The sequence below is a fragment of the Papio anubis genome, chromosome 8, assembly GCF_008728515.1.
Source record: "Papio anubis isolate 15944 chromosome 8, Panubis1.0, whole genome shotgun sequence".
In the NCBI taxonomy this organism is placed as follows: domain Eukaryota; kingdom Metazoa; phylum Chordata; class Mammalia; order Primates; family Cercopithecidae; genus Papio; species Papio anubis.
Genome location: NC_044983.1, coordinates 14,067,198 through 14,139,286, shown reverse-complemented (window position 1 = coordinate 14,139,286; position 72,089 = coordinate 14,067,198). Strand labels below are relative to the sequence as shown.

At 37.0% G+C, this 72,089-nt stretch overlaps 1 long non-coding RNA gene across 2 annotated transcripts; it reads right to left on the bottom strand.

Annotated features, from left to right (window-relative positions):
- Positions 1-19,919: 19,919 nt before the first annotated feature.
- LOC103886653 lies at positions 19,920-70,339 on the bottom strand. Of its 2 annotated transcripts, XR_002523708.2 has the most exons (4): positions 69,290-70,339; positions 31,826-31,998; positions 29,165-29,950; positions 19,920-20,141 (listed from the first exon to the last, which is right to left on the bottom strand). It is a non-coding gene; the product is annotated as an uncharacterized LOC103886653 (long non-coding RNA). The 2 variants fall into 2 exon arrangements; XR_001905365.2 differs by lacking the exon at positions 29,165-29,950 and having other exon boundaries at positions 69,290-69,379.
- Positions 70,340-72,089: the final 1,750 nt, after the last annotated feature.

The following is a 72,089-nucleotide window of genomic DNA, read 5'->3' as shown; positions in this document are numbered from 1 at the left end:
AATATATGTATAAATTTTTTTAGATAGGGTCTCACTCTGTCACCTAGGCTAGAGAGTAGAGTGCAGTGCAGTGATCATAGCTCACTGCAGCCTCAACCACCAAGTTTCCAATGATCCTCCTGCCTCAGCTCCCTGAGAAGCTGGGACCACAGGTGCATGCCACCATGCCTGGCTATTTTTTTTTTAATTTTTTTGTAAAGATGGCATTTTACTATGTTGCCCCTGCTGGCCTCAAACTCCTGGCCTCAAGCAATTCTCCCACCTTGACCTCCCAAAGTGCTGGGATGACCGGTGTGAGCCACCATACCCAGCCATGAATATTATTTTTTAAAGTCAGTGTATCTGACCATACTGGTATAAAAATATCTGTACCTTGGAAAGATCATAAAAAAAGATTAAAAAGCAAATACCAAGTTGAGAAAGATGCCACATGTGTGAACGACTCAACCTGTCATTGCTGACTTTGAAGGTCTAGGAAGGGGGCGAGCCAAGGGATGAGGAAGGTCTCTGAAAGCTGGAAAAGAGAAGGAAAACAGTTTTATTTTGGATTCTCCAAAAACAGTACAACTCTTCAACATCTTTAGCCCAGTGAGATCTGTTGGGAACTTCTGTTGTATAAACTTGTAAGATAATCACCTGTGTTGCTTTTAATCACTAAATTTGTGATAGTTTATCATAGTACCAGAAAAAAAAAACCTGAAATATCAAGCATAATTAAATGTATTCTGAGACTTAGATCTTATCCTAATACTTCCCAAGGTGGAAATTTATTCTGAAGAAAAAGGAGTAAAGAAAAGTAAGAGTCCTCCCATGTCTCTGATATAAAGTTTGAGGTTCTCTGAGTTCTGGTTGCAGCTAAGAGACCATGTCGTTCTGTCTGAAGGGTGTCTCTCAATCATGATAATTTAGTTCAGAAAAGGGATCATTCACTGGGCAGATGACTATGAGGGCAAACTGAGAAACAGATCTACTCTCTGGGCACTCAGAATCATTGTAATTCTATTTAAATACTAAATTAAGGCATTATTTTCTGTATAGTTATCTTTTAATTGCACCTTTTGGGATACCTCAGCAGGAGAGACATAATTATAAGGTGTAATCTGAGCTATTTTGTTTTCCTTTCTATTTATTCAGTGACTAAAAATGGTTGAAAATTGTCCTCTTCTTTTTCTGGTATGATATTCAGATAGTCTGGTTTGAATAAGACTGCAAAAGGGTTCCTGAGCAATTACTTTGCTCACACATTGAAACCACAGCCCTCCTTAAAATATAATCATCAAATTCTATTTTATACAATAATGGAAACATGATGCATTTAATGCTGTAAGAAAGAGAGAGATATTTATGGAAGAAAACCTGCATCTTTAGGAGCAAATTAAGAATTCCTTCTAATTCTAAGAATGGCAATGCTCTAACAACTTTCCAAGTCTTTAAAAAGTTTAAATTGACAAGATTGAGAATGACTCATACTTAATTTCAAAACAATATACCTATTTTCTATAAAATACATAGGAATATGAACTCATAGGAAAAAAAGCATGTTTTTTGAACATCATTGATGAAGGTAATATATAATAAATGTGACCCATTTTATTTGCTGATGTTCACTAATGTAGCTCATTGCTTGCCTACTTCACTTGAAAAGCTCCATGATCTTACAGAACTTGTAGCACTATGATGAAAGATGCCAAACAGATATCTAAGCATTCCCACATTCTTGTTGTCAAAATAATAGAATCCTTTAGTTGCTTAAGACAATAGATGACTTCATAAACATGTAACTAACTGTATTTAGTCAAATTTAATGTTTTGAACTGAAGACTTCACTTTAGTAAACACCAACAAATATGCACATTTGTTTGTGTATAAATATGTGTTTGTATATATGTATATGTATGTAGAAGCTGACCAACACATCACGTCACTCGCACACGTAAATTCTACAGTTAAGGTTATTTGTAATCAGGATGTTTTTAAGTCGAAATTCGTTCTAGTCATTAAAACTATATAATTAGATCATAAGATTATATAGTTCAACATCCTCATCTTATAAATCACCCAAAAATATTAAGAAACCAAACTGTAGACAAACCAGAGCTAAAACTCAGGTCTCCATGGGCTTTCACCTATTTTTTTTCCTTTGATTTAATATGCATGAATTTTACAAGATTGTACAAAGTTTTGATTTTTAAATATGAGTAAATCTGGCTCAAAATCTTTCATTTATGAAAGGATGCCTGTATAGCTGTTTATTATATATATCTTATATATCTAATGATATATGCAAGTATTTATCTCATATATAAGCTATTTACCAAATATATGTCATATATATGATGTGTATCATATATATTAAGATATATAAATATTTATAATATATATAAAGATATATACATATTTCAGATACATAAAGACTGAAGATCTACAAATTCATGTTTAACATACCTGGTGTAGATGATCAATACGTTCCTTCACATATTTCCTAGTTATATATAACACACTATGTTCACATACTAAATTAGTTTGCTCTCCTATGTTAACTTTCTTCTACGTTTTTTCTCCAGCCCCATGAAATAAATGAATTGACAGTGAAATAAATGAGAGATTTTGTGCAAATGATTTAGAAAACTAAATGTTTTCTACTACTTGATCTGTGTTGAGACTTTATCTGTGTCAAGAATTTCAAACTAATTTCATCTAAGGCAGATAAAAATTGAATATATTATTATAGTACGCTTTAATAATATTTAATGATTTTATTAAATGTTTTTGGTTTTGTTTCCTGTTATGCTGCATGACGGTAAGGTAAGTTAAGCACTGTGGGTAGACAGACAGAATGTGCTTTTCTTTGCCTCTCCCAAAATTTTTCTTCTGAAGCTTCTGTTCCCTTCTTTCTTTTGTTTCTGCACCTACTCTCTTGATGCATGTTCCTCTCCATCAAACACCACTGTAGGTGTATGTAAGTACATATAGATATCTTGTTAAATTGATCGTTCACTGAGGTTATCACTATCTACCCTAAATGGCTGTAAGTTAAAAGTCAAATCTTTGATTTAATAATTTCATTGTTTAGTTCCCCCTTAGCATTAATTGATTATACATATACATAAATGAATTCTTTTGAATTTTATACTTTAAAAATATATAGAAAATCATACAAAGATCATCTGTTTATTCATATTCTTCGCCTATTGAAACCATGATCCACAGAAGAATGTTGTAGAAAGAAAAAGACAAATGGCATCAGGAGATCTCAACATTGTTCATAGATTTTTTGGCATTTTTTCAACACAAATACTCTACAACAGTATTTCTTGATCATTCTACTTCTATCCATTCCCCTCACTCTCCCACCACTGTTCTTGTCTTGGCAAACTCTGCCCGTTTCTTACATCATTAAACTTCCAGAAAATATATGAAACCTACACTATATATGTGTCAAGCACTGAAGAAAGAATTCTGAACCAGAGACTTGGGCCCCATGGAGCTTTTATTCTGGTGAGACAGTACGGTGATACACATGTAAGTAAATAACCTAATAAAAATAAAGGAAGATAAAGGATTAGAGAGCAACTAGTGAGTCAAGTGACTTCTGGGACCCGAAGGGACGGGGGACACCAAGAAAAATCTGGCACTTTTGGAGTCCAAACAAAGAGAAATAGTGAGAAACCCTCCCTCCTTTGCAGGGAAGTGACTTCCCTGGCTTTAAAAATGCCAAGAAGAAGCTGGAGAGATGAAGTGCCAAGCAACTTCTCCCTAAAGCTGGAAGTATAAGGAAATCCACACTCTTCGTGACTTACCCTGGGGACCTTTGTAGGGCATGGCAAAACATTTCTTCCTATACTGTCAGTCTATGGGGTACAGACAGCCTTGACTTCTACCACTTTTGAGACTTTTCCATATGGCCTGAACCTCAACATTCCCAGAAGGAAAATAACAACCTATCTAAAAGCTACCTACGTTCAAAGAGTGACCAGAAAAATCAGAATGCATTTCCAGAGAAATAAAGCTGCCGAGGGATATAGACAATTCATTCTCAGGAAACTATCACAAGAACAGAAAACCAAACACCACATGTTCTCACTCATAGGTGGGAACTGAACAATGAGATCACCTGGACTCGGGAAGGGGAACATCACACACCGGGTCCTATCATGGGGAGCGGGGAGTGGGGAGGGATTGCACTGGGAGTTATACCTGATGTAAACGACGAGTTGATGGGTGCTGACGAGTTGATGGGTGCAGCACACCAACGTGGCACAAGTATACATATGTAACAAACCTGCACGTTATGCACATGTACCTTAGAACTTAAAGTATAATAATAATTAAAAAAATAAGAAAAATAAAATAAAAAAAAACACTTTAGAGGAGAATCAAGTATGGCACATACCCAGATAAAGAATATTTGGTGATTAATGACATGATTTCTCAGCCAAATAATTCTGTAAATGATTTGAAGGGGAGGATGTTTACTACTCATGTGTGTGTCCTAGAAGATCAAATACAAAAACAAAAAACAAAAACAAACAAACAAAAAAAACACAAAGCACAGGAAAACAATTACAGAAAAATAAAAACCATGAGAGGGAAATGAATCTTGAAGGATATAACAGGAAATAGTAAAAGATGTACCAGTAAGAGAAAAAGACAGATGGAGGATTGTCGATAAAAATAAAATAATAGAATTTATTTTTTTCTCAACAAAAATCCTAATATCCCAGATTAAATGGTTTCTGTAAGGTCCAGGTCAGACTAATCAGAAATAACATAGACACCTAGGACATTCTGTAAAACTCCTGAATTCTAAGGAAGGGGAAAAAATATGACAAGATTCAAGGTAGAAAAAGCAAAGGAAAAAAAAGTCAGAATCCTCATTGGAAACAGTGGCAACGTGAAGATGGTGAGAGCAGCTACCAATCACTGGGAGGAAAATGGTGCAGTTTATGAATTGTAGACCCAGATAATATTTTATTACATCTGAAGGTTACAGAAAAATACAAGAGAACTCCATCCAAGTATTCTCTCTAAAAGAAAAAGTAGTAAAGTGTCTTAACCAAGCAAACTAGAATAGAAACCTAAAGGTGACAGAAAAGAAAGAAAAGATCCAGTGGAGGTTAATTAACAAATCTTTACATGTAGATAGAGATATAGATACATCTGGGGAAGTGGTGTGTGTATGTGTGTGTGTGTGTTAGTGTCTGTGTGAATACTAAGCCAAGTGTAATATAGTTTTTTAAAAATTCTTCTCTTTAATGTTGTCTTGACCCAGTTTTGAGGCCCTAACTAGTGACTGTCAGTTCCCCTTGTTGGGCAGCTAATTAAATCCACACTCCAACCATCCCCCTTATCCAGTTCTCACATTCTGGGCCACCAAGCACCTGCCCTAATTTCTCTGGTCCCAGTTACTACACAACTAGAGAGAGTGCCTATGCCCTGGAGCTCAGAGCCCTGGACATTATTCAAAATAGCCAGTCCCCAGGGATGCAGAGAAACCTAGGGAACCCCATCCTAGCTGCCACACATCAGCAGCCCTCACAGTAGCTCCAGTTTACTGTTCCCTGTCTCCTGGTGCAGTTCCCTGTGTGGCTCTCTCATTTGAGGATGAAAGTAACAGAGTTGCTTTCTTCTGAGTATCACTGTGTTGTACCCACCATTAAAACAATTCTTAAAGCTCATCAAAGTGTGAAAGTACAATATATTTCTAAAGAAATCATTAAAGGAAAAAAGATGCACTCTTAAGGAAAACTTGATAATATCCTTTAGTTAAAAATACTAAGTTACTTCCAAAAAGTCTTAGATTCAAGCATGGTAGAGTAGAGTTGGAGACTTTTGAAAGCAATTGTTTGCAAGGGTGAGGGGAAATCATGAGTTATATTTTAGGTATATAAATTGCAACTACTTGTTGGATATTATATTAGATCTATTTATTAAGCAGGTGGATTTTTTTAGTCTGGAGCTAAGACATCATCAAGTCATCAGTGTTATCAGTGTGAATTACATGTTAAGGAGCTATAAAACTGAAGGAGATTACCTAAAGATGCCATGTGGAAGAATAAACCCTGGGCATGCCAACATTTAAAGGTCAGGAAAGGAGGCAGCTCCAATGAAACTGACGAAGAGAATCTTTCATTCTTTTAGAAGATTCCAGAGAGGTAGGAGCAAAACATGGAGAGTGTGGTATCCCTTGAGCCACATTAAGAAAGCATTTCAAGAATGAGAGAAAGAAATTAACTGTGCCAAATGCTGCAGAAAGTTAAATATGATCAATACTAGGAACTGGGCATTGCCTTTGGAAAGTTGGAGGGCTTGAGTGACATCGGCTGAAGTAGTTTCAGCATGCTTGGAAAAGTTTCTAGAAAGAATGGAAGGGGGAAGTGTAGAGACAGCAAATATAAAACCTTATCAAAGGTTTTTCTGTAAGAGGGAGACATGAAATCAGGCAGCAGAGTTGAAAATGTAGGGTCTAGCAGATGTTTTGTTTTAAAATGAAAGATAATTCATGTTATTCCAATTTAAGTGATTGTAAAGTGGAGGGAAATGTTGAGGTGGGGAGGGGTAAAGAACAGGAATAAGAGAGAGGGAGAGAACTTTTGTAGGAATAAAATCCTTAGGTAGGAAATAACAAATGTTATTCCATACATAGATGAAGGGATTGATGTAGAGAGGATCAGAAGAGTTCATTCTTATAACCCAAAGAAGGGTAAATTATTTGGGTCCATACAGAAATAGGAAGGTTTGGTAGAGGAAGGATGAGTATGATTTTTTCTGATTGTTTCAAGTTTTAAATAAAATAAGTATATTCATCAGCTGAGAGTGAGGATGTGAAGGGAATGTTGATGACTAGAAAATGGGGAGAGGGTCTGAAAGTGGAAGAGTTTACTAAGTAGGGAAATCAGTGATTGAAGGGCAATGTTAAGGCGCAAGTGGAGATTAGTTATAAACACTTAAAATAAGGTAGATAAACATGACTATATTTTTCTTTGTTCACAGTTGCCTTTTAGGGAGTACATGCACAGATTGAATTAGTTACAGTCGAGTTTGGTCAGACCAGTACCATGGAGAGATTTTAAGGAACAAAGGGTGATGGATCATGGAATCTAAACCAGGAAAGGTGGAATTTGAGGGCATTTCTCAGTCCTGCCCTCAGGACTTTTTGTCCTTGTATTGCTCCTCCATTCCCCCCAGCTTCTTCAAATTCTAGCTCACAAGAGTTTAAAAAACTGACAACTTTTTCTGTGAAAGGTAGGAAACAATAGGAAATAGGACCAGACAAAGCTTGAATTCTTTGCGCAGGCAGAATGAGGAGGGAACCTGGAACTGTGTGATTATCTTAAAAATTTCTCTACCTGATTTGTTTTATTCTTCTTATTTAAGCTGTTTTGGGGCTCAGAAAATAATATTCCAAAATATGACACTTTGGCCTGCTTCTTGCTTTGAATTAAAGGAAGTTGAAAGGCCTCAGAAATAAGCCTCAGAACTAAGGTCTCTCTCTAACCTTCTCCTGTACTCCTGCCCCTCTGATCCTCTTTCTTTCCTGAGCACTAGGAGGAAATTTCCTTATCTGGTGAAGGAAAGTTCCAACATTAGAAATGCAATTGTCTTAATAGTCCCTCCTTAGGAACTTCATCTAATAACCAGAAAAGACTAATCACTAAAAATCATCACTATACCCAGACAGACTTTCATTTATTATCCTAAGTGTAGTTCCTAGAGATTACTTGGGAGATTATCAGCATTATAAGACAACCTTTGCTCACAGCGAAGTTCCACCCCTCACCTTCTTGCAATTTGCCACCACCTCCCCCAGAGCTCAGAGGAAATTTGTCCCAAGCCAACTGTCTGTTCTTTGGGCTATTTAAGTTTCCCTAAAATTATTTACAGTCCTTCAAATTGGCTATATTTCCCCCATCTTCCTCTCCCTCATGAAGACGGCATATAAGCCTCAACCATCTAGCTTTTCTCTGAGTCTCATATTTTATATAGTTTCTAGGCTTATGAATGTTAATAAATTTTTATGCCCCTTCTCCTCTTAATCTGTCAGTTGTTCATTTCAATGAAACTTCAGAGAGGGTAGATGGGAGGCTTTCCCTCCATCTCTATAGTTCTATGATTTCTTGTACATTTTACCAATGTGCAAATGAAAGTAAAATTCTATAGTATTTTACATAGCAAGCTAAGTGTTATTGGTAAATGTTACTAATCATGGGATATAAAATTTAAATCGATCCTAGATTTATTGCCTAGGCACTGTACACAATCCCCTGCTCCATCCCTTGTTCATATAATCTATCAAGTTGAATGAAATAAATCATGCTAATCAAGCAGAAGGAGATTTACATAAAACCAATGAAATCATCATAAAAACACATATGCATAAGAAGAAATTTCTTGTTATTTGCGAGTGGGAGTTTATTATCAAATATAGTCTGGAGGGCCTATGTAAGCTCAGCATGCTCAATGTATTTAACTCTCTAAAATATACATTGACCTCCTATTTGTTTTAAAATGCTACTTATCATTTAAGGGTCTACCAGAGAGTCTTAATTATCGCTTTCTTAACCTCTACAATGGAGAGGATTTTAATAATTTTTACTGTAGGTTACTGAGAGCTTTTTTAACATAATAACTCAAAAGATGATATGTGAAGAGAATTTTAGTGGCAATGTGCTTCATTATGGCTTTTTGAAACCCTGCAGCATAAAGTACTACAAAGAAATCATACGCAGATTGTTTTTATTTAGATACAAGATAAAGTAAGAAATGAAAGAACCAAAGAACTCCCGAAAACCATTCGCAACAGCCAGGTCAGGAATTTAAGAAACAATAGCTTTGTATACAAATAACTAGTTCAACTCACTTTAGTTAGCCCACTTTCTCTAGGATAGACAACCTCGTCTAAAAATCTTTATCAATATGGGAAACTGGATTATTGGGCTGGATCATGTTTCCATTCACTGATTGCTTTGTGTGATTTCACCAACCTCACTGCCTGGCAAGGAACTTTGTACCTTTATCCTTCTGTTGGATGCTTTGCCTAAGAAAATGAGTTTCCCAGAAAGATGAGGACAGCTTTTCTTTTCAGCCACATAACATAGATAATTGTGTTTTTCAGTCATAATCTTCACACTCCAAAGTGATCAACAGTGCCTTGCTGTGCAATAAGATTTAAACATTGGAAGAGCAATTGCCAGAGCATGCAACTCAGAATTAAATAATACGAAAATAGGATGCTTTGTGTAACAAGAGGGAAAGATATATTGAAATAGTCTGATTTAGGTTGATTTAAATTGTTCTTCAGAAGAGAAAGTAAAAGAAGAACCTGTCCAAATCCACAGTCAGGTGCCACATTTGTGAACGTGAACACAGTATGACAGAGGTTCTGCCCTCAAGAAAATGCTTTGTGCTGAGCTTTACACAGAAACTGAAATGAGCCTGCCTATCTGTGTTCATACTCGTCCGCAGCATCGTGTATCCACAGACAATATCACACTGTGTTTTGATGGATGCTTCCATTAAGATGGCTTGGCGATCATTTTGTGTTACCATTCTTACCTAGATAAACATTTTTTTTTGGATACAGAAAAAGAGAATCTAGTATGTAAATGAAACAAAAATCGCATATCTTCTATACTTTTGCAGATGTGCTGGATACTTTTGCAAAGATCTCCCTGTTCCAGTATGCATAGGGTTGATAGAGAAGGGTACCAGACAAAGCCTAATAGCATTTGAGAATTGTATAGTGGACACTGTGCCTTACAGACATATGAAAGAATCTGTTGTTTGTTTCTCTGGAGAATTTGCCTCACTTATGCTCTGCCTTGAAAACACTTTTCCTAGGAATATGCATGATCTTTTCCTTCTCCTTCTTGAAGGCTTAGCTAAAACTTCAGTCCTCCACACAGGCGGTCTGTGATCATCCTATTTTAATACTATGCCACTTCATATTATTCCCCATTCCTTCCATTGTTATTCTTGATAGCCCTTCTCATCACTGGGCTATTGTACATTTATTTGTTTTGTTTTTTATCTGTCCTTTCGAACTACCTCCTCTAACACACACACACACACACACACACACACACACGCACGCACACACACTACAACACAAGTTTGATGAGCTTAGAGATTTTCTTATGGCCTGCTATATCTCCAGTACCTAGAACAGAGCCTGGCACACATGCATTGAACAAATGAATAAATTCTTCATCCTCCCTTAAGTCCTACTAAATCAAATTTCCTTACTTGGAGTATTTGCTAAACTTTCAGATTTACTGATTAAACGCTTCGTTATCCAAAACTTAAATCCCACAGTTTACTGAGCATTTACTTGGATGTCACCACCACATCTATTTAGAAGTCAGAGGAGAAGGGAGGAAACAAATTTGTGATAAGCTGTGCAACACAAACTGTAATATCCCACGTGGACTGTGACTTGAGATTCTTCATACAGTACAGATGTTTGTTCATTTCTTCTTCAATAAATCCATCATTATTTAGGACGCTTAATGGGCATCCAAGTGAAGATATTGAGAAGCCAGTAGGACTTAAAACCTTGAGTGCAAGAGAGAGGCCCAGAGCGGAGACAGAATTTGGAATCATCAGCATTTTCATGGTATTTAAAACCATAATACTGCGTGAGATCACCAAGGAAGCATGTGTAGGTAGAAACAAGGAAAGGACCCAGAACTGAGACCTGGGATCTCCAACATTTAGAGCCTAGGTGTTGAGAAAGTAGCAGCAGAGACTGAACAGGAGTTTCAGAGAAGCAAGAGAAAAACCAGGTAAGGGTGGGGTCTGAAATTCATCTGAAGATAGTGTGTCAAGTAGAGGAGAGGAGGAGGAGTGGGGACTGTCTGAGTTAAATGCTGCTGATGGTTAAGAAAGATAGGGATAGTGAACTGGTTATTTGCTTTAGCAAAAAGGAAATCTATGACGTTGATAGAAGGAATTTAGTTATAGTGATGTGGGCATGAGTGTTAGAAAAGACAAGAATGACAGACAGTTTTCTTGAGTTGCTTTTGTTTAAAGCAAAGGAGAAAAACAGCAGAAGCCAGAGCAGGAAGAGAAAATTGTTGTTGTGGTTGTTTTTAAAATAAGAGAAATAATAGCATGTTATTATCTGCTGTAGTCTGCTTCCCACAAGCCAGCTGCAGAACAGATTTGCCTTCTTTGGCTTCAAGCAATTATCCTATACGTTTTAGTTACTTCAAATGCCAGAATTCACATGATAAGAATTTCTTAGCAGCAAATCATACTAACACTTCGTAAGTCAACGCATTGCATTCCTACCAGGCAATATTGGTTTTCCAACGTATGAATGGGGAAGGAGCTTAACATCGACGAGAGAGCAATTTATTTGGCTGGCTTTATTTTATTAAAATAGAATGAAAATGAATATATGGAGCCAAATACCTCTACAGCACTATGAATTTTTTGGTTACATTAATCCCCTTTAAAGCTATTATGTAACAGAAATATATTGCTCCATGGCACTTGGATTACAGATAATAACTTTTTTAAAAATATTGGCCAAAGTCTCCAAACTTCTAAGTTGGTAGAATTTTCAATACTAGACAGTTCCTAAAGCTCCGTTCCCACTTGTTTCATTATGTAAGAATGCTAGGATTTGCCTCATATTTTAAAACATCCTGAGAAATAGGACAGGTTCCGGTTGCCAGTGTTAGGATCCCTGTTTGAATCCTTGTAGTCCAGCCAGTGCCAGCAACAATACTGGAAGCTTTCTCCAGTGGGCCAAGTTTGAATACAGGATGTGCCAGGCCAAGGCTACAGAGCTCAGTGTTCAGTATTCACAAGCCACCAAGCACATATCCCCATCCAGAGCCCAGCCCTTCAGAGGAACTGTGTGGGCAGGTTCAACTCACTGTGATATTGGAAAATCTGTTATCCTCCTTCCCAGCTAGGGAGGTTCCAATGCCATCCTTTCAGAATCCCTCCTCACCACTAAATGTCTGCATTTAGATAAGCTTAGTTTAATCACTTACGTAAGTCTAAGGCCTTCAAAAACAAAAGCCTCTTTAGAGATTTCTTTCTGGGCACTCTGTCTACTCTGAAATTTTCCTTTTCTGTCAACAAATACACAAAAAGACTTTACTCTTGGAACATGGAGATTTTAAGGATGAAGGTCCACCCAGGGAAGAGCAAGGCATCAGGACAGAGCTCTCTCAAATGAATCACCCTGCTGAACTAGCATTCTAAATTGTAATCACAGACTAAACCATTAGTCAGAAGTTGGAAACTATTATATCCCTTTCAGTTATTCTTTATCATTTTTCTGTAGCTCTAAGATGCAGAGGTTCTGTAGATTATAAGATTTTTGTTCTTGTTACTCACTACCATTTGAGTGTGAGTCCAACCACACAAGGCCATGGTCAGGTACTGACTGCCAGCTGTGCTTTCTGAGAGACTGAAGCATCTGGGTGTTAAGGTAATGCTGTGTCCCACACAGTGCTGCAAAATACATCTTCCAATCCAACTAGAAGAAAATTTTCTGCCAATCTTGCTTACTACTGTATTTCAAACACCCGATAAGGTCTTAATAAATATTTGATGAATGATTAAACCAAAAGAGGAGTTAAGCCTATAAAATTGGTGAAGAAGTAGTCTTGAAAGAAAAACAGTAGATGAAGTGAAGAAATTGTATATTGGTAAAGAGTGACATGATTAAATGTAGGCTTTTGAAAGATTAATTCAATAGCTCATTGGAAAGTTGAAATGGAGATAGAATTAAAATTATATGGCATTGGGGGAAGCCTGGGGAGAAGTACATAGAACAACACTGTTTTGCAACTTCGTTTGCATCTACAATTATTTCAAAATAAAAGGTCAAAAATGAAATGTTATTGCAGTGTTCCTAAGTTGAAATAATCATGATTAAAATTACAAAAGTAATGAAATAAAGATGCTATGGTCCGAATGTCCCCCAGAATTCATGTGTTCAATCTCAGTCTCTATCATGGTGGTAATAAGAGGTGGCACTTTGGGGAAAGGATTATGTCACGAGGGCTGTGCCCTCTTGAATGGATTAGTGCCTTATAAAAGTGCTGCAGGGAACTGGTTTAGTTTTCCTCTCTTGCCTTTCTGTTCCTGCAAGTGCCTTGGTCTTGGAGCTTGCAGTCTTCAAAACCATGTACAATAAATGTCTATTGCTTATAAATTACCTAGTCTGTCTTATTTTGTTATAGCAACACAAATTGACTAAGACAGGAAATTTATATGGGAAAAATATTTTGAGAAAAAAGTGAATGATGTTCCTTAGTTTAGTATGTTTTGATTTACACATTTGCATTAATGAGAGCTTTACCTTTAGATATTTTATTAGCAAACTCAAAGTAAATACTTTGAGTTTCAATAGCCAACAATCCACAAAAACACATAACGAGCCATTGCTGTATTAGATGTCTAGTAATCTGTAGCAGTCACCTATAGATATCAGCTATAGCTGATCCCCAGGTACCTGGTATGGTTTGACTGTGTCCTCACCCAAATCTCATCTTGAATTATGGCTCCCATAATTCCCACATGTCGTGGTAGGGACCCAGTGGAAGGTAGTTGAATCGTGGGGGTGAGTCTTTTCCATGCTGCTCTCGTGATAGTGAATAAGTCTCATGAGATCTGATGGTTTTATCAAGGGGAGTTCCCCTGCACATGCTCTCTCTCTTGCTGCCATGTAAGACGTGACTTTGCTCCTCATTCACCTTCCACTCTGATTGTGAGACCTCCCCAGCCATGTGGAACTGTGAGTCAATTAAACCTCTTTCCTTTGTAAATTACCTAGTCTTGGATATGTCTTTATTAGCAGCATGATAACAGACTAATAAAGTACCATGTCATACTCCCTCTGCTCTTTTCAAATTTTATCTACAGTTGTCACTTTGCATTGACAATATTTGGTCTCAAGGGTGCTATGCATATCTGTACCTTCTCTGAAGTTTCAGGAACCCTCTTGGCCCACATACAAGTACAGGATTACAGGGGCCTCACATCCGCAGGAAAAGTCCTTAAGAATGTTAGACAAGTGTTGGTTTACCGTTGCCCCAACCTGCTGTACTTTGGGAGAAAAATTCAGGGAGACATTCCGTAATCTGTTTAAGAGGTCTCAACATAATCCAATCCCTATTCCCCTCAGCAGCAACCTACATAATGCCCCTTATATTGGCTCTTTTGTCCCCTCATTCCTGCTTCCTAGAATTATGTCCAAAATAAATAACCCTTACCCAATTAACTGTCTCAGACTCTGCTGTGGGGAAATTCATACAAATTTGGTGCCAGAAGTTACCACAGAAAGTAGAACTCTGGGATTGAATTCTGAATTTAGATCACTGAGGTCAGATGGCAAAGATGGCAGTGCTGAAGAGTGGGGTAGCAAGGCTTCTGGCGTGATATATGTAGCCTCACAGTTACTAATTACCTCACATCAAATGGATTGGGATAAGGTACAGAGAGAAGGACAAGCACTGGGTTATTCAGTAACCCTAAGTACATGGACAGGACAAAGGCAATAGAAATTATACAAATTGTGTATTGGAAAGTTTTTTCCTACCTGTCTTGGAATCCTCTAAGAAAAAAAAGTGGTAGGCTGGGATAAGTCAACCGTCAACTCAGAACATGTTGCGAATGCCAAAGGCCTCCTTTATAGCATTTAAAGACTCTCATCTTTCACAGCATTAGTTGTTTCATGCAAAATATCTGCCCTAGGGTTTAATTGAAAGAGTGGCAGAGCTGCAAAGGATACTACATACAAAACTGACAGGCCTCCTATTCTAAAGTTGGAGTATTGGTAGAGAAAGAATAGGATCCTGAGAATTGGTAGGCTTAGGTGATTGTGCCTGAATACTGTGAAACTACATATCTCCTTGATGATCTGACTAGCAGATGCACTCCCTTCTCTCTTGCTACAGAAAACCAGCTTAGCCATGTCAGGACACCTTGCAAGGACCTCATTCAAGGTCCTTACAAGACAATGTATGTCCTTCTGCAGATCTGGCTCCACCTTCCCTTGTTGTATATGGACCAATAAATAGGGTCAGGTCTCAGCTTATGCCCAAAGCAAAAACAGTCTCTGATAGGAGATGAAGTCACCTTTTTGCTGAAAGAATTGAGGACCCAGCAAATATGTACTGGCAGGAACCAGGGCAACATGTGTGGGTGTGGATCTCCAGGGTGTTGGATCAGAGAAGAAATGGAATATAAAGTTAGCTAGGAGTTTATTGATGCAGGACACTTTCCCAAGTCTTGAGATTTTCAGCAACATTAAGAAAAATGGTCTTAAAGGTGGGCCAGTAAATTTGCTTAGTCCATACACTCTCTACCTCTGGCCTGACTAGAAATTTATAACCCCAAATTTTCTCTATTCTTTTTTTTTCCTTCCAGTTGTGTTCAAGTTTATGATGTGCTTCTGGAAAGCTTTAGAAGAAACCTAGGCACTTCAAATAATGTCTCATCAAGAATCTTATGGGATCATCAACCACTTCAACCACTTGCATTTCCTTTTCTTTCTTTCTTTTTTTTTTTTTTTCTTTTTCTTTTGAGACATTGTCTCACTCTTCACCCAGGCTGGAGTGACATGGTGCAATCTGGGCTCACTACAACCTCTGCCTCTCGGGCTCAAGCAATCCTCCTACCTCGGCCTCTTAAGTAGTTGAGATCAAAGGCATACACCACCATACCCTGCTAATTTTTTGTATGCTTGTAGAGGCAGGGTTTTGCCATGTTGCCCAGGCTGGTCTCAAACTCCTGGGCTCAAGGGATCTGCCCAACTTGACTTCCCAAAGTGCTCGGATTACATGCGTGAGCCACCTTGCCTGGCCTGCATTTCTTTATGGTAATATTGCTAATAAAGTAGTTCTATGCCATGGGAAAATAAAATCATCAACCTGTACCCATTTTATGTTAATATTTTATTCTTCCTTAGTCAAATTGACAGATCTGTTTTAACCTTATTGTGGTTAATTTTATATCTTGACTTGACTAGCTGTGGAGTGTCCAGATTAAGGATTATTTCCAGGTATCTCTGTGAGGGTGTTTCTGGATGAGATTGGCATTTGAATTGGTGGACTCAGTAAAGTAGATTGCCCTCCCACCGTGGCTGGGCATCATCAAATCTATTGAAGGCCTGAATAGAACAAAAGACAGAGGAAGGAGAAATTCCCCCCTTTTGTTTCTAGTCTGCCTGCTTGAGCTAGGACATTTTCTCTCGTCTTTTTAGGTCCTCTCACTAGAATTTACACTATCAGCTCCACTGGTTCTCAGGCCTTTGGACTCTGATTGATTTACATTACTGGCTTTCCTGTGTCTCCAGCTTGCAGATGGCAGATCATGGGATTTCTCAGCCTCCGTAATCATATGAGCCAGCTCTTTATCATAAATCTTATCTCTCCCCATGCTGCCCACTGACTCTGTTTCTCTGGAGAATCCTGACTAATACAAACCCTAAAATTCTGCTATCTAATTATAACATTATGAATATAACATTATACATTACATTTCATGTATCATAATTTATTATAATTTACAAGTTGGATTTATATATGCCTTTGGCCATCTCAAATTGGCTCTAAAAATAAGGAAATGCATGTCTGTCATAACAAATGTCTATAGCTGAGGTGGCTGCAGGTGAGTTACAATCATCAAGAACAAAGTCATAAAAGAACCAGGTTATTTCCTTTCTTTGCTTTATCCTCCTCAGTGTTTTCTCTTTGCCCTCAGATTGTTTGTCTTCCTTCATTGTTGCAAGAGGTCTGAAGAAGTTCCCGAATTTAGATCTAGACTCAGTATATCTGGGGTAAGTGAGTTAGATCTAGACTCAGTATACCTGGGGAAAGTGAGAGAGAGAGGGGGAAAAGCACAACTCCTTAATGTCTCCTTATCAAGAGCTAGAAAAATCATTGTTGGAATCCCCTCCAAAAGACTGCTGCTCTCATATGGGTTACTCACCCAAACCAAAACAATAAACAGCCTAGAAACTAGGACAATCACTACCAACACTCATTATAATTTATCCCAAGCTGTGGGTAAGATTATCTTTCCTGTGGTCTTGTGGTAACTGAACAAAGTCAGGATTTTGTTAGTGAGGAAGACCGAGAAATTAATGATATATATCAGTTGTATCAGCCATCTGATCTTCAACAAAGCTAACAAAAATAAGCAATGGGCAAAGGACTCCCCATTCAATAAATGGTGTTGGGATAGATGGCAAGCCATATGCAGAAGAATGAAACTGGACCCCTACCTTCCACCATGTACAAAAATTAACTCAAGATGGAGTAAAGATTTAAATGTGAGACCTCAAACTATATGAATCCTAGAAGAAAACCTAGGAAACACTATTCTGGACATTGGCCTTTGGAAAGAATTTAGGACTAAGTCCTCAGAAACAATTTCAACAAAAACAAAAATTGACAAATGACACTTCCTTAAATGAAAGAGCTTCTGTATAGTAAAAGAAACTATCAACAGAGTAAAGAGACAACCTATAGATTGGGTAAAAATATTCACAAACTGTGTATCCAACAAAGCCCTAATAGCCAGAAACTATATTGCTTAAGGGAATTTAAGCAATTGAGCAATTAAAAAAAAAAAAAAAAACTCCATTAAAAAGTTGGCAAAATACATGAACAGACACTTCTCAAAAGAAGGCATACAAACAGCCACCAAACATATGAAAAATAGTCCACATTACTAATCATCAGAGAAATGAAAATCAAAACCAAAAGGAGATACCATCTCACACCATTCAGAATGGCTATTTTTTAAAAGTCAAAAAAACAGATGCTGGAGAGGCTGCAAAGAAAAGGGAACGCTTATACACTGTCGATGGGAATGTAAATGAGTTCAAGCCACTGTGGAAAGCAGTTTGGAGATTTCTCAAAGCACTTAAAACAGAACTACCCAGTAATCCCATTGCTGGGTATATACCCAAAGAAAAATAGATCATTCTTACAAAAAGATGCCTGCACTCACACATTCATTGCAGGGCTGTTCACAATAGTGAAGATGTGGAACCAACCTAGGTGCCCATCAACAGTGTATTGGATAAAGAAAATGTGACACTTATACACCATGAAGTACTATGCAAACAGAAAATGAAATGATTTCCTTTGCAGCAATGAGAATGCAGCTGATGGCCATTATCCTAAGTGAATTAACACAGGAACAGAAAAACAAATACTGCACGTTGTCACTTACAAGTGGCAGTTACATATAGAGAACTCATGGACATAAAAATGGGAACAACAGACCCTGGGGACTCCTGTAGGGGGTGGGAGGGAGGGAGGTAAGAGTTGGAAAACTAACTACTGGGTAGTATGCTCAGTATCTGAGTGACGGGGTAATCATATCCCAAACCTCAGCATCACGCACTATACTCAGGTAACAAATCTACACATGTACCTCCTGAATCCAAAATAAAAGTTGAAATCATTTTTAAAAAATCAGCTGTATCTGCTCTTCACAACTTTTAGTGCAGAGGCTGAGAGCAGGTAATGAAGGTATTATCCAGGCAACATTCAGCGCAACCAGCCATGTTCATGCTAGGTGCTCCATAGCAATGTGGTCTAGAAGCTGCTGTCCATCATTCTGACTGTGGCTGCAGAAACAGAGAGCAGTTGGTACTTCACTTCTGCTATTGCAACAAAAGAGACCAGAGTCTTTTGATCTAAACTCAACATTTGAAGGCAACCTGAGAATACTACTAAAAAGAGGATAATAAACAACAGCAGATCAAGCAGCTTTGTTTTATGCTCTTGGCCACAGCAAATGTGTTTGGTATATCACTGGCAGCTGCAACGCTCACCATCAGTCCTACATAGTATTAAAGATAGATGTTTCTAAATATCTCTGCACAGCCAGTTTCCATAGGCTTGCATCCATGCCAAATACTTAATATGAGCCAAGGTCTTTTAGAGTTGACAATTCATATGTAGACTTTGGTATACTTTGCTTTATGTTTGCCAGATATGTCTGAAACATATGTTGTATCAATCGAAATATATTTTAAATTGATAATTGGGCTACTTCTTGAAGCAAAATTATAGGGAAAACTGGTAAATGAAGAAAATCCTAGCTGAAGTAAATAATCCCTTCCTCCTTTGTGTAAATTTAGATTTACATGCTGAGTTTTATATTCAGTTAGACTGAATTTAACTGTTCTCTGTAGTTTCAAATATCTATCTTAATGATTGTCACATCATATATGGGAATGATAAAATAATTTTACATGTAGAAACACTTTTTATCTGGAAAAGGATTAAATCCTATAAGGTGAAAATACACAAAAGTGTTTGAAAGTTAAATTTTAAAATGTAAAGTACAAAAATCATCAAACCCATTTAGTGGATCTACATTTCCACAATCGACCTTCATAAAAAATTATACTTTCATCACTTATCCTATTCATGAAACAAAACTATCAAAAATTGAATATATAAAAACCTTTGCACATGTGTTTTGTATTCCTTCTGCTTAACTGTTTTTGAGTTACTTAGTTCAGCCAGATTCAAAGACGTGTTTGTTCAGTGTAAAGAATCACACTCCCACAGATTGCAACAACCTTTGCTATAAGGAGAATTAGCTTTGTCATTGCTCTAGTTTTACTGTGCTCCTATAGACTGTGGGTGTTCACATTAGCTATGTGTGCATTAGATTGGATGGATTAACAAACTTAATTGACCTCCACAATTCTGATTTTGTTTTGTTGTTTATATGTATGCTTGGTGGTAGGTTTTTGGGTTGGTGGGTTGGTGGGTTGGTTGGTTGGTTGGTTGGTTGCTTTGAAGATGGAAACACCCAACAAAACCATAGTACAATATTCCATGAAATAACACAAAAGCCATTTGTATCTTTTGGAATTTGGTGCACTCCATATTATAGAAAAAGAAAAATAAATAGATAAACAAGGCTTAAACAAAATAGAGTTTTATTTTTCTCATAGGCAAAGTGAATCTGGAGGATGCAGTCAAGACCGTGGAAGTTCCAGGATCCTCAGGCTCATGCTCTTTCTTTATCTCTGTTCTACCTCTGAACCTGTGGCTTCTGTCATCCAGTAAACTCGTAGTCCAAGTCAGCTGCCAAAAGTTCTGTCGCTTTGTTCACCATCCAGGAAGCAGTTGAGTCAGCTTCCCCTAGCATTATTCCCAGAAAGTCAACACAATGCATTTATTAACATGTTATTAACCAGAACTACTAGAAAATGAAATATTTTAGATGGGTACATTACATCCCCAAATAAAATTTAGATTCTCCAACTAAGGATGAAATCAAAGATGTATAGGCATTTGCTGAGTGGCCTTTTTCACATACTTCCGGAGCAAAGAGGACAAATGAAGAGGAAGAGGAGGAAGAAGAAGAGAAAGGAGAAAACAAGTTTTAAATGCATTTTTAAAAAGTATCTGGAGGTAAAGAAGTGGCTTATTTGCTGCAGAGACAGTAAATGGGTTATCATTCCTGTCAAAATTCAGCTGTCTGCTTAAACAGATCTCAGATTTTGACTGACATCTCCCAAATGCTCAAATCCGAGGCATATCACAACTGCCTTCCTAACAAGCCAAAACCTTATTTTCCACATTTTTGCTTAGGTTTACCAACTGCATCCATTATCATAATAAATAAAACACAGAGGTGACAGTTCAATTATCAGATGTAATAAGGCCAAAGAAGGTAGCTTGTAATCACATTAGGAAGTTCATTTTTGACAGTTTATAACATCGCAAACTGAAGTACTTCCCGATCGCAACTAGTTTTCTAACTTAAACCAGATTTTTCTCAATAAATAGTAGAGAAAATAAAAATATTAATATCATGAGAGAATTAAACTTTGGTTATAGCAAAGGTTTCCTGTCAGTTCTCATAAACATCCAAAAAGTAAAGCAAAACTAAGCCAATCTCTAGTTTTCTAAACACTGTTCAGAAGTGCTTTAAATGGATCTCTTGGGAATAAGTGCTCATGTATAATTGTTTTAATGTATGTACATTTTATTTTTAAAAATCAGAGCAATTAACCTAGTTGGGGCAGATGTCATAGCAATAATTACCAGAATATATTTAGAAAAAGGTGACACAAGTGTAGTTCCATAGTCCTTTATCAGACATGAAGGCTTACTTCTGTCAGCAATGTTAAAATTACTTGTACATTTTCTATTTTGAGCTCAATTCAGGTGGCTTGAGGGAGGTGGAGAGGAGAGACAAGAAAATAAAAAAATTAAACATTGACCAAGTACCACTATGTACCAGATACCATATTAATTGTTCTGTGTGTATTTTCATATTTATCTGCCATAATTAATTTATAAATATGTTTTTAGTCCCATTTTATTGGCAGGAAAAGAAGTACAGACAGAATAAGGTCTTTCTTAACAGGTTTACTGGGTGGACAAGCAGCCTGTGTTGCCCCAGTCTAAAGGGACAGCACACCTAACATGTTTGTTCAGGTTGTTACATCCTCAGAAGTTATGCATATATTTAAAAGCTTCTTAAAGACAAACAGGGTAGGGACTGCATGAGGGAAGAGGAAATACACTTCCAAGCAAGGATTTAGGGACCAAATTTACTCCCTTCTGGAAAGTGAGGTATAAAACCGAACTTGGTAGCTTTGGAGCCAAGATAGTAAAAATGGACTCCCTTGCAGCTAAAAGGCAGGCTATATGAATTTTGGAGGCTTCCTGGAGTATGTTCTAAAAAATCACATTTCTTCATTCTGAAAAATAAATAGGCAGTTGACTGGAGCAGAACAAGAGATAACTCCTGCTAGATAAACTTTTTTAGGATAGTGGTGGTAGTACAGGGACTTTGGAAATTTGGACAGTGGTAGAAAGCGTGAAGTATAGTAAGAGTAGCACAAATGGCAACAGACAATTGGGCCCTGTGGAGAAAAGCAAGGAAAAAACATTTTGTCACAGGGGTGAACTTGTGAGAAGCCATGGTGAATAGGCAGGACAACAGGGCATATCTTTCTGGGTGTCACTGAAGCCTTCGATTCATTGTGTTTAAGAAAATAGAATCTCAGGATCCCAAACTCACCATGCCAAAGGGAAAGTTAAGCTTGGGAACTGAGTCATGCAAAAATTTGCCTGCCTTTTGTTCCCAAGCAGATAGCTGCAATTTCACCACCCTATGTCATAGCCTCATACTTAAGTTAGTTTACAGCAATGATAAAAGGTCATATATCTGCCCAGATAGCCTTGCTCACAAACTGCTCTCAAGTAAATTCCATGTGGGCCCCCAATTCTTTCAGAATATACATCTTCTCTGTAAGTAGTCCTAAAACAGAGTTCTGTTGAATCTCACCCTGACAATGTAAGTTACCAGTTTATCTTCATCAGTATGGAACAAGGACAAGATGAGGAATCAGCCTCTGCTCACCCCAAGACAAATGCATAATGTACTTCTTCCTCTACTCAGTCTTTATTTACATTTATCTTATGTAAAGTGTAGAAATGCACTTCCTCCTCTACTCATTGTTTTTACATTTACTTTATCTTATGTAAAATGTAGATTTATGAGCTCAAGACAAATGCCTAATTGACTTTTCTTCTACCCCTCTTTTCACACATAAAATGTAGATTCACTCAGCACTAATCAAAGAATATAAACACTTGCCTCATTGCCTACTCTCCCCACCCCATTTTTCTTCCTTTTTCTAAATCAGTGGGCACCTGCCTCAGACACTTCTTGGTTTACAAGTGTTAAGTAGACACACTTTAGAAGGAGTCTGAGGACTATGTCAATATTTATGACCCAGGAGGCACACAGGATGTGGAAGAGAAAGAAACTCATGAACCACTGCCAGAATGTCCCCACCCAGTGAAAGTATTTATGTGTGTTTTGTAACAAATTCCAGCCAAGCTGAAGTAAGGGGGCCTAGTTTAAGAAACACTGCTTCATTAATGAGCACACATGCACACACACACACACACACACACATGCACATCACTTTCTATCATCTGAAACAATTTTACTCTCTAACTCTCATTATCCTACAAGTGAAAAGGAAGAATGAGGAAGTGAACAAATCACTGCTAAAGATAAAGCATCCCTCATCTCTAGTTTGTTCTTGATGCCTGATGGGGCTGTTTATGAGGAGGTAGAAATAAGGAGAATGTGGACTAAAAATGATAAGGTCACTTTATTTGGAATATACAGCTTATTCTCATCACACCTTTTCAATTCTAAATCGTCAAGAAGACACTGTATTACTGAATGCACTTAGTTGGTTATTTTGCTATTTCCTTTTCCAAGCAATTTGAAATGATCACATCATTCTTCATTATCTCTCTGAAGAGTTCACATGTTTCCTGTCTATCCAGTTTTTATTTGATACAGGAAGCTCATAAATAATAGCTGAAATTTTACAGAAATATTTAGTGGTAATTGTTTCTGTGACTATATATTCAACTAGTTTCTTTGTCTAAAATAGAAGATTAGGGCAGCAACACTGGTTTCTGCACTTGGCTTACAATTTCACATAGGTGAATAACTAAATAAAAGGAAGCAGAGAAAAGTAAAATTGGTAGTAACATTTACTGAATGCTTTTTCTTCCCATTGTATTGGACCCAGCACATGCCATTCATAGAAGTGTAATACATGTTGCAGCCAAGTGCAGCAGAACTTTAAAGTTGAATGTTTTTTAATCCATAAGAATAAGTCCTTTCAATTTCCAGGGTAAGAAAACTAAACTTGATGTCTAATCAGTTTTCTTCATGGTACAGTAATCACTCTTATTGTCAATAGGAAGAATATTTACTCTCAGTAAATCATAAAACCTCAAACATGAACTGGGCGCGGTGATACATGCTTATAGTATAAGCTACTTGAGAGGCTGAGGCAGGATGATTACTTAAGCCCTGGAGTTAAAGGATGCAGTGAGCTATGATCACACTAGTGTACTTCAGCCTGGCCAATGGAGTGAGATCCCATCTCTAAGCAAATCAATTTTTTAAATTTTTAAAATAATAGATTAATAACAAAAAGACTCTCAAACATGATCTGGGAAAATGAACAGCATAACCATACTATATAACAGCCAGCTCTGTCTTGGTACTGAGGTTCTTCAATCACAGCCACTTATAGATCTATTGTTTGAAGCAACACAAACCCTGTTTTCATTTCCTTGTGACAAAGATGAATTAAGTGGCTGGTTTGGAAAATAGAAACCTTACGGTAGACTGAGAGGTTTTCTAGCCACATATGAATGACTAGAAAGTACCATGTATAATATTTCCATCAGCTAAATAGCTTCTTTCAAAGTGTTGTGGATAAAGTGGTCACAGAGTTCAGTTACCACAGAATTAGTGACATTGAACTTCAAATAAATCATGGTACACAGACAAACAAAAAAGCTTGCTGAAGAACACAGGAAGAGGCAGGAGGTCCTTTATCACTCAAAGTCTGGAGTTATACACACACAGGTCCTAAGGCTAGCGTCTGTAGCTGAAAAAAAGGGAATTTGCTAGATATCCACTAGTTTGTCCTTTCTTACTGCCCTTAACACCAAACCCTATCCTTTGAGGTTAAGATTAGTTGTGGACTCTTGGAGAAACCCTGGAGATCTTGTTTATTTGTACACAATAACTGATGGCTCTCAGATTTTTCTGCCCCCAAGGAGGATTTATGCTTCACAGTCCTGACCCTTGTAAGTGGGACATAACCAACTGATAGACTTTAAGTAATTTGAGAAGAAAACATGCTTCAAGGATTTGAAGCAATTCAAGAAGGAGACATCATTTGGTTACTAACAAATCAGCAGTTACTGCATGCTCGTATCTTCACAAGATTTTGGGCAGATGATGATCCATTGAATGTAGCATAATGTACCAGGTGCAACAAGATGTAATTGGACTTCTAGGAAATCACAGAAGAGCAAACAACTATCTCTGTATATAAGAGGGAGCAGGTACCTCTGCCTGAGTTTCAAGAAGCACTACACAGAAAAGGTCGCTTTTGAAATCTGAGTAGGAATTTGCCAAGTAGGGATTGGAGTCCACAGATAGAAAGGCATTCCAGAAGGACAAGTCAACATTTGCAAATAATTTGAAGTATGTTTGGGAAATGGCGAGTAATTCAATATGGCTACAACATAGCATTTATAAACAGGAATGGCAGGAAGTGAGGCTGGAGACACATGTAAGAGCCACAATATGAAGGACTCAGCAACTACTGCATACAGCATGATGGCTGCCTTCAATAGAGACAAAGTCATGTTCTTTCTCTTACTTCCCCCACTTTGTTTCTTCCACCATTTCCTTTATGTCCACTCAGACACTTCATTTTCCTTATTCAATAGAGCCAGGTTTAGAATGGAATGAGCAGGATGCCCAGCAACTCTAGAGATAGGAATCTCCATCCTTGACTTGCTAAGAGCATGAGCAGAAATAGAAGTATTCCTGGAAACCATCTGTATTATGGATCATTGTTTATAAGCAGAAGAGATTTTGTTGAAATGCTGGAAACAGAGTCTAACAGATGAAAATAGACAAATGCTTAGCTTTACACACAAAGAACTGGAGTTTTTACTTCCAATCACTATATAAAAACCTGCAGAGAAAATTACTCCAATCAATGAGAAAATACAGGATAAAATACAAAATTGTAAGTGTTTATGAGCTCATCAGAGAGCTGAGATCGCAGGGCAACCTAACGGTCTGAATCTCAGAGGGGACAAGACTTGAAAGAAAAATGAAGCATATGAAGTGCCTCCACTGTGGCATATCATGAGGAAAAGAACTAATCTCTGCAAACATGGGTAAGAAAAGAAATCAGTAAAATTTTAACAAACCACTAAAGGTTCAGTGTGTACTAGTGTGTCCATCTGGAATAGCGGAAAGACCCAAACACAAGGCAATTTTATATTCCTAAGCTCATTTTCACAGGTTTCCATGGGATGTTCATGAGAAAGATTGCAGGATGGACAGAAAACTACAAACAAAGCCCCTCTCACTGGGCAGGTAAGGTGATCATTGTTATGGAATAAATTGTGCCCCACCAAAACTTTATATGTCCTGATGCAAAACTTGCATTTCCCTGGTGATTAGTGATATTGAGCAAAGCTTGAGGCATCACACTACTTGATTTTAAAATATACTATAAAACTATAGTAATCAAAACAGCACAGTCCTGGCATAAACACAGACATGTAGACCAGTGGAATACAGAATAGAGAACCAAGAAATAAATTCATGCATTTATGGTCAATTCCTCTCTGACAAGGAAACCAAGAACACACAATGAGAAAAGGACAGCCTCTTCAATAAATGGTGTTGGCAAAACTAGATATTCACATTCAGAGGAATAAAATTGGACCATTATCTCATACCACATACAAAAATTTATTTGAATTGATTATAGACCTAAACATAAGACCCCAAACTGTAATACTACTAAAAGAAAACATGGGGAAAAACTTTTCGACTTCAGTCTGGGCAATGCATATGACCCTAAAGGCAACAAAAGCAAAAATAGACAAATGGGATTGCATCAAACTAAGAGCTTCTGCACAGCAAAGGAAACAATCAGCTGAATAAAGAGAAAATCTATAAAATGGGAGAAAATGTGTGTAAACCATATAACTGATAAGAGATTAATATCCAAAATATATAAGGAATGCAAACATTCAATAGCACGAAAACAAGTAACTCAATTTAAGAAATGGGCAAAAGACCCAAATAGACATTTCTTGGAATAAGGCATGTAATTGTCACTTAATTGTCCTTCTGCCTAATTTTTCCCAGCTTCTCTTTGTCGACCACAATTTCATTCAAATCAGATTAGAACAACCCCTCTTTTAGAATTCATATATATATATACACACACATATATAAATTATTATTTTGAGATGGAGTCTCACTCTGTTGCAGGACTGGAGTGCAGTGGCATGATCTCGGCTCACTGCAATCTCCACCTCCCGGTTTCAAGCGATTCTCCTGCCTCAGCCTCCCGAATATCCGGGAGTACAGGCATGCACCACCACACCCAGTTAATTTTTGTATTTTTAGTAGAGACGATGTTTCACCGTGTTGGCCAGGATGGTATTGATCTGTTGAGCTTGTGATCTTCCCACCTCAGCCTCCCAAGTGCTGGGATTACAGATGTGAGCAACCGTGCCCAGCCCTGGAATTCTTAAATGGATTCCTACCACTCTAAGAGTAAAAGCCAAACCTTGTTCGTGGTCTACAAAGCCCTATATCATTTGGCTCTGCTTAACTTTCCAGCTGTCCCTCTTTTGAGTCAAGCTATCTCTCAAATAGGGTCCTATATATTTGGTGTTCCCTCTGTTTGGAATTTTCTTCCACCAGATCATCATGTAACAAGTGTGATGAAAAGTCATTATTCACATATGTGAGAAAATAAGACACTTTAGCTTCAAAAGTCAATGGAAAACTCTTGCCTCTGATCACCTGCCACCGTTTCAATTTGTTCAAAACATATATATATCCCATTCTAATTTTTAAAAAGCTCATTTTCGTCATTAATTTTTTATAGTTCAATCAGGTTGTTAAAACCTCCGTCATCATGTCTCAGGTCTTTGCTGACCCTCCTACCTAGCATGGTTGCCCACTGCCACCACCGTCCCCACAAGCAGCATTTTATCACACAATTCTGCGCTGTCTTCACAGCATATAAGATTTCCAAAATGATCTAGTTTATTTAGGGTTTTTTAATTGCCTAAATTTATCACATCCTCATTCCCTAGAATAAGAACAGACAGGGTTTCTATTATGAAAAAGCCAATCTCCTGTGTCTGTTTCCATGTCCCTACAGTAAAAATGTTTATTTTGGCTTTAAATATAGGTTCTAAATATCAAAATATGAGTGTGGTCTAGAAGTGGTTTTCTGCCGAATGCATTAATTTGCAATTGAAGGAACCTCAACTCTGTAAGGATCCCAAAAATATGTGGATAGTGCCAAGCATTAAGTCTTTCAATATGGAAAGATAGAGCCATTGCCAGCTTGATTTACTGTTGTAAATTCTCAAATGGCAGCCAACTTTGAGTTTTACCAGAAAACGTTAAAAGATCTAAGAAAATATCATGATTAAATATCTTGCTAATGATTCAGAAATCCATGAAATTGTTCTCAAATGAAAAAATGAATTTGCATCATTATTCCAGCAATGATCACCAGAGCACACTTAAAACAAAGTGATGTGACATGTTTTAAAGATTTTTAAATGCTACCTAAAACAGGAGGAAAGTAAAATATATATATATATATATATATATTTTATATATGTATATATTCTTACATAACAAATTTTTCAACTAAGACTTAGGTAAAGAAAAAAATACTATATTCTTTGTTATACGTTGTTTTATCCTTTAGGTATTTCCATTATAAAAGTAAATTTTACAGAGTGATTTAATAAACTACTTCAATTTAAATAGCTATGCTTTCTTTTCCCTGAAGACATCCCTCTTTTGTGATTAATGCTTAAAGAAAAGTAAAACGATTTCTGTACTAATCTATGGAGTGCTAGGAACCAGCAGCCAAGAAAACATGATGCAAATTTTTAAAGTAGTCCAAAGTTCAGTCCTCTCAGGAACTTTTAGGCAATCAACAGGAGATTGTTATGAAAAAAGGAAACAAAACAAAACTCATAAAAACCTTATTTTTAAAGATCTATGAACGCACTGTGGTGTTAACACAACTTTACAACACTGCATGTCACGTCACTGGGCGAACAAGAGCAATTCCATAGAGCCATGAAATACTGAGTTTTCGTTAAATTATTATTAGCTCATTAAAACCATCACACCTGATTCTTGAGTAATTAACATGACCGAGTTATGGCTCCGAAATAAAATGATGGGTAGGTGCCCAGCAGCAATAATAAAGCCACCAGGTAAGGTAGTAAAGAGGAGCAGAATGCTAAGCAGCACTGGCATCAATAAGAAGGGATATTTTTGTTTGCAAAAGGTACTAACACTTTCATCTGAAGCCACGACCTAAGTAACCTGGCATATTTAGCTTGCCTACTGGGTTTTTTTCTGAACTAGCATGATTACAATAAAGAAATGGCATATTGAGCATATGTCCTCAGTATCTTTGAATGAACTAGCAAGTTGAACTACCTTTTCAAACTGTTTTCTTTTCTTTCTCTTTTTTTCTTTTTAACTGAATAAATGTGAGTGTTTGTGAAAGTTATGGACTCACAGCTCCAGAGACAGTTGCTCCTTATATTCATAAGCACTGATTCGTAATTGGTGGTATGGATGCTGCCCAGGAGATGAGTTCAGTCTACATGCTTGATGAGCTCTGGATTTGCCAATGAAGTTGTTGACAAAGGTGGCAATTAGCATCAGGAAGACAACAGTCAATACAACAAAATCTAAGAGAACAGCTGAATTTCCGTTTGTGTGTGTGTGTGTGTGTGTGTGTGTGTGTGTATGTGTGTGTGTGTGTATCTCTACAGGACTATAAATCAAAATTGAGGTACCCAGGGGAGATAATGGTATTGTTCAGATCATAGTGTAATGGCAGATACTATGTGCCACCTTGCCTTTTGAATCTTTAAAATTCATTTCTGTACTGGTAGAGAAAAGGTAACTTTAGAAAAAGTAGTACAACAAGAAGTGTTTTGTCCTCCTAATTAAATCAACAGTTGGATTTCTAACATCTCCTTTTCCCAGATTCCTAAATACCACAGGCATATATCTCTTTTTAAATATTCAAAATTTTAGGAAAAAATTAACAGGCACCAGGCAATTAGAACTGAAGGACACCATATTGAACTGAAAAGATTCTGACTGTAAACAGTAAATATAATATAATACAAAGGCTTCACTTTCGCCTCTGATTTTTTCGTAGATTTTTGGTTCCCTCTTTCATTTTTGCCAACTCCTCCTCTACCCATAACTATTCAGTATCCAGTATTTCTCAAAATGTCAACTTACTCACATTTTTAGTGGAGAGCTAGGAGTCAGTTGCCTGTTTAGTGAACTGAAAAGACCACAAACTGAAATCAGTAAGAATTGAGTTTACCAAACCAGACCTACTAATTCTAAATGAATGACCTCGAACAAAGTATACCACCACCCTGAACATCTCTTTTTCTAAATGTAAAATGAGTAAAATAAGATAAGTATTGGAAAAAAAGGATAATAGCTGTAGAAAGTATTGCCATTCAATAGAGTAGTTTATCAATGTTAAGAGCATGATCTATAATCTAATCAAACTCTTCTGTAGATAATATATACGAATAGTAATGAGTTAAAATTTTATGCCTCATCAAATAGTGATTTTAAATTTGAGCACATCAAAACAAGTAAAAGTGGAGTAATAAGACTAGTTTTAAAAAAAATAGAAAACAATTGTGGCCCTTCTAACGACTATATATTATACTCATTCAAAAAACCTGTGTTGATTATGACACTTTGGAGAATGCTCTTTAGGAAATGTTGGGCTATCATCAGATAATGTATGACATTAGTCCGTAGGCTAACTGTAGGGGAGGATATAATGAGTAATGTGAAATAGAAAATGATTTCAATAGCTTTAGCTTTAGTATTATGATCCATGTAATCAAATGATAAATAATCCCTTGCTAGCCTCGCCTCATACCAGGGGCTCTAATTTTTCTCTGCCTAAAGAAGGACAGATTATATTATTCTTCCCCCTTACTCTGCCTTGTTGTTAGAGATGGCTGATTGGCTTGAACTGGGACAGGTACATGCCACAGGAACTCATGCTATAAAAACACTATTTGAGAATGCTGCAATAGTGAAAAATTATATTACGTTGATGTATAATTTGTATTGGGTGCTTTATCTCTACTACAAATACTTTTCTGCACTTTCATTAGAGTTTCATAAATTGAATGAAATTGAATAATGTGAAACAAGAAAGAACTCCTTTATGGTGACTCCAAAATAATATTATAGAACCCAGTGTCTATCAAATTATCTTGGTGAATTACATCCACTTAATAACATTGAGCCTTCATTGCACTGAAATTAACCACGTTTTCTTTTGACTCTTAGAGCAGTATGAAAGCTATTTGGCAGCATTATGAGTAAAAATGCTGATAATTATTGATACTATTTTTATACTTCTAATCATATATACAGAAGAAATAATTTAAAAGAAACAAAGAATCCTTATGCCAATATATTTATTGCAGAGCTATTTATGTTTCTAAAAATATTGGAAACAACATATAGGCCAGAATAGATAAACATTAATATAAATTCAGGTTGGTTCATAACATGGGAAATTATGCAGCCATTATAATGTTTACAGAACTATACCAGAACATATGCTCCTGTTGCCATATTTAGTGAAAAAGTAATAATATATACTGTTAAATTATTATATATAATTATATAAAATTATATATACTGTGATTTCAACTGTGTAAAAAATATTCAAATACAAAAGATTAAAAGCAATAGATCAAAATATTAATGCTTATTCTTGTATAAAGAGAATTTTTTTCTATTTATTTGAACTCATGTACTTATTACTATAGTATATGTTCCTTCATAATTAGAAGCAATTTATAAACAATAAAATAATACAGGCATTATTGAGCTCCAGAAGAAAAGGAAGTTCAGGGAAATGTAATAATTGCCTATGTGTTCACAGAGTAAATCTCAGAGGAAAGTAAACTTTTAAAATAATACTGAAACTGGAGTGTTGGCAAAAAATGTTTTTGATTTATTGCTGAGTTATTCCTCCAGTATACCAGAAGATCTGATAAGACTCTAAAAGTCTTTGAAACTTCTATATCAAAAGCATCTTTTCACCTCCTAAATCAACCTGAAATTTGAAAAAAAAAAATGTTCATGATTTTTAAAAATGTGCCAGTCTATGTACCATCTTTAGAATGCTTGCCATGGTATCTGATATTCCAGTAATATATCACTGTGCTGTGTCACCTCGTGAAGACAGACTGATCAGAGATCACTTGCAAGACACTGAGTGGTTTCCCTAATACTGTGTGGCTTGAATATATCCTGGACACTACCAATCACTGGAGAATAAATTTTCTGAAAAACAAAAACAAAACAAGACTGTCATAAGAAAAAAAGGCATGATTTAATTTAAATGCTATATTATCTAAAGAGAAAGAAACTTTAGCATGAGTATGTATAACACATAGAGGATACCTGATGATATAAAGCATGAAGCATGATTCTAAGTTTAGACTATCAATTGAGTAGAAACCATTCCAAGCAGGTGAGGAAGAAATTCCATAGTCTTTCTAGCTAACCCATTTAATTCTGAATATGCACCAGAGAAAGGAGGCTATTCTTTAAATAAAGTCAGTGAGTTTTACTTACTGATTCACGTCATCTCTCTCTCTCTCTCATATGGGACAACAAAGGGACCTTAGTGATGAGGAAATATTGTCTTCCCGTAAATGGATAGGATTTGGGAATCTATATTAACTTCCAAAGTTACTATAGACAATATAGAATCTATATTAACTTTCAAAGTTAATATAGATAATATAGAATCTATATTAACTTCCAAAGTTAATATAGATAATATTTATAAGGACACATACAATAAATGAGAAGCCAATTTTACTATATAAATTACGTTGAGACAGCAAACTAGTGCCATTTGTAATATGAGACCTGAAATATAGGTAGATGGTAGATTAGATAGATAGATAGATAGATAGATAGATAGATAGATAGATAGATAATCCTCAACCCCCAAATAAAAAGAGTCTCATGTCCTGAGAAGTGACAACCTAGAACAATTCATGGAACCACTAATAGCTCCACTAATAGCTTTACATCCACAAGGATACCATGGGGAGTAGAGATAAGGTTTTCCCCCAGAAGTAGCTGGGAAAGGATCTCCATCATTGCCAAGATCCTTGCTCTGACATTTTTCTCTACTTCTTTCTGCTTTTCAGTTTCTTTTTCTCTTAAAAACTGGCTTCCTCCCAGAGAGAGCAGCAGGGACTCCGGCAGTTTCCAGGCTCCCTTCTGACTGTCCCACTGCCATGCCAACTCCTTCTTGGTTCTTTTTTTTTTTTTAACTTTCGTGATAGCTGCAGGTTTGTTGCATAGGTAAACATGTGTCATGATGGTTTAATGCACCTATTAATCCATCACCTAGGTATTAAGCCCCAAATAGCTATTTGTCCTGATGCTCTCCCTCCCCTCGCAACCACCCACTGGCCCCAGTGTGTGTTTTTGCCCTTCCTGTGACTATGTGTTCTCATTGTTCACCTCTCACTTATGACTGAGAAAATGCAGTGTTTGGTTTTCTGTTCCTGTGTTAGTTTGCTGAGGATGATGGCTTCCAACTTCATTCATGTCCCTGCAAAAGACATGATCTCATTTCTTTTTATGGCTGCATAGTATTCCATGGTACATATGTACCACATTTCCTTTATCAGGTCTATCATGGCTGGGCATTTGAGTTGGTTCTATGTCTTTGCTATTGTGAATAGTGCTGCAATAAACATATGTGTGCATGCATCTTTATAACAGAATGATTTACATTCTTTTGGATATACACCCACGAATGGGATTGCTGGGTCAAATGGTACCTCAATAGATGCAGAAAAGGCCTTGACATAATTCAAAATCCATTCCTGTTAAAAACTCTCAATAAACTAGGTATTAATAGAATATATCTCAAAATAGTAAGGGCTAATTTATGGCAAACCACAGCCAATATCATACTGAATGGGCAAAAGCTGGAAGCATTCCCTTTGAAAACTGGCACAAGACAATGATGCCCACTCTTACCACTCCTATTCAACGTAGTATTGGAAGTTCTGGCCAGGGCAATCAGGCAAGAGAAAGAAATAAAGAGTATTCAAATAGGAAGAGAGGAAATCAAATTGCCTCTGTTTGCAGATTACATGATCCTGTATTTAGAAAATCCCATTCTCTCAGCCCAAAAGCTCCTTAAGCTGATAAGTAACTTCAGCAAAGTCTCAGGATACAATATCAGTGTGCAAAAATCACAAGCGTCATTATATTATCAAGAATAGACAAGCAGAGAGCCAAATTGTGAATGAACTCCCATTCACAATGGCTACAAAGAGAATGAAATACCTAGGAATCCAGCTAACAAGGGACATGAAGGACTTCTTTAAGAACTACAAACCAATGCTCAAGGAAATAAGAGAGGACACAAACAAATGGAAAAACATTCCATCCTCATGGATAGGAAGAATCAATATCATGAAAATGGCCATACTGCCCAAAGTTAATTCATAGATTCAATGATATTCCCATCAAACTACCCCTTAGTTCCAATGTGCAAATTTCTGGGTAGGATGCTAATGAGCCCAATTTTGCCCATTATTTCTCTCTGATTTCATCATCTATGGCCAGGCTGGCAGGGTCACTTCCAGAGCCAGGTTCTCTGTGGATTGAAACACTGCAAGGAAAGGTTTACTATTTGATTGTTTTTGGTCTCTCATCTCGAGTCACTGCAATTTCCACCTCCCGGGTTCAAGCAATTCTCCTGCCTCAGCCTCCCGAGTAGCTGGGACTACAGGCGCCCGCCACCACACCTGACTAATTTTTGTATTTTAGTAGAGACAGTTTTCACAGTGTTGGTGAGGCTAGTCTCGAACTCATGACCTCAAGTGATCCAACCACCTTGGCATCCCGAAGTCGGATTACAGGCGTGAGCCACCGCACCCGGCCTCTTCTTTAGTCTTCTTGTTATCAGGACTAAATTTTTGGAACAAGATGCATTTGCCTCATACACAAATTCCTCCACTCTGTGTTATATGGCAAACGTATTAACCCTATGATAAAAGCATGAAGATGCCTGTCCAAAGTTTTACCTTTATTTTTCAATAATACAAGTCCTGTTTTGTTCCCTAACACTTATCCAGAAATCCATGGAATCAGCACTCATCAACCTTTCCACATGATGGCACAAATAAAAAGTGACAATATTTGTAAGGCACACGGGGGTGATCAGCCTAGCATGTGAGCAACCTGACATATGAGGCCCAAGTGTTGCATCAGCCAAAGATGAGGAGATCACTGTCTAGCAACTCTGTAACATCGCCATTGGCTGCAACCCGTCATGCATTACTTGGGATGTTGTTAGAAATGCAAATTCTTGGGCCCTACTCTAGACCTAAGGAATCAGAAACTGGAAGCATGGCCCAGCAATCTGCATTTAAACAAGTTCTCCAGGTGATTCTGACATACACTAATGTTAGAGAACCAATAAACCAATATACTATGGAATACTAACTGGGAAGCTCTGCACTAAATTGCCCTCAAGAGTCTTTCTATAACACAGGATGATTGAAAGATGGCAAAAGAGTCAGGAGGAAAATATTCGGAATGACAGAGTTTTAGAATCGGGGTGGTGTTAAAAATTCCTCACACCCAATAAGACATGCTCATCGATCAATAGTAACCATGCCAACAGTCAGAGTGGACACATGCAGGTGTGTACTGCTTGAAAAGACTCCCTTAAGACTGCAGGGCAATTGTGCTCTATTTTCCATGATTTTTGTATGTATGTACTAGAATTGGCCCTGGCTTGTCCAGGTCCCATTGTTTAACTACTCTAACCAATCATGAGAATTTGACAGCTAAGATATCACAGATACCCTTACAAAATCAAATCTTCCTTCGTGGGGTCCAGGGAGGTAACTAATGGTCCAAAACACTAGGTTCTCCATAAAGTATTTATATATATGTAACTCAAAACATTAATAATCCACAAAAAGAGATATATTAATATTGGGAAGTCACAAAACCTCATCCTAACTTCTCTGTAACAGTGCGATTTTGTTAAGGATGAAAGCTCACACCACATAAGCCCAAAGCAATTCATGGCCAATGGCTTTTGCAAATGAGTAAACAGTTGAGAGATAATACATTGGTGACACTGCATGTACATACTGATTAATGTCTTGCCTAATTCCAAGTTTATTCACAGAACATAAGTATATACAATACGCTTTTTCTAAATTTACTCTGCTTTGCACCCTGCTTTCCTTCTTTCTACAACTACATGCAAACATTTTGTCATGTGAGCTATATGGGCCACTTTGCAAGGAATATCTGATTGATAAATAAAACCATATAAAATATTTAAAACACCGAAAGAAATATAGCAAGCATTTTCATTAAGAGTTCTTGCCTTTCCATCTTAGTCCATTTCTGTTTCTATAACAGAATACTTGCGACTCAGTAATTTACACTTAAAAAAATATTTCTTACAGTTCTGAAGGTTGGAAAGTCCAAAGGTAAGGGACCTATGTCTTGTGAGGGCCTTCTTGCTGCTGAGACTCTCTGCAGAGTCTCAAGGTGGTGTGGAAAGTGATGAGAAGGGGTATACTGGCACCCAGTTGGCTTTTGCTAGAGACCCACTCTCATGATAAATAACCTACTTCCATGATAACCAATTAGTCCCTTAACCCAATGAGGCATTAATTCATAAATCCATTAATGAATTAATCATTCATGACAGCAGAGCCCTCATAACCCAATCATTTCTTAAGGGACCCACCTATTAATACATTGGGGATTAACTTTCAACATGAGTTTCCGACAGAGAAAACATTTAAACTTTAGTGCCATCCCATTCAAGTTATAATATTTATAAGCCTGGGTACCCTTCATACTAGCCTCCTCACCTCTAAGAGCCAAATTCCAAAAGTAAGTAAGCCAGCTGTGTTTGGAATGTAGTTTGTTCCCTTCAAAACTCATGTTGAAGTTTAGTTCCCAGTGCAGCATTGTTGGGAGGAGGGCCCAAGTGGGAGGCATTTGTGTCCTGAGGGCAGATCTCTCATGAATAGATTAATGCTGTCTTGGTGAGTAAATGAGTTCTCACTTTCACAGGAACAAATTTGTTCCCATGAGAGTGGGTTATTATAAAGTGATGTTCCTCTCCCTGTTTGGTCACCTCACATGTCCGCTTCCTGTTTTATCCTCTGCCGTGTTATGATACACCACAAAAGCCCTCACAAGAAGTTGAACAGGTGCCAGCACCATGCTTTTGGACTTAACAGCCACCAGAATCATAAACCAAATGAACTTTTCCTTATAAATTACTCAGCCTTAGGTATTCTATTATAGCAACACCGAAAAGACAAAGATAGAGCCCAAACTGATGCATATTTCTCTAAAAATTAAAGACTTTCAGCAGTGTTATCATTGGGCTTTCCCCTGTATTCATCTTACATTTTTTTTATAATTGAGCTTTAATTTTGAGATTATTATAGATTTATATGCATTTGTAAGAAATAACACAGAAAGATCACATGTATCCTTTTCCCTGTTTCTCCGATGAAAATATTTTGCAACACTATAGTACAGTATCACAGCCAGGATATAGACATGGATACAGTCCAAATACAGAACACTTCCATCACCGCAGGGATCCCCCTTGCTACTCTTTTGTAGCCACATGCTCTTCCCCAACAATGCCAGGCAGCAACTTACCTATTTTTCATTCCCACAGCTTTACCATTTTGAGGAATTATATGTTATGTAACTTTGGGGGATTGACTTTTTACACTCAGCGTAAATTACTTGAGATTCATTCAAATTATTGCATATATCAATAATTTGTTCCTTTTTACTACTGAGTAATGTTCCATGGGATGGATGTACCAAAGTTTAGCAATATACTCAATGGAGGATATCTGAGTTGTTTCCACTCTGTGTATACTGCCCAAAGCTGCTACAGACGTTTGTGCAGGATTTCTATGTTTGTTTTAGACAGAGTTTCACTCTTGTTGCCCAGGCTGGAGTGCAATGGCGCAATCTCTGCTCACTGCAACCTTGACCTCCCAGGTCCAAGTGGTTTTCCTGCCTCAGCCTCCTGAGTAGCTGAGATTACAGGCACGTAATTACCCAGCTAATTTTGTATTTTGAGTAGAGACGGGGTCTCACCATGCTGGTCAGGCTGGTTTCTAACTCCTGACCTCAGGTGATACATCTGCCTCAGTTTCCCAGAGTGCTGGGATTATAGGCGTGAGCCACTGCACCCTGCCCAGAGGTTTTTTGTTTGTTTGTTTGTTTTGTTTTGTTTTATTTGTGTGTATAGAGAGTTTTTATTTCTCTGGGATAAATTCCTACGTGTGGAATAACTAGGTCATATGGTACTTACATGTTTACTTGTATAAGAAGCTATCAAACTGTTTTCGAAAGCATCTGTACTATCTTACCTGCCTACCAGCAATGTAAAATTAATCCAATTTCTCTGCATGCCTATCAGCATTTGGTGTTAACGGTATTTTTTTAATATTAGTCATTCTACTAGGTACTCAGTTAAAACAATGAGGGGTACCTCATTGTCATCTCAATTTGCATTTCCCTAATGGCTAATGATGTTGTTTTTTTTTTAATTTGCTTATTTGCCATCTGTATATTCCTTTCAGTGAAATGTCTCTTGTGTCTTTTACCTAATTAGGTCTTTGTTTTTCTTTCTGTTTTTAACTGTTGAGTTTTGAGAGTTCTTTATATAATTTAAATACTAGTCCTTTGTCAGATATGTGGTTTGCAATGTTTTCTTCCAGTCTATAACTTGCTTTTTCAACCTCTTAACAGTGTCTTTAGTGGAGTGAAGATTTTTAATTTTGATGGGGTCCAGTTATAAATTTCCCCCCCAAAATAGTTATGCTTTTGGTGTCTGTTTAAGAACTCTTTGACTAGATCTGAAATCTTTCTCCTCTTCTTTTTCTAAGTTGTATAGCCTTATACTTAACATTCAAAACCATAATCTATCTTGAGTTATTTTCTTACATGGTGTGAGGCTTAATTTTTTCCCTTGCATGTCCAATTGTTCTAGCAGCATTTGTTATAAAGGTTATCCTTTCTATATTTAATTGCTTTTTTACATTTGTAAAAATAATCAACTGAGCATATTTGTGTGGATTTGTCTGTTCTGTTCCATTGATCTATATCTACCTCTCTGCCACTACCACACTGTCTTGATTACTGTAGTTATATTGTAGGCCCCAGTATCAGATAGAGTGTTCCCTCTCATTTTTTTCTTCATTTTCAATATATAGGTTTCCTTTTCCAGTAATAGTTTTAGTTACCTTGTGCCTCTATCCATATAAATTTTAGAATAAGTTGTCTATGTCTACAAAAAGCATTGCTGAGATTTTGAACATGTAAAAATTTTCAACAACACTTAGAAAATAAAACACAGACTCCTTCCAAAAGAAACAAAAATAGAACATAATTTCTGAAAAAAAAAATAAAGAGGAAACTTTTTAACATTCTCTGCAATCTGGGTATCTAGTATTTTAACTGATTGTGTGGATATAGCATTTCTTGCCTTAAGTCTCCAAATTCATGTTCTATAGCACAGTTTTAATATTTTTTACAGGTTGTAAAAACAGAAAGAATGTGTGACACAGGCCGTATGTAAGGCCACAAAGCCTGAAACATATGTGTCTCTTTACAGAAAAATCTCACTAACCTCTGTCCTACAGTGTCACACATTTGCATTATCAAGAATAAAAGGAAATAAATTGTTACACACTTAAAAATATAAGTCCTTACATATGTATACATGTGCCATGTTGGTGTGCTGTACCCATTAACTCATCATTTACATTAGGTATATCTCCTAATGCTATCCCTCCCCCCACCCCACAATAGGACCCAGTGTGTGATGTTCCCCTTCCTGTGTCCAAGTGATCTCATTGTTCAATTCCCACCTATGAGTGAGAACATGCGGTATTTGGTTTTCTGTTCCTGTACGTTGTGCACATGTACCGTAGAACTTAAAGTATAATTTTTTAAAAATCCATTTATATCAGACATACAGTATTTAGTTTCATTAGGGACAATAAAAAGTTATCTTAATGGAGAAAAAATATGTAAGTCCTTTAATAATAACTAAATTTATCAATGTATACACTTCTCTTTTGTCAAGTGAAAATCACCAAGTGAATAAATCTCTAAGCTGCTGAATGTAATACATTAAAATTATGTTAACCAACAATTTAAATGTCCAATTTAATGTAGTTTGTAAACTGAAAAGCAGTACCCTATCTATATACAAGGTGTTATTATCATTCACATTATTAAAGCAAGAGAGTGTTATGAAAGCAGAATAGAGTACTTCTAACCACATGGATTCCTGAGCCAAGTGCTTTGAGTTTGAATCCCAGCTTTGCCCCTAACTAACTGTGTTCTAAAGCAAGTATCTTAACTTCTCTGAGCTTCAATTTCCTCAGCTGTAAAATGAAGATAAAGACAGTATCTATATTATAGTGTCATAGCAAAGATTAAACATATAAAGGGTATTACAGTGGTTAAAACAGTTTCCTATGAAATAGGTCTTTCCTAGCAATACCATTGTTATTTATATGCCACACTACTTATTCATTGTTAACACGGTCCAGAAATCAACAACTTATTCATGTCACCAATATCTTAGGAGCTCATTTTTTTCATGTTACTTTTTATTTATAATATTGAAATTAAAGGCTGTGACATCATTATTCTTTCAACAGATATTGGTGAATAAACTAGCACAGCAGGCTGAGTATGGTGGCTCATGTCTGTAATCCCAGCACTTTGGGAGGCCAAGACTGATGGATCACCTAAGGCCAGTAGTTCTAGAGCAGGCAGACCAATGTGGTGAAGCCCCGTCTCTACTGAAAATACAAAAAAATTAGCCAGACATATGGCACCTGTAATCCCAGGTATGTGGGAGGCTGAGGCAGGAGAATCGCTTGAGTCCAGGAGGCGGAGGTTGCAGTGAGCCAAGATCGTACGATTGCACTCTAGCCTGGGTGACCAAAGCAAGACTCTGCCTCAAAAATAAATAAATAAATAATAATAATAAATAAAAATAAACTAGCACAGCAGTAGGTGCTGTGAGGGGAAGCAATGGTAAAACATATAGGTCTTGCCTTCATTAGAACTTCACAAAGGGCATCCTTGAAATTAGTACAAGGATAAACCTGAATATGTTACTCAATATAAAGGGATGTAAATTCTGTAACCTCTAATTGCCAACATATATGTTACAATACAGTTAAGTATATTCATAGCAACAAAATGGATTTGTATTACCCACAAACCAGAAATCATAAAAATATAAGCAGAAAACTAAAAGGAAATTGCTCTGTGAATATGGAAATACCAAAAGGTTAGACTTTTTCTTTGCAATGTGAAACATTACCACAAGCTCCATGGTACAGACATGAATCATAAACCTTCTAATTGTGGCACAAAGTTATTGTGTAGAATTTTTATATGAAAATCGTGAAGTAGACACGAAAAAGAATGGCTGATTTGTCATCAAGTTTATAAATTGCATCCATAAAGGAAAACAAATTTATGACCATCAAAATTTATACTGAGCTGATAAATCAGAGTAGGGAGGCAAACTAAATATTTTCAGTGCAGGTTGAATCCCCCAGGGCTACCCACCTGCAGGCTAAAATGCAGTTAAACACAAGAATAAGGATTTTTTTCTGTAGTCATTTTTAGTATATTTCGTTACCTCTCAAACTCAGATCTAATAACTCTTTTAAGTGCTGGTTCATTATTTTTAAGAGCTCAAATGTTGTGTGTGCTTCATGGAAGAGAAAAGGAAACCTTTCTCTGTCTTCCTCCTTAACCTGTGCCCATTATCCAGTCATCCATTCTGATGAATGTCTTTATACCAAAGAGCTAAAAAAACTTTTCCAGGAAAACATCTTTGAATGATGAAAATGTAGGAAATATAAACATACATTTGTCAAAAGGCTATTTCAAGTGGATATCTCTAACATTTCCTACAAGATATTAACTTTTTTGTAAACCAGTGAATGAAAAGATGCACAACATTATGTTTCTATAAAATTCCTTTCGTTCCGGATAAGCTATTCCACATAAGAAGTACTAGAAGGATTTAAATAAAGTTTCTAAAGTGTTATTTCCTATTAATTACATATCCTTTGTCACTAAAATCTTTAACTTTTCTGGCCAGAAGGCATGAGGCTGCTGACACTAGCATACAGTCAGAACTAAACCAGATGGAGAGGGCTTTTAGATTTCTGCATATATTAAGCAATAATATTCCACTTGAGATATCCTTTGCCTTTGTGCTTCATAAATACTTCATTAGGGTATAACAGGAATCCTAACTTCTCTATAATAGAAAATACCTCCCAACCCACTACACCTCTAGACAAAAGTCCCTCAATCTGGCTTTTGCTTAAATATAATATATTTAATCCTATACCAGAGACACACCATGTTCACTTTGAAGACCTCAAGGAGAATTAATACATGGAGGAGTACTAATAAAAAGTTTAATGATTTAATAAGCACCAAATTTCACTTTGCTTTAAAAGTACAATTTTAAGTTTTTAAATATGTGAAATTGTTTTTTATAATAAAGTAATTAAATGTCTTCATTAGGCATAGAATTGTTATTGAATTGAATTTCCGTAGTTTGTTAGACGTTTAATGGTCAAAGTTCATTTGACCTAAATTACTTAATGATAGGGATACGCTAGCTAAGCACATTAGAAGATTTCTTTTTATTTGTAGAAGCATCTTCTTAAGCCTCGAATCTTTAAAAGATATTTTTCTGTCACCAAATTGGAGGTAGAGTAACTATGCAGTAATTTGTTGAAATATCTGTATACACTTAACACCATAAATGCAGAGAAGCATAACAGAAAGTAATTACAAGCCTGTATTTACATCTGATCATATTAAGACAAAGTATATTGTAGAAGCAAGGGGTAACTACATAGTTTGCATTTAACAAGTTATCAGCCAGGCAGCTGTCATTCTGGTTAAGATAAGGGAGACACACATCAAATGTAAATTACTTTTCACCTCATTGATCAGAGTCAAAAAATATGCTTAAAAGTAAACAAAACCACCATGATGCTTCACTCTCCATATGATAAAAGTCAAAAGTTGGCATGACCGTAGAAGAGAATAAAGAATTAAAAATATAGGCAACTCACTCTTCATTCCTAGAGAAATAATTTTCAGAAAGTCAATTCAATTAACCAAGTATTTACTAAGTGCCTACTATGGGGAAGGCAGAGCAAGCCCCTCTTCATTTAAAAGTTTATACTGTAATAAATAGGAAAGCGAATGAGCTAAAGAGTAGAGAAAAAGGAAGCAGGGAGAGAGCTGATATGAGATTACAGATAACTGCATAACACATGCACAGGGCCATGAAAATTCAAGGGAGTAACTGATCTTTAATACTGAAAAACAGTGGGCAAGTGTAAATAGCTAAATCAGATCCTCAGTCTAAGTTTTAAGAAAATAAAGGCAGTGTAATATAGAAGACTTGCCCTTTTATGAGAAGGTCTGATTAAGCTATAGGTAAATGTGGAATCAAATGTCAACCAGGAGTCCATAGTAGGTCTGTTGACTACTGAGTAAACAACCCTAAATTAACAAATCTGATTTTTTCGTCTCATGAAGTCCCTGCCAAATAACACACTAACATCACTTTAAGCTTCACGGTTCTATGAAAATTATGGACTAAAATAAAAACTATCTACCCAACAATTCCTGTATCTATGGGTCTGATCATCCACATTTTCAAACAAAGATATAACTAGAGCAAGTTTTTATGAAGATGGAAGTAAATCCCTCAACCATGTATCTTTAATGATTATTAACTTCAGAATCACCTGGCACAATCTCCCTTTTACGTTACTGGTTCTGGGTTTTTAAACTCAGTTTAGTGTGTAGGTTGAAGTGGTTCTTTTCAACATGCCATCCATCTGACCAAAAATGATTGTCTAAAGATTTCAATAAAATAAAAGTTGTCTGCATCGGAGAGTTAGGTTTAACTACATGTGACAGAGAGTTGAAATATCAAATGACAGAGGTAGAGATAACAGAGATGTGGCTTTTGCTCTCATGTAAAAGCCTAGAGGTAGCCAATCCAGACCTGGAAATACAGTACTGAGACACAGAGTTCATAAGTACCCAGAATCCTTCCAGTTTGTCACTCTAGGACACCATCCATGACTAGGATGAAAGTGCCTTTATATAAGAAAAAAGGGAAGCTTTGCTTACCATCACATTCAAATTCCAGAAAGCTACAAGGGGAAAGAAACAAAGAGGATGAGGCAAAGAGCATCCATAAGTTATCATCCAGAAAGTTTCTTGAAGACTGTCACACAGCACATGTGCATCCCATTTCATCTTATTAAGCCAATCTGAGTCACATGGCCACCCAGAGCTAAAAGGGAAGCTAAGGTGTGTCATCTTTCTTCCAGCTGGCCCTGTGTCAGCAAAACGTCAAGGCTTGCACTAGAATGCAGGGGAGAATGGATATTGGCCTCTTCCATGTTGGCTGAAAAAGTTATCATAAAGTGACAAGTATCTTTGTCCATTGGCCTTTTCATAATCAGTAAAGTGCACTTTGCTAAGCTAACAAATTATTTAGAAACTTCATCCAGCAATTTCACTCCTGGGAATATATTCAGAGCAAAACCAAAGTATGAAAAATGCTACATGCATAAAGATGCCTAGACAGAGTGTTATAATAGGGAAAAATGGGAAGTTAAATGACCAAATTAGACACATAGTTATGCAATGTTTATGCAAGGAAAATCAAGCAGCTTTTCTGTATACCCAGGGTCAATACAGAACAATTCTCTGATCGTGTGTGTGTGTGTGTGTGTAGGGGGTTCTCTTACCAACCTGTTCCCCAGCTCTCCAGGCACCAACCGGGTTTCCTTAAATTCAGATCAATCTGACATCATCTGCTTGGGGTTAGTGCAGATTCCATAGGTTAGTAGTGCAGTCCCGTAAGTCTGCCCCTCTTGAGATGCCAATCTAAAGCTTAGGTTGTGACCTGTGCCTCTGGCCAACCAGCTAAAAATTGGAGGCTCCCACAATCCTCTTTGGTGTTTGATTATTTGCTAGAACAGTTCATGGAACTCAGGAAACCAGTTACATATTAGATCACTGTTTTATTATAAAAGGTGACAACTCAGGAATTGCCGGGTGGAATAGGTGCCTAGAACAACGCGTGGGGGAGGGACACAGAGCTTTTATGCCCTCACCAGGTATGCCATCCTCTGCGTGCTGTACTGTGTTCTATAACCCATAAGTTCTCCAAAGCCGGTCCTTCTGAATTTTTATAGAGGTTCCATTACATTGGCATAATTAACTAAATCACTGGCTATTAGTGATTAACTCAACCTCCAATCTCTCTCCTTCCTGGAGGTCATGGGGTAGGGCAAAAAAATCTCAATCCTCTAAGCACATATTTGGTTTCCAAGGCAACGAGTTCCTTGTCCTTAGAGACTTACCAAAAGCCACCTTATTAACATAAACTCAAGTGTGGTTGAAAGGGACTTCTTAGGAATAACAACAGGTGCTCTTTTCACTTTTATCAATGTTTTAAGAGCTTTGGCCAGGAGCTGGGAATGAAGACCAAAATTCAGTCATGTGCTGCACAATGTTTAGTCAACGATGGATCAATTTTATGTATGCCTGTGGAGTCATAAAATTACAATGGAGCTGAAAAGTTCCTGTCGCTTAGTGATGTCAAAGCTGTCATAACATGATAGCCCAATTACTTTACTTTTAATAAATTTATTGTAGTATAGCGTAAGTCTACACTAGTGTGGTAGGCCTTCATATTCACTCACTAACTCACTCACTGAGTCAACCAGAGCAACTTCCAGTCCTGCAAGCTCCGTTCATGACAAGTACCCTATACAGGTGGACCATTTTTTCTCTTTTATGGTGTATTTTTCCTGTGCCTTTTCTACAGTTAGATATATTTAGATACACAAGTATTTACCGTTGTATCCCAGTTGCCTTCAATTTTCAGTACGGTAATATGCTGTACAGATTTGCAGCCTAGGAGCGGTAGGCCATACCATATAACCAATGTGTATAGTAGGCTCTACCGTCTGGGTTTGTGTAAGCACACTCTGTAATGTTCGCACAATTATAAATTACACCTAAGGACAGATTCCTCAGAATGTAACCCTGTCATTAAGCAATGTAAAACTCTATATATTCCTTATTATATCACAATATCACAATGGAAAATTCTGCTTAATAAAATAGCATGCTGCAGTAAAGTAAAATTAATGAATTTTATGTAGATTCAAGGACTATATTAAGTGAAGGATTGTATAAAAAGCCTGTCTTAACTAGGGCTGCCATGATAAAATGCCATACACAAGGAGGCTTGAACAACAAATATTTATTTCTCACGGTTCTAGTAGGTGGAAGTCTGAGATGAGGGTGCCAGCATGGTTGGGTTCCTGGTGAAGGCCCTCTTCCTGGTTTTCAGATGGCCATCTTTGCGTTGTATCCTCACATAGTGGGGAACAAAGAGAGTGAGAAGCAGCAAACTGGCCCATTTCTAGGGCTCCATCCCTATGACCTAACTACTTCCAAAGGACCTCATCTCCAAATATCATCACACTGGGGATTAGGGTTTCAACACATAAATTTTGGGGGGGTCACCACCATTTCATCCATCACAATACTTGTACACTACTGTAGTAATTCAATAAGAATACATATGCATGGGAAAAATTTGGAAGGATATTCACCAAAATAATACCAATGTCTATTTTGGAGAGGCAGGAATGAGAGTAAGCTTTTTTCTTTTCTCTTGTGTTTCATTTATAATGCAATTTAATATTAAAATATAGTACTAATCAAATGATTATTTGGATTTTTCCATTTTTCAGTCAAGGATATGCTAATTTTATTCAATTTTCACAATTCTGTGTAGTCATAGCTTTTAAGTGTAATACCCCATTATATGTGAAGCTTTCAGTTATATCAAATATGAATAACATCATTAGTTAGATAAATTGAATTTATAAAGAAGTAAAACTCTGACTTCTGCATATTGTATTTACCATACTATTTAATTATTTTTTAAAGAATGCTGTTATTTGGAAACTAATTGCTCCTGTTAAAACTTTTGAATCACTATGATAAAAGCTTTTCAGTTTTTAGTGAGACTTATATTTTTTTCTGTTTTATTAATATAAGAGCTTGACTAAATATGAACTGCTCCTTCCAGTGCCATGCACATCGTTAGGAGCCTGGGGATTAACCAGCCCTGCTCAACACAGCCTGCACACATGTGCACCACTGGGGATCTGAAAACAGGCCTGCCCCACCCACTGCCACCATCACAGTAACTCAAGTGCACCATCCAGGGACCTGGGGATTGATCTCTGTTTGTTGTGAACGCACCATCAAGAGGCTTCACAAAAGGCCTAGGTCATCCACCACAGTGCCCAAGTATGTCACCCAGGGACCGACCTGCTCCACCCATCATAGCCTACATTCATGTGCACATGGATGTAGGGGTCCAAGGATGGGTCCTTCCCACCATGCACTGTCCCATGCAGTGACCACCATGCAGTGACCATGCATATCATCTGGGGGCTTGGGAATCAACCAGTCTCTTCTGTCACAGCCTGTACCCATGCACGCAATCAGAGGCCTGAGGATAGGCCGGCTCTGCTTCACACCACCCTGAGCTAGTGCCCATGTGTCATCAAGGACTGGAGGATTGGCATGCCATGCATACCACCCAAAGGGCACATCCACTCACGTGGCCCACTGCCTGCCTCTGACACCTGAGTAAGTCTCTGAAGTCCCCAAAATTGGCCATCTGGGACCCACTACCACTGGCGTGCATCTATGTGTGCTGCCAGGAGGCTAAAGTACTAGCACCCTCTACCCGCCACCACCACCACCACTGGAGCCCAAGGACTAGACCGCCTGACATCCTTGTTCCCAGAAAAGCCTCACTATAGCGTCCACTAACAACTACTACCCAAGCCACTAAAGAACTCACAGACACCACTGATGCTAATTATAGCAAAAGAAATCAAATGGAGACTACACTACTGCATGCACTGAGAATCAAAGCCAAGGCACCTTGCCCAACAAACACCATAGATAGAAAAAGTCTATCCCTACAAAAGCAAATTCATAAAATTGGAAGAAGCTACAGTGATACCACGTATGCAGATATCAATGTAACAATACAAGAAATGTAAAAAAGCAAGGAAACATGATACCTCCAAAAAAGAAAGCAATAATTCTCCAGCAACAGATTCCAACAAAAAAGAAATCCGTGAAGTGTTTGAAAAGGGACACAGATAAACAATACATAAATCAGGAAAACAATCTGAATAAGAATCAGGAAAATAATCTGAATAAGAAATTTGCAAGAGATAAATATCATTGAAAATAAACCAGAAATCCTGGAACTGAAGTATTCAATAAATGACATAAGATATATAATTGAGACTTTCAACAATAGATAAAAACAAACATAAGAAAAAATTTCTGAACATGAAGATAAGCCTTTTGAAATAATCCAGTCAGACAAAAATGAAAGAGAAAAGTATTTTTAAAGGAAGAAGAAAGCCTACGTCAAATATAGGACATCCTAATGTGACCAGTGTTTCAATCTTAAGTTTTCTGGAAGGTGAAGACATGAGCAAAGGCATAGAACACCTATTTAACAAAATTATAGCAGAAAACTTCCCTCAAGTCATGCAAGAGATGCAGACATCCAGATTCAGGAAACTCAAAAATCCACAAATAGAATTAACCCAACAGGGTAAACAAGAAATGTTTAAGGAAGCCCTACATCTGGAAGCAAAAGGTCACTATCTACCATCAATACACAAAAGGAAAAAACTCACTGGTAGAGCAGACACACAAATGAGAAAGAGAAAGAACTCAAATGTTACCCCTACAGAAAATCACCAAGCCACAACGATAAACAATGAGAGAAAAAAAAAGGAACAATGGATATACAAAACATACAAAAAAAATTTTTTAATGGCAAGAGTAAGTCCTCATCTAACAATAAAAATATTGAATATAAACAGGTTAAGTTGCCCACTTATTAGATACAAACTGGATGAATGAATTTTTTAAAAAACCAACAATGGGCTTCCTACCAGAAACTCACTTCATCTGCAAAGACACATATAGAGTGAAAGTGAAGGAAAAAGGTATTCCACACAGACAGAAACAGAAAATGAGCAGGAAGAACATACTTATATGAGATAAAATAGACCTTAAGTCAAAAACAGTAGAAATGGAAAAAGCAATTCATTATATAATGATAAAATGAACAATTCCACAAGAGGATAAAATAATTTAAATATTCATGTTCCCAGCACTGGAGCACCCATATAGATAAATCAAATATTATTAAATCTAAAGGAAGAGATAGACTCCAATACAGTAATGGTTGGTGACTTCAACACCTCACTCAGCATTGAACAAATCTTCTAGACAGAAAATCAGAGAAGAAACATTGGATTCAAATTGCGCTTTAGACCAGATAGACCTAATAGACGTTACAAAGCATTACATCTAATTGCTGCAGAACACACAATCTTCTGATCAGCACATGAAACATTCTGCAGAATAGACTAAATGTTAGAATACAAAACAAGTCTCAACAAATTTTAAATGATCAGAATCACATCAGGCATCACAATGGAATAAAACTAGAAATGAATAACAAGAAGAACTTTAAAAACTGTTCAAATACATAGAAATTAACATGTTCTTGAGTGAGTATTGGGTCAATAAAGAAATTAAGAAAGAAATAAAAAATTTCTTAAAACAAATAAAAATGGAAACACACTGATATTGATTGGCTCTGTGTCCCTGCCCAAATCTCATCTTGAATTATAATACCCATAATCCCCACATGTCAGGGGAGGGACCCGGGTGGAAGTGATTAGATCGTAGAGGCATCTTTCCCCATGCTGTTCTCATTAGCCCTGATGATTTTGTAAGTGTTTGGCAGTTCCTCTTCCTCTCTCTCTTGCCACCTTGGAAGAAGGTGCTTGCTTCACCTTCACCTTCTACCATGATGGTAAGGTTCCTGAGGCCCCCCCAGCCATATGGAACTGTGAGTCAATTAAATCTCTTTCCTTTGTAAGTTACCCAATCTCATGGAAGTTCTTTATAGCAATTTGAAAATGGACTAATAAAGCAACATAACAAAACCTGTGGGATACAGCAAAAACAATGCTAAGATGAAATTTTACAGCAATAAATACATATACTAAAGAATAGAAAGATTTCAAGTAAACAACCTAATAATGCACCCCAAGGAACAAGAAAAACAAGAACAAACGAACACCAAAATTAGTTGAAGAAAAGAAACAATAAAGATCAAAGCAGATCTAAATAAAATAGAGACTTTAAAAAAAGAAAAAAAAACGGACAAATCAAACCAAAATGTTATTTTTTGAAAAGATAAAATTGATAAACTGCTAGCTAGAGTAACCAAGAAAAAAAAACAACAACGACAACAAAAACAGAAAAGACCCAAATAAACAGAACCAGAAACAAAATAGAAGACATTACAATTGATACCACAGAAATACAAAGGATCGTCAGAGACTCTTAGAAACAAACAGTTTGGAAAATTTAGGAGAAATGAATAGATCCCTGAACATATGCAAGCTACCAAGATCCAACCAAGAAGAAAAAAGAAACATAAACAAATAGCAGGCAATAAGTTAGAATCAGAAAAAAAAAAAAAAAAGAAGAAGAAGAAAACATTCTCCCAACAAAGAAAAGCTCATGACCAGATTACTTTACTGCTTAATTCCACCAAACTTGTAAGGAAAACCTAATACAATTCTTCTCAAACTATTCCAAAAATTTTAAAATACAGAAATCTATAGGACTAGAATTACCACAATATCAAAACCAGACAAGGAAACACACACACACACACACACACACACACTCACAAACTATAGAGCAGTATCTCTTATGAACATAGACAGAAAAATCCTTAACAAAACACTGGTAAACTGAATCTAATAGCACATCAAAACATAATTCACCTCCATCAAGTGGGACTTATCCCAGGGAGGCAACAATGTTCAACATACAAAATTCAATAAAAGTAATACATCATATAGAATAAATGATGAAAAATGTATGACCATCTCTACAGATGCAGAAGAAGCATTTGGTAAAATTCAACCTCCTTTCTCAGCAAATTAGGCAACATCATTTCTCAACATAATAGAGGCCGTATAGGACAAACCCACATCTAACATCATACTGAATGGAAAAAGGATGAAAGCTTTTCCTCTAAGAACGGGAACAAGACAAGGATTCCCACCTTCACCAGTTTTATTCAATGTAGTATTGTATGTCTTAACCAGAGCAAGCAGGAAAGAGAGAGAAATAAAAGGCATTGAAATTTGAAAAGAGAAAATTAAATTGTCCCTCTTTGCAGACATGACCTTATGTATAGAAAAAGCTATAAAGGCTCTACCAAAAAACTGTTTGAACTGATAAAATAATTTGGTAAGGTTGCAGGATACAAAATCAACATAGAAAAATCAGTAATGTTTCCATATACCAATAACAAACTATCTGAAAAAGAAATCAAGGAAGCAACTCTGTTTACTATAGCTACAAAAATGTAAAATACCTAGGAATGAATTTAATCAAGGAGTCTAAAGACCTCTACAAGAAAAACCACAAAACACTGATGAAATAAATGAAAAAGAATGCAAACAAATGGAAAAATATCCCATGCTCATGGAACAGAAAAATTAAAATTGTTAAAATGACCGTACTGCCCCCAAAAATCTACAGATTCAATGCAATCTTTATCAAAGTCCCAGTGACATTCTTCACATAAATAGAAAAAGCAATCTGCAAATTTGTATGGAACCACTAAAGATCACAAATAGCCAAGGTAATACCAAGCAAAAAGAACAAAGCTGGAACTATCACACTACCAGACTGCAAAATATAAAACAAAGCTGTAGTAACCAAAACAGCGTGGGTAGTGGTATAAAAACAGACACACAGACCATGGAACAGGATAGAAAACTCAGAAATAAATCCATATATTTACAGTCAACTGGTTTTCGACAAAGGTATCAAGAACAAACATTGGCAACAGGATACCTTCTCAATAAATGTTGCTGCTAAAACTTCATGTCCATATGCAGAAGAATAAACTAGATCCCTATATATCACCAAATAGAAAAATCAACTCAATGTGGATTAAAAACTTAAATATAAGACCCAAAACTATGCAACTAGTAGAAGAAAACATAGGGTAAATGTTTCAGGACATTGATCTAGGCAAAGATTTTACGGTACACTGGAATACTGTTCAGTCACAAAAAAGAATAAAATCTTGTCATCTGCAGCAACATGGATGGAACTGGAGGTCATTGTGTTACGTGAAGTAAGTCAAAGACAGAAAGACAAATATCGCCTTTTCTCACTCATATGTTGGAGGTAAAATTTTGATCTTATGGAGGTGGAGAGTAGAATGTTAGTTACCAGAGGTTGGGAAGGTTATGAGGGTAGGATGAGAGAGGTTAGTTTATGAGTGCAAACATTTGGTTACATAGAAAGAACAAGTTCTATTGTTCAATAACACTCCACTGTGACTATGGTTGAAAACAATATATTGTATATTTTCATATAAGTAGAGAAGATTTAGATTGGTCCCAACACAAAGAACTGATACATATTCGAGGTGATGGATATCCTGAATACCATGATTTGATCATTACACATTGTACTGCATGTTTCAAAAATCACATGCACCCCATAAATATTTGCAAATATTATATATCATTAGAATTCTTTAATAAAAATAAAAAAGATAGAATGTGATAAATGTGCTTTGTAAACATGCTAAATAATCAATTCTAAGTGATGTCTACCAGCTATTTAACATTCATGCAAACCACTCATGGATATATTATTGCTTTTTAGTCACTTACCATGTATTATTCAGTATCTGTGGCCATAATTTATTGGGTTTATGTGGAGAAGATGTCTGTAGCCAAAGTAAATCCAGGAAATGATGGGATCTATTTAAATAATTTAGGCCAAATGATTACTTTCACAGTTTCCTAGACTCTGGACAGCCCTCCTGTGAGCTGTATGGATATCTAAATGTGTCCTCCAAAAACAAGGAAAATAAAACGAATCGTCTTTTCCAAATGACCACTCAACAAAAGATACTGAAAGTTACATGATACAAGCTGTCAACTGATATTTAACTTTACTAATAATGTTTTTGTACTTTTGCACATGGGAATAATAGCACACAAAGTGCAAACATTGTATAAATTAGAAGAACGGTAAAAGAAAAACAAAAATGACTCAGCTCCAGGTTGAATTTCCTCTTTGTAAAACAGGCTGGGCAAATTTTCATAATTCAGAAGAATTCACATATGGGAGCTTTGCTTCTGTGAAAGAATTCAGACACCTTGTAGACACCCTATAATGTTCATAACTACCTATAGAATTTGAGCACAAATCCTTACATTGAGAGAGACGGGTTTGACACAGAATCAAAGGGTAAAGAGGAAAAGAGAGCCTGTATTGAAAGGACATAGGCCGGGCGTGGTGCCTCACGCCTGTAATCTCAGCACTTTGCGGGGCTGAGGCAAGCGGATCATGAGGTCACGAGTTCTGGACCAGCCTGGCCAAAATTGTGAAACCCCATCTCTACTAAAAATATAAAAATTAGTCGGGTGTGGTGGCAGGTGCCTATAGTCCCAGCTACTAGGGAGGCTGAGGCAGGAGAATTGATTGAACCCAGGAGGTGGAGACTGTGGTGAGCCGAGATGGCTCCACTACACTCCAGCCTGGGCAAGAGAGTGAGACTCTGTCTCAAAAAAATAAATAAATAAATAAATAAATAAATAAATAAATAAAATAAAACAAAGGAAAAGAAAGAAGGACATGGGCTCATACACAATACTATATGCTCCAGTCACAGACTCAAATATCATGTATTTCTATTTAATGTAACTTTGAAAACACCACAAGTTTAAGAAAAACATTCTAAATAGGAAGAGTCGCTTAACTGATGTGCAGTCCACTCTCAACTGTGCATATAAGTGATCTCTGCAAGAGAATTGTTATATCCTATTGTGAAGACCCGAGAGAGAACATTTTCAAGCACTGGCACAGGCATCATTATAGTCACTCGTGTAAACAGAATGCCCCCTGCCAACTCAGAGGGGGCTTCCTGTCAAACTAGTTAGTCAGCCTCCTCACACCACGAAGAGTATCCTATGTGGACACATTCCGATATTATTAATACACCTCGTCACTGTGCCAATTTACAATGTTGTGTCTTTTATATTCACTCACATTTTCAACCACATGCATTATTACCGGGCTGCTTAAAAGATTCAACCAGATCCATAAATGAAAAGTTAGATTATTCTGGATTGACAGTTTTTCCAAAGGAAGAAAATGTGTAACTGCCAGGGAAATATGTTCAAAAGTGATACAGTAGGTGAATTAAAAAGACAAGTTGCTATAAGCGGAGGGGTGATTATTAGGATTATAGTTAATGGACAGGGCGGAAATGTAGGGAACATAATGATATCGGGGAAGTAAGAGAACTGGCTTGTTAGTACTTAATGAGGAAAATGGTTATATTCCCCCGAAGTCCTATCAGGCTCCTTTCAGTGACTCTAATTGATTGGCTGAGTTAGTTAATGAGGTACTGTGCTCTAGTAATTCTAAGCAAAGACCTGTATTCTTATTTTATGATAGCACAGACTGATTGCAGAGTATTCACTGGAGACTGGCAGACGTTTCTGAATGTTTCATGTATTTTATTTTATAGCCGTGGTGCTGGGAGTCTGTTCCGTGCTGGGAAAATTGACATGAATACTAACTTTAACAGAAAATGTAGCAATTTCTTAAAAATTTTAACTTCATGATAGTAACACAACTTTACATTCAGTCTGAAGAGGAAAAACTTTTAGTAAACACACATTTAATAGAAATCAAAAACATACATTCAGTATGAATTAAAAATATTGCATATAGCAACTAAGAAAACTTAGCATAAGTGATTTCCCCCTCAAAAATAATGTATTACATCAAAGTATGTTTACACATAGACACACTGTGTTTATGGTTACATGTTGTAAATATATGTATATTTCCATTAAAAATAGAAACATCTCTAAAAACCCCAGAAATGATATATTAGGCAAACAAAAATTAAACAGAAATATAATTCTAAGCCTTGTCAAGAATTAACAACTTGTTCAAAAGTAAAAGCTGTTTATTACTTATTATTGACTAGAATAACCCCACAAAAAATTTCCTAATGGCAAGGAACCAACTCAACTCTTGCTGAATATATTTTACTTTTTATTTATTTGAGGTTCCAATAAAATCTATATATTTTCATAAAGGTAATGTTGCAAGAATTTAAGAGTCAGAATATATACTTGACTGAATTCTATCCCCAAGTTTTGTGCTTGGTACAGTGCCTGGCATATATAAGGTATTCAACGTATGTTTGCTATTTTAAAACTATTATTAATATGAACTATACATTTCGTGAAAGAGGAGACTGTAAAATCATATGTGCTGGACATAGGATGATAAAGACCATACCTACTGAAGAGATTTGGTATAAACTTTATTCAGCCTCAATAAAAAAGCTTCAGTACAGACAAGAAATATGAAGGATGACCATTTATATATTCAGATATATTTTAAATACTCAAATTGAATGGCTAACTTTCTAACCATTCATCATGCCTAAGTATAATACATGTTTGTATATAGCATCAAACATTGCAAATAGAAGTAATAACAAATTTTTTGCCCTTCAGAATCACTTCAAAATTATGTGAATGGAAACATACGTTTAGTAGAAATTCACTTTTAATACAATTCATAATTAATGCATTTAAGAATTCACTTCTTTCTTGATTTTTTGAAGTCACATGCTGGGTCTGTTCTTAGTTTTGTAAATCTGTTTAGAGTGAGACATGACATTGCAGTGCTGAAATATATTACCAATCATTGCAGAACTACGTGGGGAGATACTTCTAGAAGTGTCTTCAAAATGAATCTTAAAATGTTGCATTATCTAAGCACCTCATGAAGCAGAGCCCTCACAGATAGGTAAGCAAGTCTGGAAGTCATAGGACAGCCTCATTGCTCCCAAGCTTAGGCCCTACTGTTATTAGGTGAACCTTATTTCAGGACTTGCATAAAAGTGCTGCTTGCCTTGATGGGAGCAAGGCAAGTGTGTGAGTTTACTCAGATCAGTGCTTTCAGGTGGTAATGCTACTCAATGGTTTGTCATCCATCAAACAAGACTCTAATATTCTCCTCTTCCCTAAAACACTGTTATAGGTTGAATTTTCTGCCAAATTATAAAATTCTATTCCCTCCAAGTCCAGCATATTAGTGACTGTCTCAAATTTTTTTCTCTTGGAAAGAGACTCTGAGAGATTTCAACTTTCCATTTATTGGCTAGTGATCTTAGAACGATTTGTGAAGTGTTGGGGCATCATGATTCAGCAGATAGAGAAGTTGACTGTGGTGTAGTTGCAATAAAGGCCACAGCCAGTCCTCTGGGGATGCTCTCATAATGTTCTAAATTGAAGCAAGGGGATTCCTGAAGAGCAGTTGGTGGATATAACCTGTTCCTGTGGAAAAGCATAACCTCAAAAGCAAGTGCTCCCTTCAGCTTAAGGCAATGCCTGGGGAGGAACAGAGGAACACCTTTGGAAGGTGTCAGCGGGTTATATTCCCAAGTGCTGGGAGAACGTGGGTGTGTTGAGTAGATGGAGAAATACAATTCTTGTGTTTCAATATTAAGCAAGTGGGTTGGATGCCACTAACCAGGATAGGAATTACAGGAAGTGAACTAGGGTTAGAGGTGAGGGGTAGGGATGATTTCAAGGTAGTTGTAAGACATCAAAGTGGAAATTGCCAGAAGGCACTTATAAATATGGGTCTAGAGTTCCACGGAAAATTAAGACCTGAAGATCCTAATTTGAGAGAAGGTGAAGGGATTATTTAGGAAGAAATTAAGGAAGAAGAGTCAAGTGATGGCTTGGGAGGGTTAATGGCCAACTGAAAAGAATGAATACGAGCCATCAGAAATGTACAAACAGACTCAGGAGGGAATGAAGCTAGAAGCATCTAGGGAGGTTCCATAACAGGAGTGGTAAATGGAGCAAAGCATTGCAGTCTGGAAAACAGAATTGGGATTGAAACATATTCATTTGAACTGGAAATTAAAAAGAAATTGTGATCTCATTGCAGACATTTTGATATAGTCTTGGTGAGTAGAAACAAATTGTTTGAGATAGAAAATAAAACCATGGATTGGAAAATGCTTAATTTTGTGTGACACAGAAAAATATCTACACCTAGCAGAGAGACAATGAGTATTTGTTGAAAAACAATAGTATATAGACATAAAAACAAAATATAAAGTAAAATAAGAAAGAGCTTTCTGAAGCTGGAAAAAAAAAAAGAATATTCTCTCTAATTTTATAGGATCAATATTTTCTTTTTTTCTCATACTCAGGAGACTTCCAAACTAGATGGCATTTGGCCATTCCATTTTTGGCTACCTGGGTTACTCAGTTACCATTCGAGAGACAAAGGTAGAAAACACCCTGGCTGAAACCAACTGGCATCATTTTTTAATAACATGATGTACCGAGAAGGACACATAACCTTCTGCAGTATTCTTGCACAAAATGTATCATCTGAATCTCATCATGAGGAAACATCAGACAAACCAAATTGAGGGACATTCTACAAAATAACTGGCCTGTACTCTCCAAAAATGTCAAGGTAAAGAAAAATAAAGGCTGAGGATGAAAGAAAATTAAAGCAATTTTGGCAGATATACACGTACATGATGACAAATTGGTTCTTCATGGGAAAAACAGCTACAAAAGACATTTATGAAGCAACTGGTGATTATCTGTATATGGACTGTGAATTAGACAATATTGTTGTACCAATGCTCAAATTTCTGATTTTGGGAACTGTTGTGTGGTTGTGTTAAAGAAAGTTCTTGTTCTTAAGAAAAGTAATTATTTCATGGTAAATAGGCACATCTCCAATTTACTCTCAGTTAAGAAAAAGATTACAGATGAGTGAAAGAATGATGAAGTAAATTGGACAATATATAAATCAGTGAATCTGGGTAAAGGATATATGGAGCTTCTTATACTATTGCTGCCACTCTTCTATAAGTTAAAAATTATATCAAAATAAAAAGTTACAGAAAATAATCCTGTAAAATATAACACAGCATTTTATTTTGAAAGGTAAATCCCTATGCTGGGAATTTTCATTAAATCCAAAAGATGCCAATGTACTACAATAAGGGTACTGCATAACAAATGCAAAAATTATTCTGAGGAGAATAGAAAAGAGCTATTTAAAGTTGTAATAAGCAAAGGGAGTGGAGGAATGAGCACATTTCAGGTGAACAATGTTTGTGCAGCCTATTGAAACTGTCAGAAAGTAAGTTCATGAAACATGTCAGAAAATTCATCACATAAAAACTACTCAAACTAAAAAGAGATGAAATGGAATAAGCTTACTGAGCTTTATGAGCTCTAAAATTTATATTGATGCCATTTTCAAAGAAGGGACAGTCAAGCATGTTTTTGTTTTCCTTGACTTTGTAAGGTTTGGAAATTGATGTATTCAATAGTACATTGATGTGTCCTAATAGTTTGAAAAGAGCTAACATAAGAAAAGACATTCAGGGAGTTACTTAAAAATGATTGTTGAATAGGACAAGAATCACTGTCTGAAAATGAGAAATTGACAACTTTTCCAAAGAACACTCTGAAAGGTGACATTGAGGGGTGCTTTTAATAGGCATTGCTACGCTTCACTAGTGTTCAGGGAAGTCCCTTCTTTCATATCTATAATGTATTTTTATCCTCAAAGAATATATTACAAAGAGGCTGAGTTCACTTGTGAACTAGCAGCCACAAATAGTAAGTTTATTATATTTTAAATATCCAGGTTCCTTTTTAAGCATCCAAGGACTGCATGGCTATTTCACAAAAACATGAAGCTTTTGGGAATACATGACTAAGTCAAATTCAACATAGACCTTAGCACATTGCTGCTCAATTTACCACCTTACCTTTTGTGAAACATGCACATAAACACACACACACACACACACACACACACAACTTTGTAGTTACAATCTAATATCCTGTAGTGTAGACATCACTCCCATGAAATCAAGTGCTATTTAAATATCTCTGTCAAGATCCTAAAAGGAACCAAGGAAAAACAGGAATGTTGTTGAACAGAATGCATGCAAAGGTAAAACCAAAGATGCCCTCATATTTTTCTTATGATTCTTCAGATTTACAACCAATAGACATATTTATTAAAATAGCCTAACAGATCAAATATTATCTGACTTACAGTATAATATTAACCATATTAAGTCAAAACGAGTGAGAGTGACAATATTTTTTTCTGGAAATTAGTGTGAGTGTCATGAAAAGCAGACTCAGTGACAAGTAAAATGTAAAAATATGTCAGCTTTGATTTCATTTTTTGAGAAGATAGAATCAACACTATTAACAACAGTAGGTGGAATATCAAAAGACCACTTAATTAGAAAAGAAACCTTCATAGACTGTTGGTGGGAATGTGAATTAGTTCAGCCACTATGGAAAACAATATGGACATTCTTCAAACAACTAAAAACAGAACTACCGTATGATCCAGCAATTCCACTAATGAGTACATATTCAAAGGAGAGTAAGTCAGTATATCAAAGAGATATAGCTATGCTCTCCTGTATGTTGCAGCACCATTCACAATAGCTAAAATATGGAATCAACCCAAATACCCATCAATGGATGCTGGAGAAAAAACTGTGGTATATGTGTACACACACACACACAATGGAACATTATTCAGTCATTAAAAAATGAAATCCTGTCATTTGCAGCCACGTGGTTGGAACTGGAGGTCATTATATTAAGTAAAATAAGCCAATCACAGAAGGACAAAAGTCACATGTTCTCCCACATATGTGGGACGTAAAAAGGTGAACCTCATGAAGATTGAGAGCAGATTGGCAGTTGCCAGAGGCCAGCAAGTATAGAGGGGAGGAGAGGATAAAGAGATTAATGGGTACACATATATAGTTAAATAAGAAAAAATAAGACCTAGTGTTCAATAGATTCATAGGATGGCTATAGTTAACAATAATGTATTATATATTTCAAAATAGCTAGAAGAAAATGATTCAAATGTGCGTAGCATAAAAGAAAGATAAATATTTAAGATGATAGATAGCCCAATTACCCTGATTTGATCTTTATACATTATATGAATATACCAAGTGATCACATGTTCCCTGAAAATATGTACATCTATTACTCATCAATAAAAAAATAAAGGACTCAATTCAGTAAATGAAAAAAATGTTGAAGATATTGGTCCTCTTTGCTTGATTTCATGCTTTAATAAGATAGAAAGTCAATGTTAAAATGATTTGATAGCTTAATATTAGGATCTTCGATTTTTTATTTAAAACATATGTATAGTCATTTAGCTGAAGCAAATTGAATGATTGCATTTAAACACTTCTAAATCTTCTCCCTCCTCAAAATCCTATGATTATCTGATTCATTTAATATTCTTGCTGTTTAAACAAATGGGAATTTTTTTACATTCCCAATTGTAGGAAAGTTTGCTTTATGTATCATAAGATTATGTTCATTCTCTCACTCTAAATTCTCCAGGCATGTCCTCAAAAAAGATGTTATGGATATAAGTAATAATTATCATCAGGTTGAGAATATTTCAAGTCTTCTTGTACTTATATAAAATACAAAGATTGTAATGAGAATACTAATTTTACATGTTATTTACTTGAACTCAACTTGGCAATTTTTTTTTTAACCTGGAAGTGTTGGCTCCTAGGTCATTCAGGCTGCAGTGTGATTTTGTGACAAAGGAAAAGAAATGGATTTAAAGGTGCCTTAGGCTTGTTCCTTACTTGTACTTTCTATTACTTTCTCTAGGGAAGGCTGGCAGAATAAAATAAATTTTTTTTCTGCTAAATTTATGCTGGTGAATCACCCTTGCTTTTCAAAAGTTCTCTCTACTTTCAATTTTTGGAGAAAGAAGTATCTGAACTATCATGTTATAAAAAAAGAATTTCAGTTTTCTTAACTTTTAAAAATGAGACCACTCAATCATTTTTCATGTCCCAATTTACATTTCACATTTTACATTGTCTATATATTTTGCATCCAAATTTCAATATATTATTACTGATTTTACTAGTGATTTATAGGGAAAAAAAGCCAAAAGAAAGTATCAGCTCTTAGTGAAGAAATAAATATAATTTGGGGGGAGCACGACCAAAAGCTTTTTATTTTTAAATGGCTGGCCTAGCAGAATAATACTGGAGTAAAAAAGGATGTTACTTGTTAATACTATCACAACATAGATCTACTATTTCCAGGTATTTACTAGCCCTGGAAATTAGTAGCAAGCAATGCATACCTATTATTATATTAAGTTTTTTAATGCAATTGCAGGATTTTTGACTGTGTGCTCGTGCTCTTTTACTCATAGAGCATGTAGACAATAAAATATGTTCTATGGTGGAAAAAATATCAATCATTTTGGAAGATGTCTTGAAGAAATAAGAACATGAATAACTTGCTGTGAACTGTGGGAACTTGGATTTGCTTTGTTTGTTTATTTCTGAGGCTGCCACCAGCTAAGTTGCCATGAACTCGAGTCCAAGGTATTGGATGGTATTCTGAAGTGTGTTTTTCAGAGGCGATTGAAAAGGAATTATTAACACTACCTTTACCATCTTGGGTTCTTTGATTTTATGCCAGTTTGCTTGCAATGACATTTCATTCCTGACCAGCATTGATAGGCTACATCATAGCCTTCTATGGGGAAAACAGGGTATTTTATGAATATATTGGATGAGGATTGAAAATGCAGAAATAATGATAAGGGCCCAGGGCAAAATTCTAATGTAGCTGGAGTTCAGTTTTAGAATCCACCCCCTTCTCTTTTTAGCCCACTTTTCATACTTTTTGATTTTTCCTGCCCCAGGTTTGATTATGTCATAGTTTTCTTCTGTAGCTGAGTCACATCTAATCCGCACACACCTCCGAAGTACCCTATTCTCAGATACTCCCTTTTACTCACATCTTAACTTCTCTGCGGTATATACCCCTACTTCTTAGCTAGCTGCCGTTTAGAAAGCAATCTGATAAAATCGTCTTACCAAAAATATTATTGGCCAATAATACCTTAGTTTTCCAATAGCGTTTGCATTTAACAGATTTCTCTTGGGAAAAGCAAATTGGAATCTACAGAAATGAATCACTAATGATAAAATCTCATGCGGAACTAACAGCAACTGCGTCTGGATGATTCTTCTCATGTCTCAAGTTATATAACTCTTAGGTTTCACTAAATGTGCCTGAGCAGTGTTTGAATGACTTTTTCCGTTAACTTTCTTATTTGTTTAAGCTACAGTTAGTTTGAGCTTTGTCTGACTTTGGAAGAGCTGAAATATTATGTATACATGTATACATAACCCTGCAGTATATTAAATTAATCATAAATACTTTACTGAGCACATTTCTCTGCCAAAACACAATGCTATAATCTTTTTTTATATAAAGATTTTATTTAAAGAAAGCAAATACCAAGCTAAAACTCGTTTTTGTCTTAGGAGATTTGCAGTCTGGAAAGGAGTCAGGTACAAAATTCAGCAAGTGTAGCATATTGTGATAAGGGGTGTAAAAGAGGGCAATGAACATAGATGCTGCTTGGAGAGAACTGGTATTTGAAGTCTAGGAAGAGAACTCTAGACAGAGTAGTATTCCATTATTTGGATTATGTAGACACTAGTAGAAAATGTAAATGTGAGCAATTTGAAGGAGTTAGTAACTGCCTATAATGGATGCTGTCATGTGATGCCCAAATCCCTTTCAGAAATAAAAGGCTTACTTCCTGGGTACTCGGAGTGTTACCAACAGACAACCTTCAGCCACATGGTACCACCCTTCTTGGGGCAGCCTCCAATTCATAACCAGTTGATGCAGAGTTCACCCCAGTTTCAGAGCTTCACACGGGGTATTCTGCATTGAAACCAACTTCCTAATATGACTTCCTCTCCTTCCCTTCCATGAGTGTTGACAGAGGGGAGGACTCCCTAGTAAACATCAGGAAACCTAATCTTCAAGTCATAATTTGCTTTCCAATCACCCCAACCTGTGAGAGCTGGTATCAGCATTGGTCTAAAGAAGAAGACAGTAGATAGAATTTGAGACCTGGATCAGCCCACCCAGATGGCATTGCCAGACTAAACCCCCTCACTGATGTTAGATGGAACAGAGATATCCCCTGCCGTGAGTACAGTGTAATTATCAAACCTGTCACAGGGAATGAGCTGGGATTGAATTCCAGTGGAAGAAAATGCACTCGCAGACAAGATGTATCAAGCATTTGAGATAATGAGGAATATAGTAACTGTAAGTACAATGAAATAGGGTGGCTGCTGCGAACTGGTCAAGGAATTTTGCCTACTTGCCTAGTTGTTGTTTAGTGACACTTCTATAATGAATGCTTTGAGGTGGATGTCAACATGAGATATGAAGATTTTGCACCTCCATAGGTCCATTCTCATGTCTTTATTCTAAACTTTTTTTGTACTCAGTTTTCTTTCTTTGCAGCAACCATTGATTACCACCATTTGCTAGAATGCAATATATGCTTTAAATCAACAGCCTTAGATGGTGCTGTCCCCATTAGGTAGACTACATGGGTCCATGAACCAAGAGGAGGAAGCAGGTTGGCTTTGCTTACTATCACTCTTGGCAGTGCACTTGAGAAATCTGTGCTTCTTCTCCCCACAAATCTGAATTTGTAGTATTAGGGCTCTTATTCCCAAAGGAAGAATATGTCCACAGGAGACACAGCAAGGGACCCAATGAACAATAAGCTGTGATTGCTTATAGTTCATGACACTTTATTATTATTATTGTTATTAATTATTATTATTATTATTATTATTATTGCTTGAGACAGTATCTTACTCAGTCCCCCAGGCTGGAGTACAGTGGTGTGATCATAGCTCACTGCAGCCTCGAACTCCTAGGCTCAAGTGATTCTCCGGACTCAGCCACCTAAGTAGTTAGAAGTACCTGCAGTCATGCCACATGCCATCATGCCTGGCTAATTATTTTATTTTATTTTTTTAATTTTGTGTAGAGACAGGGTCTTTCTATGTTGCCTAAGCTGGTCTTAAATGCCTGGCCTCAAGTGATCCTCCCACCTTGGCCTCCCAAAGTGTTTGGATTACAGGCATGAGTCACCACTTCAGCCTTCTCATTCCAGGAGACTAGCTGGCAAGACAAGGAGTCACCATTCTGGTAGGACTATTTAAACAGATCATCGAAAGGCTTAGGGATGCTGTATCAGTCCGTTCGCATGCTGCTAACAAAGACATACCCAAGACTGTGTAATTTATAAAGGAAGGAGATTTAATTGACAATTCAGCATGGGTGGGGAGGCCTCAGAAAACTTACAATCATGACAAAAGGGGAAGCAAACATGCCCTTCTCCACATGGTGGCAGCAAGGAGAAGTGCCAAGCAAAGTTGGGGAAGCCCCTTATAAAACTAACAGATCTTGTGAGAACTTACTCATTACCATGAGAACAGCGTAAGGGTAACCACACCCATGATTCAATTACCTTGCACTGGGTCCCTCCCATGACACAAGGGGATTATGGGAACTGCAATTCAAAATGAAACTTGAGTGGGAACACAACCAAACCATATCAGATGCTGTTAGAAATAGGGATGGGGAGGAACATATTTCACATCCAGATGTTTCCCTTGGCTGCCTATTCATATGCTCTTGCATGGTTTTAACAAAAAATGGACAAGTGCAGAAACTATTGCCTAAGAAGGGCTTAGTACCAGGGGCTCAGAATTCTCAGGGATGAGGACATAGATCATGCTACCAGGTAAGCCACTGAAATACGGAGAGATGGTGGGCAAGGGTGAAGGGAATTGAGAATGGTGGGTAGAGGAATGTGATGGTATCAGCTGCTTCTCTAAGACCATCTGAAGCATCGTAGCAGTATTTTGTCCTACTAGCCTTCTCTTCTAAGTTTCTCACGAGAAGAGGATCTCCAAATTCTTAGAGGAGCTGCTCTGAGAACTTATATGAAGAAGTGGATCTGAGTGATAAAAGCAGCAGCGGACTCCGGTAGACACTGATGTAACACAGATTCCACTTCATGACTGAAGGACTTATTCCCTCAGTCACTGACAATATTGTTGGTAGAAGGCCTGACCTACCATCCCCTTCAGAAAATGTCTCAGCTAAGGACAGTCACACCCCTTCCTGGGAAGTCTATATTAAATAACTTGTTGATGTAGGGGCCACACAACTTTAGAGCTCCCCATGGGTTTGGCTGAAACCTGTACTGAAACTGCATTTTTTATCATTTATTAATGAAGTTGCTTCCTCAGTGTCCACTTTTAGGCATCATGTAAGTTGTTTAAAACCCAGTTGTATCCCATCACCTTTGGCCTAGTTAAAGCTTTTCCTCCTTGTGTGGTTGTTTGCATTATATGATGCTTGTTCCTCATATTATTGATCCACAGCCCAACACACTGCACAGCTCCTGACCACAGCAAAATCTAATGGTCAAGTCAGAGCCATGTAAATGAGTTCTCGCTCCCTGCGTGAGTCTTCTTGACACTAACCAATGCGCAACCTTCAGGAAAACCCTAAGGAACAATGTTCATGAACCTTAATAAAGGCATAGTCTCACAGGCTTGTTCTCTCTCTCTCTCTGTCCCCCTCCCTCTCTCCCTCCCTCCCTCCCTCCCTGCTACCCTTCCCTTCCTCCTCCCTCTCCTCCCCTCACTCATTGGTTGTACTCTTCACCAACTCTGGGCTTTCCATTGGCCTCCCTTTGGCATCCCTTAGTTCCTGACCTCTCTGAGACCATTGAGTAACAAATTTCTTCTGCTTCATGCATTTTGGTTCCCCTTCTTCCTTGTGTCTCACCTGACACACACACACACACACCTGCTCCTCACATTATTTCTATTCAGAGCTCTCTTAGAGAGTGGTTATGTTGACAGGAATAAAGTGGACATAGATCAGATAAGAGCCGCAAGGGCATCTGCTTGTATAAACAAGATTCCTCTGAGAGGAACACAAGGTCACGGGTCAACATTTAGGCATCAGGCTATCTGCTAGGATAAAGAAACATTCTGTGAATGCACATTGTAAACATTCATGGCCAAATTCCTTGAATTTCCAGTCAGGCAAGGGGAAAGCTTACGGATAGTCTCAAGAGAAAGACGTCAAGATCAAATTAGAAAGAAAGCATAACAATGAAAATCAAAACAGCATCACAGCCCAACTATTCCCTCTATCCAATCGTGCTTCTTTCCCTTCCAAGGGCAGCTCCTAAGACAATTTCCACACATAATCCCTTATAGTCTGTTTCTCAGGGAATATAACATGTGACTCTACATTTTATCACCAGTATCTTATTCTCCCCGCTCTATAAACTCTTCCTCCTTGAGTCTTCTCCAGACAACCTGATCAAGAATACTCAGAAATCCAGACTTCAGATTGACAGAAATTTAGACACAGGTCACATTCTCATTCCTTCCCATCACCATTACTACCCACTTTCTTCCAAAACTTTGGCCGTCTGCTTGGGTTTGTATGCTAAATATTCTAAGTTGCTTTTATCTTTATTCCTGTATTTAGGCTTTGATTACTGTTAGTGTTAAGAGACCAAAAGGAAGTCATAGAGACACCATTATTAAATCTTTTCTTGCATATTGGCAAGAGAGTCAAATGTTTCCCCAACTTCTCCAGAGATGGTCTTTGACAAATCTTCAGGACAGAACCTCAAGGTAAACATACGGTCTCGCCATGTCTTCTCCATACAACTCTGCCATTTTTCAGTGGGTGAATATTGATCAGATCTATTAATTTTTCCAGGTCTGCTTATGGAGAGCTCTGCAAATGGTTGGAAACTCTTTACCAAGTCTGTTAAAGATGATGCTGGCAGAGTGTTTGATAGCATGCTTGCCTTTTGTTCCCTTTTTATTACTATTCTCTTTGTGCTTATAAAATAAATGTAAATTACCTACTAAAATTATAGAAATCTAAGGCTTTTTAAAAAAGCAATATCGAGGGCAAAAAGAAATATTTGGAGATAGTATTAGAAAAAAGAGAACAATAAGGTACAATTAAAAAGTTAGTAAAAAATATTGCTGCATAAAATTTTCACTTTTTGAAAGATAGTGTTTTTAGGTGACAGTGTTGCAAGGAAACAAACTTAGGATGAATGTGGATGCCTCAGGTATAAATAAAACAGGAAAATAAAAGAGGGTGTTTAATAAATATAACAGCATAGTGTTTGCTTGTAAATAATGTAAATAATGTAACATAGGTAAAAATAAACAGTAGAGCGTTGACACCCTGGCTTTTATGAATGTCTCTTTTAAACCATTTCTACTAGTGCTGGCAAGGACCAGGGGAAATGTATGCTTAAAAGCAAAAGAGTCGTGGAATATCTGACCCATCTCATTACCTCCGTTACATGAAAATAACCCAATAGAGGCCGGGCGCAGTGGTCCACGCCTGTAATCCCAGCACCATGGGAGGCCGAGGAGGGCGGATCACGAGGTCAGGAGATCGAGACCATCTTGGCTAACACAGTGAAACCCCGTCTCTACTAAAAGTATAAAACATTAGCCGGGCGCGGTGGCTGGCGCCTGTAGTCCCAGCTACTCGGGAGGCTGAGGCAGGAGAATGGCATGAACCCGGGAGGAGGAGCTTGCAGTGAGCCGAGATCGCGCCACTGCTCTCCAGCCTGGGCGACAGAAGGAGACTCCATCTCAAAAAAAGAAAAAAAAAGAAAAAAAAAATGTGTTTATCGAAACTTTTAAAACCTAAAAAAAAAAACACGTGAATATTGATTTGTGCGCATAACAGAAAATGGTAACATAACTCAACACTTATTTTCTAACCCCTGTAAAGTAAAACTTGTTTTGACATACTGTTCCTCTTTTCATTATAGACCTATTTATTCTTAAAACATATTATTCCTGGATGTCGATCACACCATTTTCAGTGTTGATCTATACAGTTATATTTAAAACCTTTATTTTTACATTCTTAAAGGAACAACTTTTCTTTGTTATCCGCTATATTTTTCTTCTAATAAAATTGGTTTATTTCATACTTCTGTTTGAAGTTTAATATTATTCACTTTCATATAAATCATATCAGTCACAATTAAGGAAATGAAAATCTAAATCTCTAACAGAAATAATGTGGTATTTAAAATAGTTATCCAAAATGAAGTCACCATTGTTTTAATTTATTAAATTATAAATATCTTACACTTAAAGCACTTTACATAATGTTCAGTTTTCTGCTCAATGATGAGTATGAAAGTACATTACACTTATTCAACTATTTTACATATACCACAACAATGAAAATTTCTAAATACATTTAGCTGGAAACATCAAAATTTAGTATAAATATTGTAAGAGCTTATAAAAAATATTATTTCAAATCATGTATAAAATACCATATGATGACAAGAATATCAAGTAGCAATATGTAACTCAGAATCACAGCAATTCTTGTATAAATTAGACTACGATAAATTAGTAACATTAAGCTTACCAAGCCAAAAAGTCTCATCTTACAGTATAATGATTCAAATATAAATAAACATAAAACATTAACTCTTATAAAATATGCAAGCATTTCTAACTAGGACCAATGAACGTCTCAAAGTAATTGCTTCATTTTAAATCATTATACAATCATGTATGAATACATACATAATTCGAGACTTATTATTTGCTTTTATTGGGAATAGTAACTATAACATCTCCATATCTTATTTCTTTTTAAATCTGTATGTGCCTAAGGATAGCAGAATGCATTTGAAGAAATTTCACCTGCGGGAATAGAGCGTCAACTTTATAACACAGGAAAAGGTTAATGTGATACTCTGTGGTTAATTAAAGAGTCCCCAGTAGACTTCTTTTTAATTAAGGGGATGTTCTAAATAGGATGCTCATTTTATCTTGTTTTGCCCAGTGGTCCTGGCTTGCCAGCATAATGGTTAGATAAGAGATTCTCGTCATCCTGGACTCCATGTGACTTCACGGTCAAGGAAAATCTATTCTTCCTCTGCAATCAATGCCCATCCCCTAAAATCAAACACTTATCTATCTCCATTGCCTCATATGAAAGCTGAGCACATTTAGAAGTCAAGGTGGACATTCATTAACACATTGTTGAGAATTAGCTAGAAGCTTCTTGAAGGCACATTTGTGTTCTTACTCATCTCTTTAGCACCTCATTCCCCACTGCCTGACGCATTGAATTACTATTAAACTATTTAACAGCACTTATTAGATAAAACCCTAGTAACATAGCACAACTCATTTATTTCAGCGTACAATCCCTTCCTCTTATACCTCCTCACAGCCTTTATGTTAGATGTTTCTCCTCCTCATTTTCTCCCACAGTTGTCAGTTTCCTGAGGGCTCCCAAGCCATGTGGAATTATGAGTCCATGTGGAAATGTTTATGACCAAAAAAAAAGAGTGTCACTAAGAATTATGACACTCTTGGTGTCATAATCAGGTGACTGTGTGTTCTGGTTCATTTCTGTTGTCATGACATGCTTATTAGTGGTGCTTCCTTTTCTCAAAAGTGACCTTGCTTGCAGATTGTGATAAGCAAAGTCCCCCAAGGATGCCTGTGCTCTAATGCCCGGAACCTGTGAATATATTACTGTACCTGGCAAAAGGACTTTGCAGATGTGATTAAGAGTAAGGACCTCGGCATGTGAAATTTTCCTGGATTAACTGGGTAGACCCAATCTAGTCACATGAGTTCTTAAAACCAGAGACTCTTTCCTGGGTAGGTCAGAAAGATGGTGCAGAAAGGGAAGGAGGAAAGATTTCATACATGACAGGGATTTGATCTATCATAGCCAGCCCTGAAGATGGAGAGCAAGAACAAAAGTCATAGAATGTGGGTGGCCCCAAGAGGCTGGGAACAGTCCTCTAATCAACAAGAAAATGGGGCCCTCAGTCTTACAGCCTCATGGAACTGAAGTCTGCCAATGACTCAAATGAAGAACATGGATCTTCCCTCACAGCCTCCGATATGGGTTGGATGTTGGCCCCTGCCAAATATCCTGTTGAAATGTGATTCCCAATTGTATTAGTCAGGGTTCTCTAGAGGGACAGAACTGATAGAATAGATGTATCTATAAAGGGGAATTTATTAAGGAGTATTGATTCACATGATCACAAGGTAAGGTCTCACAGTAGGTCATCCACAAGCTGAAGAATAAGGAAGCCAATCTAAGTCCCAAAATCTCAAAAATAGAGTAGCTGACAGTGCAGCCTTCCAGTCTGTGGTCAAAAGTCCAAGGGTCCCAAAGCTGAAGAACTTAGAGTCCAATGTTCCAGGGCAGGAAGCGTCCAGTATGGGAGAAAGATGGAGGACAGAAGACTCAGCCAGTCTATTCTTTCCACTTTCTTCTGTCTGCTTTTGTTCTAGCCACACTGGCAGCTGATTAGGTGGTGCCCACCCAGGTTGAGGGTGGGTCTGCCTTTCCCAGTCCAGTAATTCAAATGTTAATCTCCCTTGGCAACACCCTCACAGACACACCCAGGAACAATACTTAGTATCCTCTAATCGAGTTGACCCTCAATATTCACCATCACACCAATGTTGGAAGTTGAAGGTGATTGGTCATGGGGGTGGATCCCTCATGAATGGTTTAGTGCCATCTCCTTGGTGATAGGTGACTTCTTGCTCAGTTAGTTCACGTGAGAGCTGGTTGTTTAAGAGAATATGGGAATCTCCCCCTTCTCTCTCTCTTGCTTCCTCTCTCACTGTGTGACATGTTAGATCTCCGTTGCCTTCCGTGATGACTGCAAACTTCCTGAGGTCTTCACAACAAACAGATGCTAGCAATACACTTCCTGTACAGTCTGCAGAACCATATGCCAGATAAATCTCTTTTCTTCATAACTTACCCAGCCTCAGATATTTCTTTATAGCAATGCAAGAATGCACTAACAAAGCCTCCAAGTAGGAACTTACCCTAACAATACTGTTTATTTTAGCCTAAGGAGATTTGTACTGTATTTGGTACTGCTACACAACTTTAAGGTAATACATTTGTTTCAGCCACTAAATGGGTGTTAATTTGTTATGGCAGCAGCAGAAATTAATAGAGACATTAATTATATAAACACCTGAGTCAGCAAGCTGTGTCAGGGCCCATAAACCCAGAACCTGCACAGTAAGAGCATACATCATAAACCCACTTCAAGAGTCAGAGTGAGTGGGAAGAGTAGAGATAGGTGATGATATGGTTTGGTTGTGTCCCCACCCAGAATCTCATCTTGAATTGTAATCCCCATAATCTCCATAATCCCCACCTGTCAAGGGAGGGACCAGGTGGAGGTAATTGAATCATGGGGGCTGCCATGCTGTTCTCGTGATAATGAGTTCTCACGAGATCTAATGGTTTTATAAGTGTGTGGTAGTTCTTCCTGCGTTCATTCTCCTTCCTGCCTCCCTATGCGGGAGGTGTGTTGGTTCCTCTTCACCTTCTGCCACAGTAGTAAGTTTCCTGAGGGCTCCCCAGACATTTGGAACTGTGAGTCAATTAAACCTCTTTACTATATAAGTTACCCAGTCTTGGGCAGTTATTTATAGCAGTGGGAAAACAGATTAATACGGGCAACCTCTCCATCCTCTTTAGAATCTGTCTCCATGCCCCTCAGGTCGGGAAGAAGAGAACGAGAGTGTGTTTCTATACAGCAAGATATCAGGTGGTGCTGGTTTATGCCATTAGTGTTTGAAAATTTAATTTTGTCTCTTCAGAAGAACTAGTTTACAGAGGGATACGGAAATGACAATGTTGGCATTTTTGAGAGGATCATAATGCAGTTGAGTGAATATGAGTTACACGAAAGAAGAAAGCACTTAAATGTTAGAAAAAAGCTGTGTCAGCTGCTTTGACTTTCCATTGATTGAGTGCTGACTTCTGCAACTGCCTGTGCAGCTGTTTCAGGCTCAAGTGCTACTTTGTCTTTTAATTTCACATTCTAGAAAGTAGTTACTTTAGTTTTAACCAGCTCACTTATTATTAAGCAATAAAGTCCATCTTTTTCAGAACATCATTTTTCTCCTTAGGAAAAGAAAGTGCATAAGTAACATACATTATACAACTTCGCAAATCCAGTGGCAA